Genomic DNA, 72,089 nt, shown 5'->3' with positions numbered 1-72,089 from the left:
GCTACTCAGAATGCTAGATCTGAAGACTGTGGTTCAAAGCCAGCCCAGGCAAAAAAGTCCATGAAACTCTGAGATCCAGTAGTCTACTCACAAAAATCCAGAAGTGATGTTGTGCCTTGGGCAAAAGAAACCAGAGACAGAGCCCAGACCCAGAGCTCAACTGTAATACTATCCAAAAAAAAAATAAAAACTATAATAGAATTTGGTAGGTCTCCTTTGCTCTTTCACATCACCTAGCTCACTGCTTCCTTACTAGCTCCTCTCTTCCTCTTCTTAAACAGTAGAGTAAGATTCCTGCCTGCTTCTATGCTCATCCCTTTCAGTGGAAGAAGTCCAGGGCTCTGTTTCTATATCTGCCTGCAACCATTTTCAGAATGACCTACTTTTCTGCTTGCTTTTGAGCCACAAAGTGCCTTGCATGTTAGTTCCCAAGTGTCAGTTGAGGAAATGTTGCATTGTGCACCACGAAAGTTGGGCATAAAGCTGTATCCCATGCTGGAGCACTGACTGTGCTGTGGTGTTGCTGTGCAGCAGGAGAGCCATCATCCTGAGCAGAAAAGTCAGGAGGACAGACCTTTGTCCCTGGAGAAGCCCTGCAGAACCCTGCTCATCCACAGCCCGGTGCAGATGCAAAAAGGATGCAAGAGGAAGAAGCAGCACCTCTTCCTCTTCACTGACTTATTACTTGTGACTAATGCCAAGTACGTATGGACTGCTCCCTGTCCTGCCAGCACAAATGCTTCACACTAGCAAATGGCATTTTGATAGTCAGCATTTAGACCACAGGTGCTTTGTCCATTTTGTATTCAAAAGAGCAGATTGCTTGTTTATTTCTCCCATGTTCATGAAGTTCCTAGGATGTGTAATTGTTGAGAATATTATCAAAAATGAAGACTCCACCTGGCATGCTGTTGATCCTCTAGTCACAGCACATAGAATTTTGAGGCAGAATCTAGAGTTAGGGTCCAGGCTACACTCTATATAATTGCCAGGTCTGAAGCACTCATAACACAACATAATCAAGAATGTGATAGACAAATAATATTGTATGAGGAGTTCAAAATTATGAAACAAGAGAGAATAGTTTGGGAGAATAGATAGTTCTTAACACAATACCCCTAAGATAAACTAAGAGAGATGGTGTTTGTTGCCCTTTTTAGGTATCAGAAATGCTTTAAGATTAAAACTGTGGTCCCACTGCGTGCCCTGTGGATGGCTGACTGTGGGGTCAATTTGGACAAAGGTGGTGATCACTTCAGAAAGTCCCTTCTTTTGGGCTGGCCCCTGGAGAACTTCAAGGCCACCTTTGGGTAAGACTGACCACTGCACCCTGAAAGCAGCAGGGAAATAACAAAAGAGTTATCCTTCATTAATCACTTAGCTATGTCAGATATCATTCCTAATGACCTTCAGTAACATTGAGCATTTTTCCTACTAATGTCAAGTAAGTTTTCTAGGTTCTAATAAAAGGTAGTAGAGTTCAGGAAATTATCTAAGGAAGTAAAACAGCCCAACCCTTTTCATTTCCCCTGTTTTTTCCTAGCAAATGCATACTCTTGATTTCTGGATCTAGGAAATTCCATGTAAATGCCATGTTTCTTCTGGGTGCCTTGATCTGAATGATTATTTTGTAAAGTATTGGAAGAGCACATCCAGCTCTGTCAGTTTTATCCAAGGAGAAATGGAAGGTGGCCGTGGTGTGAGATGAAATATGGTCAGGAGGCTTGCATCACACAGTGGCAGGGATGCAATTCAATCCATTTTTCTTCTACAGCAGTCTGGGTCACATTACAGTAAGATCACCCTTAGAAGCCCAAGAGTACATCAAACCCCAATTTGGAGTAGGATCAATTTTGTGTTTGCTTGGACTCAATGAATTGATAGTACTTTTACCTTTAATGACTGTAAAGACATTGTATATGAGATGTAGTTTAATATTTTCTCTGCTTTTATTTTGCAGTTCTTGTGAACAAAAAGAAAAATGGATCACTTTTCTGCAAAGGTATTAAGCAAAGGCTTTTATTTAATTTTTAGTTTGTTAGGGAATGGGTACCTGAAAACCAAGATCTTCAATATATTCTGCCTCATTTTCTATGGAAATTATTTGCCATGGCTGCAATTCTAAATCATAAACAGTCTTTATTTTTAAAGACATTCAGGTTATCCACCCTAAATCTCCCTTCACTTTATTGATGAACTTGATCTAAAATTTTCTGAAAATATATACAGGTCATCAGGCACCCGTGTCTCAATCCTACTATCCCACTACTCAGGATGCTGAGATATAAGGACTGCAGGTTGAAGCCATTCTGTGTAAGATAGTCAAGAGACACTTATCCCCACTTAACTGTCAAAAGAGCCAGAAGTGGTGCTGTGGCTGCAGTGTGAGAGTCACAGCCTGCAGCAGAGAAACAGTATACAGACTTTGAGTGCAAGGGCCAGGTTTGGCCCCATCTATGTTCCTGTGCTCCATTGAGCTAGCTCAGAGCCACTGTTGCTTTCAGTTGTCCAGGCAGGCTTTGACCCTCCCATCTAGATGGTGAAGTTTGAAACCCTGAATCTGATGCCTTCCCAAAGGTCACGTTCCAGGACATTGTTCTCTTTCAAATCCTATTTCCCAACAATGCTATTGCATTGATTCAAATCTATAATTGTTCCATAAGTGTTTATAAACTTTGAAATACAGATTGAAAACTATTAACACTAAAGATGGATTTGAAAAATAAGTTACCAGCTAATAATTGTGCTTCTCTGGCTTGAATGAATCAGGTATATCAACCTTGCAAAGGAGGAAGAAGATGAGGACAGCATTTTCTGCAGATCTTCACCCATGAAGTTAAGAACAATCACTTCATAAGTGTTATGTAGAATAAAGTGGAAATTTATAGTTACGTGCTTAGGCTGGAAAGGTGGGAGATTTTATAAATTATCAATGGTAAGGAAACTTTTAAGAACAATGATAGGAAGAAAATTAGGAAAGATCAAAATTGAGAGATGAGCTTGATTCACTTATATCTACAAATATAAATATTAGAGCGATGAGTCAATGTCAGTACTCTATGTTCTGAATAATTATCTTCCACTTGGAACAATTTAGTTTTCTGTTCATTGGATCATAGCTTCCTGTATTTGAGACTCGATTTCCAACATTCATGTCTGAATCTTTCTTATGTTATTATATATTTTAATCACTGTATTACAAAGTGAGATATAACTTTTATGGAAATAGAATACTTGTGGCTTGCAATGGGCTCATGCTTGAGATCTGAGGATTGTAATTCACAGCCAGCCTGGGAAGGAATGACCTTGAAACACTTACCTCCAAATGACTAGCAAAAAAAGGTGGAAGTGGAGCTGTGGCTCAAGTGGCAGATGTGAGACTTGAATCACAATGCTCACTACAGAATTCTGTCCCTGGGTTTCAGCCCCATGAGGTACAAAAATAAGTCATTTTATTTACCTATGACTTTAGCCTAAGAAAACAAGACCAGCCGGCACTGGTGGCTCACACCTCCTGTCATCCTAGCTACTCAGGAGGCTGAGATCTGAGATTGTAGTTGCCAGCCAGCCCTGGCAGAAAACTACGCATGAGATTGTTTATCTCCATCTAACCACTCATAGCCCCTAAGTAGAGCTGTGGGCTCAAAGTGCTAGAGCACTAGCCACATGCAAAAAGATCTCAGAGACAGACTCCAGGACATGAATTCAGGCCCCTATCCATCCAACATTCACAACAACAAAAGCAAAAGAAAAACACAAAAGCAAGATCCTTTAAAAGATTGCTTTATCATGTTGACATGTATGACTTTCATTTACTCAATAAGTGTTTACCTTACAGTAAGAAGTTCTTTACTATCATGAATGTGTTTCTAAAGCATTTATGAGATTATCTCTTTGTTGCTTTGTATGTCCCTCCCTCACAGTATAACCCCTGTTTTCACTATATTTGATGTCAGTATACCTTGTGGAGGAGATGGGGAAAAACAGTTGTGGCCTTTAAATACCTGAAACCTCATTTTGCTTGACTGACCAGGAAACTAACTGGCAATAACTATAAAATGATACTGTTTGTTTTCTTAATATGTACCTTTTTTCACATGTGTTTTATAGCCAATAACTGTATTAGCAAAAAACTCAGATACAGTGAAGGATGTTATCAGCAAGACACTCTTGATCCTTGGAATAAAAGTAAGTCATCTGTAAGCTCTTTTTAAATTAAAAACCAATTTCCTAATGGAGATGAATAGAGATGCATTTATGCTCATGTGTGTACTGCTGCACTACTAACATCGGTCTCTCCTGGCCTGAAGATTGAGAACCTGAAGGCAGCTGGACTTGAGATGAATCTATATTTGGCTTCTTACAATCTCATTGTTAATCTCATGCCAAGTGCAATTGAACATGCAAGGAAGTTGATATATAATTTTGTCCTGCTAACTCCATATATTTCTGTTATACATAAAAGTCTATCTATGATGAGCTAGTGTAATACTCTGAGTGAGAAAGTTTCAGGACAGGCAGATGTGGCTGATGTCTGCAGTCCTAGCTGCTCAGGAAGCCAGCCCATCACTAACCCCCCAAAAGACAAAAGCAGAGCTTTCCTTGTTAGAAGCACAGCTGTGTAAGGCACTGTGTCCTTCTTGGGTCCACTGTGATGGGCTTTGTGTGACACTCAGTCCTTCTCTCCCCCAGGGCTCCGAGAGTGACTACCAGTTGTGGCTCCATTCTGAACATGAAGAAACTCCCTTTGTCTTCATTGGTAAATATCAAAGAAAATTTCAAATGGGAGGGAATGGTGTCAAAGTTGGACTTCTAAATCTCAAATACTGATTCTTTAAGTGTGAAGCTTAATATTACTAGAGTAAATATTGTCTATAAAATTAGATTGTACATTTTTCAATAAATGCTGACCAGACACCACTTGATTTATATGTGTGTGTGTGTGTATGTGTGTGTGTGTGTGTGTGTGTGTGTGTGTGTGTGTGTGTGTGTATGTGGTACCTAGGTTCATTTCTTCATGTGGCAAATCTTGGTTTGAGGAGAAAAATAGGTAGTTGTCTTTATTCACTTGAAATATAGCATTGTTGGATGATATTAGTCAAGATGCCTTGTATTCCTAAATTGATTTGTTGAGTAGTAACTTCTTTGTACCACTACTTAAAGATAAAAAATGTGAACTAAAAATAAAATTGAGCTTTTGTAATTAAAATAAGGGGTTTTGTTTTCATGAAGTAGAAAGCAGATTGGATATTCATTGTCAAAATCTGGGCTCCTGTTCCAATGAAAGTCCCTGCTGCGTTTTCTCACCATAGGGCATGAAAATCCCTATGTGATTAAAATGAGTCAGTTTGGAGAGACTCCATTCCAGCCACGAGGACCAAGGCCACATGAGACTCACACTCCCCAGAATCCTATCCTGGAGCAGTGCTATCTAGCCACAGGAGGCCGGTTCATTCTGAAGTCAAGGCAGCCAGCCCAGGGCCAGCAACTTAACGGTGAGTCCTCTCACTTCTATATGGTTACATAGTTCTCTTTCTTCTGTACAATTGAGGACCTCTGTGGTCTCTTAAAGCATTTGACATGCATAAAAACACATCTAAGTAAATGGAAGCAGGATACCTATGGCTCAAGCTGTAATTCCAGCTACTGAGGAGGCTGCGATCTGAATTTCTCAGAGTAAAGTCAGTGTGCAAAGCAAAGTCCTGAGAGTCTTATCTCCAAATGTCCATGAAAAAGCTGGAATAGAACTGTGTCTCAGAGGTAAAGGGCTCCTTTGAAAGAGAAAGCTCATGTCAGGGACAAGGCTCCAGAGATCACTAGGTAGCCTGTAGGAGGACATAAAGAGAAGAAAAGATGTCAATATCCTCCAAAGTTTCTGGAGAATATTCAGTGTATACAGCAAGCTTGAATTAGAGTTTTTTCCTAAGTGAAAACTAGAATGTGACTATAGTCACCCAAAAGGAAAACATTAGCATTTTTTTTTGGTCAGTTGTGGGGATTGAACTCTGGGACTGGGCTCTATATCCCTCAGGTCTTCAACTCAAGACTAGCACTCTAGCACTTGCCCAAGAGTGCCACTTCCAGTTTTCTGGTGATTTTTTGGAGAAAAGAGTCTCACCAACTAACCTGCCGCGGCTGGCTTTGAACCCCCAACCTCAGATTGCAACCTCTTGGGTAGTTAGGATTACAGTCATGAGCCAGCAGTGCCAGAGTAATATTATCATTTTTACAGCCCAAATAGGATGTTGTTTTGAATGTCTATGCTGGGCCAAGAGAGCAGAGACAGTGTAAGACAAGCACAGTTTCCCTCATTGGCAATAATTAGTATATGGCTAGGGTAATTTTATCAGATGAGCAGAACTGAAAAACTCTGTAATATGAACATATAAGATGATGTTAGGGGAAATGAACACCAAGATGTGAACAGAAGTGGTCTTTCTTTGTTGTTGTTATTTGTCATGTAGAATGAGATTTGTGTTTCCTTTGTATGTTCTTCCCTCTATGGTATATCCCTTGGGGTTACGATGGTTGAATTTGACACTGTGCACCTTCTTTAAATTTATCTGCTTTGGGGAAAGTATGGAAATCACAAGGACACTCGTTGACCCATTGCAATAATGCTACTGAAAAGATACTTGGAAATAAAATTTATAATGTTTTGGAGAGAGGAATGGAGCAGGTGAGGGAGAGAAGGAACAGTTGGAGAGCAACAAAGGAAGATTTAACAATTCTTGCCAAGAAATGGACTCAATACCTTGCTACTGTAACTAAAACCTTTGTACATCATCTTTATTCTATATGTATATGAATACGTATATATATATATGTAAAGAGCATGACAAAAAAAGAAATGTACTCATTGTCTTTCTCATGTAATTGTAAACCCTCTGTACAACATCTTCACAACTATATTAAAGTAAAAAAAAACCCACAAACAAACGTCCAGACAACTCCTAGACTTTCACCTGGCAGGCACGCTGTGTGATATGGGGAGATAACCTGATACAGGAAGTGATCAATGGGACACATCTAGAAATTCAAGTAGGAGGAGAATGGCTCTCAATGTGAATGGTTATAAAACTCCACTGGAATGGTAGCTTTCCCTTTCAGAAGAGAAAGATACACCTGCCAGCCTTACTTCAACTCAGGAACTTTGTAGGTGCAAGAGAGCTGGCCACAATAATCAGAAAGATAAACTGAGTGTGCTCAGGCCCCTAGCCATACCCAACAGTTTACCGATTTGGGCAAAGACTCAATAGTAAAGGGAATTAAGCCATTAGAGAATGTGGATAATTTGACACAGAAGCTTAGATTCTAGGAAATTAAAGTGATCCCTTGAAAACTGTTGCTTCTTTAGCGTCAGAGCAGAAGAAAGAAGGAAGGGAAAGAACTTTCATCAACTGGCTTTTTGGGCGGCGGTTCAGCACAGCCAAGGAGAACAGACCCCTGAAATCTTCAAGTGTAAAGTCAAGACTGCTCTTTGGGACTTCCCTGGAGGCTGCTTGTAAGGATGGAAAACTACCCTCCACTCTTTTGGTAGGTCCCAGTTTGGTATCTGCTGCCCTCCTGAGGAGAGGAACCTCCTGAGTGTGGAGGGGAGGGAGAGGAGTGTTCTCATGGAGCCCCAGGTCCAATTCAGCAAAACATCAGACAAAGGGTGGGGGTGCTTTGTTACTATTGCTCCAAGATATAAACATGTCACAATGTACAATTCCCTAAGTCAAGCCCAACAGGTAAGTATTTTCTTCAGTGGGGGACTGGTACACCAGCAGCCTCATTCTCTGCTGCAGAATTTTAGTTCCAGGCACTGTGCATGTGAAGCTCTGAGTCTCCGTCCTTCATGCTCCCTTCTAGCTTTATTCTTCCAACTTGCAAATATCTCCAGTCACATACATAAACATTCCTCAGACATTCCTCAGTCTAGTTATTTACATATATTAGACAAGATCATATTTTCATGGTTCCTAGCATCAGAAAAGCACACTGGTGTTTGTTGGTTTTCAGAGAGGAGGATGGACAGATAGTGTTTAAAAGATCTGTCCTTTCTATGGAGGAAAATGGACAAGTTCTGAGGAAGCTGGTCACACAGTATTGTGTTTGTACTGAAGGCCAATGGACTGTGTGCTTTAAACTGGCTACAATGGTGACTCTTAGGTGATGTAGGCAAAAAAGAAAAGAAAGATATTACTTTGCTTTCATTTGTTTGAAAAAGAAGCTTCAACCTCTGTTAGAAACCAACAAAATCTGAGTGATGAGGTAGAGTATCATTGAAAAACCATTGATATTGTTTTCACTGTTTCTTCCTGGTATATTAACCAGGCAACAATGGGTCACACCTGTAATCATAGCTCCTCAGAAGTGTGAGATTGAGTGTGACATCTGAGATTTCTGCTCCATAGCTAGCCCAGACTGGAATGTTCATGAGACTCTTGTGTTTAATGAAGCACTGAAAAACCAGAGGCAGAACTTCAGCTGAAGTTTTAGGCCAAAAGACTTGAGCATCAAAATTTAGTGACAGCACTCAAGCCATCAGTTCAAAGCTTCAGGCCATGCATACATACACACCCAAAATCCTAATTTACTATAGTGTGTGCGAGGATTGGATGAATGTACAATCACTACTACATGATGGGAATTTTCCCTTGGATGCAACAGAGAATGCACTGGTCTCACATTGTACCCAGAAATTTTAGGAGGCAGATAGGATCACCCTAGTCCTAATCTCACATTGAGAAAAATAATAGAAAATCCAAAAATGGACATACTCCTGTTCGAAAGCAGTACATTATGATAATCCCAGGTCATTGGGACACCAGAACCTGGAGGACTAAAATTTCAGGCCAGCCCTGAGGAAATGTCCACTAGGTTACTATTCCAAAATATCTAGCAAAAAGGAGGGATGGGAAAGAATGGGAAGGGGAAACAAAGGAGGAGGCTACAATGCTTGACAAGAAATGTACTGAGGAACTTGCCCATGTAATTGTAATCCCTGTGTACAGTATTTTCACACTAAAAAAAAATGAAATAAAATAAAGAAGTTTGGGTCAGGGGAAACAAAGGCAGCCTGGCTAGTGGGCTTTGGAACTTAACAGGAGACAATGTTAACGTAGAAAGGAAGGAAGGAGGGAAGGAAGGAAAGGAGAAGAGGAAAGAAAAGATGGAGGGAAGGACCAAAAGAGTGAATAAAGGATTGAGGGAGGGAAAGGGCTTAGGGCTTAGGAAGGGACTGTGTCCAAGGTCACACTACAACTCCTCCACTGTGAAAACAGAGGACACCAAAATAGAACCAAAGAAAGCAAGGCCCCAGTGATGAATACAATCAGGGAAAACTTCCTAATGGACTAAGTATGAATGTGATGTGAAGAATCTACCAACTACAGAAGGTATAAATGGGAAATTAAAAAAGAAGAAATGCGCAGGAAGCTACATTCTTGGGAAGGTGTGAGGGGACAGGTGTGTAATAAGGAGGCTGGGCCAGCCAAAGCTGGAAGCATAAAGTAGAAGGTGCAGGAGTCAGTTCATTACACAGACAAATCCATTCACTGTTCAATGTTTCTGAGTCAGACCCTAGGATAAAGGAAAACAACAACAGAATATATTCCCAACAGCTAAATACAATTGCTAATGAAGTCGCCTAGCTTGAGCACTGGAGCTTTGCACACTCAGACATCTTACTTAGAGAAGTGTGATGTGCTGCTCTGGGCTGGTGGACATGGAGGACCTAGGCTTTCTTTCCTCTCATCCACACAGGAGATGATTTCCTTCCTTAGTCAGGAGGGGCGACTCGCCGAGGGCATCTTCAGAAAGTCAGGCAGCATCAAAGCCGTCAGAGCCCTCAAAGAAAAACTCATGTGTGGAGCCCGAGTGGACCTGCACCAGGAATCCGTGTTTGTGGTCGCCTCAGTGTTAAAGGTAGGACACAGCCAGCATCACCCAGGGAGGCAGCTTCACTGTGAGCCCACAGCACAGCATCACCAGCACCACAATCACCCAAGAACCACGAGGGGCCTCACACATCAAGCATGTGGGAAATGAAAAGACACATGTCTGTGTGTTCTGTCTGTTTACTTTGTCTTCTCACCTCAGTTCCTCTCATCTTCCCACCTGAACACCCATGCCCAATGTGACTAATGAGTGATCTGATTTACTGTATCATTGTAAATCACCATGACAATACAACTATGAGCACAAACAAGTCCTGCTACAAATTTGCCAAACAAGCACCCAGCACTGCCTTCTTTAAGGAACTCACACACTCATGCGCGCACACACACACACACACAAAAACACACACACACAAACACACACACACACACACACACACACACACACAAACACATCTTGCGCCATAATTGTACAGTTCTTTTCGACATAAGGTCTTGTACATCTCACTGTGGCAATGGGTCCACCTGTATCCATATTTAAACAATTTGTTTTTTCCTTTGCCCTACACAAAGTATAACAACATCACATACAGTGAAAACAGGGCTTGTACCATTGGAGAGGGACATACAAAGCAACAAAAACATATAACTATATTAGAAACAATTGCAAGAAAGAAAAAATATTTGAGTCCTTATCTTGGGGTTCATTTCGCCTAATTTCAACTTACCTGACCATTTCTGCTTGTCTCAGATATATGCTGGTTATTGCAAATAAGGAAAACCATGGAACCTATGTTTCTTTGGGCCTGGCTTACTTCATTTAATGTATTTTTTTCCAAGTCTTTCAATTTCCTAACTAATGGGGCAATGTCATTCTTTCTGGTGGAGGCATAGAATTCCATTGTGTATCTATAAAACATTTCCTTGATCCTTTCATTTACTGAGGGGCATCTGGGTTGGTTCCATATCTTAGCTATGGTGAATAATGGTGCAATAAGCATAGTTGTGCTGATAGCTTTAGTATATTCTTCTTTGTGATCATTTGGGTAAATGCCCAAAAGTAGGATTGTTGGGTCATTTTAAATTTTAGATATGAGACCCTTGTCCATTGGATGGATGGTGAGGATCTTCTCCCAGTCTGTGGGCTTTCTAGTGATCATGCTAACTATGTCCTTTGTGATGCAGAACCTCTGTAATTTCATGCAATCCCATTGGCATGAATTCCCAACCCCTCTTTGATTTGTTGTGTTTCTGTCTCTCTATTAAGAAAATTTCAGCCTATACCAAGGAGACCAAGGGTTTCTCTTATTCCGTACTGTAATGTTTTCAGAGTGTCTGGTTTGACTCTGAGGTCTTTGATCCATTTGGAGTTGATTCTGGTGCAGGGTGATATATAAGGGTCTAGCTTTAGTTTTCTAGAAGTGATTAACCAATTTTGCCAGCACCATTTACTGAAGAGGCTGTCTTTCTTGCATTCTATTTTTTAACTCCTTTATTGAAGATGAAGTGGCTATAGGTCTGTGGGTTCATTTCTGGCTTTTCCATTCTATTCCATTAGTCCTGAAGTCTCTTCTTGTGCCAGTAGCAAGCTGTTTGAATAGTATGGCTTTTGAGTAGAGTTTGAAATTTGATATTGATATTCCCCCAGCACTGGTCTTTCTGTTGAGGATTGTTTTGCTATTCTGGGTCTTTTATTGTTCCATATGAATTTTTGGATTGCCTCTTCTATTTCCTCTAGAATGAGGTTGGAATGTTGTTAGGTATTGGATTGAATTTGTTGATAGCTTTGGGAAGCATAGCCATTTTCACGATGTTGATCTTTCCAATCCAGGAGCATGGGGGTTTTTGCCACTTTCTAAGTTCTGCTTTGTTTTTAAGTCTCCATCATAGAGTTCCTTCACTTCTTTGGTTAAGTTAATTCCTAGGTATTTTATTGGGAGAGGGCTATTAGGAATGGAGTTGCTTTCCTGATTTCAGCTGCGATTTTCTCATTGTTCGCATACAGAAAAGCCATTGATTTTTTTAAATTTTTTATTGTGAAAGTACTGTACATAGGGGTTACAATTACATGGGCAGGATAATGCGTACATTTCTTATCAAGCATTGCAGCCTCCTCCTTTGTTTACCCTTCACATCCCTTCCCAGCCTCCCTCTCCACTCCCACAACCAATCTTCCCACCCCCACCAAAGTTGTAAAGCTCGTTTTCCACATGACAACTTGTACTTCTCATTGTTGCAACAGGTCCACCTGTATCCTTAAACGACGTGTTTTTCCCCATCTCCTCCACAAGTTATACTGACATCAAACATAGTGAAAGCAGGGGTTATACTGTGGGGGAGGGACATACAAAGCAACAAAGAAATAATCTTATAAATGTGTTAGAAACAAATGCATGAAAGAAAAAACATTAAAATACATATCTAAGGGTTACTTTACTAACATCACGTTATCTGACCTTTTCCGCTTGACTCATACATATCTAGATATTGCAAATAAGGGAATCCATGGGACCTATGTTTCTTTGGGTCTGTCTTACTTCACTTAATATAATTTTTTCCAAGTTTTTCCATTTCCTAACAAATGGGGCAATGTCATTCTTTCTGATGGAGGCATAGAATTCCATTGTGTGTATATACCACATTTTCTTGATCCATTCATCTACTGGTGGGGCATCTGGATTGGTTCCATATCTTAGCTATGGTAAATAATGCTGCAATAAACATAGTTGTGCTGGTAGCTTTAGTGTGGTCTTGTTTGTGAACATTTGGGTAAATGCCCCAAAGTGTGATTGCTGGGTCATAGGGGAGATCTATGTGAAGTCTTTTGAGGAACCTCCATACTGCTTTCCAAAGTGGTTGAACAAGTTTACATTCCCACCAACAATGAAGTAAGGTTCCTTTCTGTCCACATCCCCTCCAGCATCTGTTGTTGTTAGAGTTCTTGATTTTTGCCTTTCTAACTGGAGTGAGGTGATATCTCAATGTTGTTTTGATTTGCATTTCTTTTATGGCTAGGGATGTTGAACATTTCTTCATGTGTCTATTGGCCATCCTTCTTTCTTCTTCAGAGAAGTTTCTCTTTATGTCTTTCGCCCACTTATTTATTGGACAGTTGTTTCTTTGAGGATTTGTTTTTGGGGGGGTTAATTTTTTGAGTTCCAAGTATATTTTAGCTATGAGACCCTTGTCCATTGTATGGCTAGTAAAGAACTTCTCCCAGTCTGTGGGCTTTCTATTGATCTTGCTAGCTATGTCATTTGCCCTGAAGAAGCTCTGCAATCTTATGCAATCCCATTTGTCCAACCTTTCTTTGATTTGTTGTGTTTCCGGGTCTCTATTCAAAAAATTTCGGCCTGAGCCAAGGAGACCTAGGGTTTCTCCTATTGAATCCTGTAATGTTTTCAGAGTGTCTGCTTTGACTTCAAGGTCTTTGATCTATTTGGAGTTGATTCTGGTGCAGGGTGATATATAAGGATCTAGCTTTATTTTTCTACAAGTAGTTAACCAATTTTGCCAGGACCATTTACTGAAGGTGCTGTCTTTCTTCCATTCTATTGTTTTAGCTCCCTTATCGAGGTTTAGATGGCTATAGGTCTGTAGGTTCGTTGCTGGGTTTTCAATTCTATTCCATTGGTCCTGAGGTCTGTTCTTTTTTTTTTTTTTTTTAAATTGTATTTTATTTCATTTGAGAACATACTGTACAGAGGGGCTACAATTACATGGGCAGGATAATGCATACATTTCTTACCAAGCATTGCAGCCTCCTCCTTTGTTTACCCTTCACTTCCCTTCCCCGCCTCCCCCCTCTCCCCACCCAATTATACCCCCCTCCCCCCCCACACCGACATTGTAAAGCTGGTTTTGACATGACATTTTGTACTTCTCATTGTTGCAACAGGTCCACCTGAATCCTTAAACGACTTGTTTGTCCCCATCTCCTCCACATGTTATACTGACATCAAATATAGTGAAAGCGGGGTTTACACTGTGGGGGAGGGACATACAAAGCAACAAAGAAATAATCTTATAAATGCGTTAGAAACACATGCATGAAAGAAACGAAAACATTAAAATACATATTTAAGGGTTCATTTTCCTAACATCACATTATCTGACCTTTTCCGCTTGACTCATACCTATATTAGATATTGTAAATAAGGGAAACCATGGGACCTATGCTTCTTTGGGCCTGGCTTACTTCACTTAATATAATTTTTTCCAAACCTTTCCATTTCCTAACAAATGGGGAAATGTCATTCTTTCTGATGGAGGCATAGAATTCCATTGTGTATATATACCACATTTTCTTGATCCATTCATCTACTGAGGGGCATCTGGGTTGGTTCCATATCTTAGCTATGGTAAAGAATGCTGCAATAAACATAGTTGTGCTGGTAGCTTTAGTGTGGTCTTGTTTGTAAACATTTGGGTAAATGCCCAAAAGTGGGATTGCTGGATCATAGGGGAGATCTATGTGAAGTCTTTTGAGGAACCTCCATACTGCTTTCCAAAGTGGTTGAACAAGTTTACATTCCCACCAACAATGAAGTAAGGTTCCTTTCTGTCCACATCCCCTCCAGCATCTGTTGTTGTTAGAGTTCTTGATTTTTGCCTTTCTAACTGGAGTGAGGTGATATCTCAATGTTGTTTTGATTTGCATTTCTTTTATGGCTAGGGATGTTGAACATTTCTTCATGTGTCTAATGGCCATCCTTCTTTCTTCTTCAGAGAAGCTTCTCTTTAAGTCTTTCGCCCACATATTTATTGGGCAGTTGTTTCTTTGAGGATTTGCTGTTGGGTGGTTTAATTTTTGAGTTCCAAGTATATTTTAGCTATGAGACCCTTGTCCGTTGTATGGCTAGTAAAGATCTTCTCCCAATCGGTGGGCTTTCTATTGATCTTGCCAGCTATGTCATTTGCCCTGCAGAAGCTCTGCAATCTTATGCAATCCCATTTGTCCAACCTTTCTTTGATTTGTTGTGCTTCCGGGTCTCTATTCAGAAAATTTCGACCTGAGCCAAGGAGACCTAGGGTTTCTCCTATTCCATCCTGTAATGTTTTCAGAGTGTCTGCTTTGAGTTCAAGGTCTTTGATCCATTTGGAGTTGATTCTGGTACAGGGTGATATATAAGGATCTAGCTTTAGTTTTCTACATGTAGTTAACCAATTTTGCCAGCACCATTTACTGAAGAGGCTGTCTTTCTTCCATTCTATTGTTTTAGCTTCCTTATCGAAGATTAGATGGCTATAGGTCTGTAGGTTCATTTCTGGGTTTTCAATTCTATTCCATTGGTCCTGAGGTCTGTTCTTATGCCAATACCAAGCTTTTTTGATTACTATGGCTTTATAGTAGAGTTTGAAATTTGGTATTGATATTCCTCCAGCAGTGTTAGTTCCGTTTAGGAGCGTTTTTGCTATTCGAGTTCTTTTATTGTTCCATATGAATTTTTGGATTGCCTCTTCTATTTCCTTGAAGAATGAGGTTGGAATTTTGATAGGTATTGGGTTGAATTTGTAGATAGCCTTGGGACGTATTGCCATTTTCAGGATATTAATCTTTCCAATCCAGGAGCATGGGACGCTTTGCCATTTTTTTAGTTCTGTGTTGATTTCCTTTTTCAATATTTTAAAGTTTTCATCATAGGGGTCCTTCACTTCTTTAGTTAATTCCTAAGTATTTTATTTTTTGTGGGGCTATTACAAATGGAGTTGCTTTCCTAATTTCAGCCACACTTTTCTCATTGTTGGCATACAGAAAAGCCATTGATTTTGGGGGGTTAATTTTATAACCTGCTACTTTGCCAAAGTTTTGAATCAGCTTGAGTAATTTGGGAGTGGAGTCTATGGGATTCTTTAAATATAAGATCATGTCATGTGCAAAGCGGGAGAGTTTTATTTCTTCTTTCCCTATTTGGATCCCCATTATGTCTGCATCTTGTCTTATTGCTGTAGCTAGGCATTCTAATACTAGATTGAATTTAAGTGGAGAAAGTGGCATCCTTTTCTTGTTCCTGAGTTAAGAGGAAATGGCTTTAGTTTTTCACCATTGAGTATAATGCTGGCTGTAGGTTTGTCATATACAGCCTTTATTGTATTGAGGAATGTTCCATGGATTCCTAATTTTTCCAAAACCTTCATCATGAAGGGGTGTTGGATCTTGTCGAATCCTTTTTCTGCATCTATTGAGATACCCATGTGGTTCTTATTCTTGCTCCTGTTGATGTGATGAATAATATTAATTGATTTGCATATATTGAACCAGCTTTGCATCCCTGAAATGAATCCTGTTTGATCGTGGTGTATGATTTTTTGGATGAATTGTTGAAGTCGATTGGCCAAAATTTTGTTGAGAAGTTTTGCATCAATGTTCATCAAAGAAATGGGTCTATAGTTCTCTTTCTTTGATGAGTCCCTGCCTGGGTTTGGGATGAGGGTTATGATGGCTTCATAGAATGTGTTCGGTAGTGAGCTTTCTCTTTCAATTTCATTGAAGAGTTGGAGGAGTATTGGTGTGAGCTCTGCTTTGAAGGCCTTGTAAAATTCCGCTGTAAAACCATCTGGTCCTGGACTCTTCTTAGCTGGGAGGTCTCTTATTGCTGTTTCTATTTCAGTGCTTGATATGGGCCTGTTAAGATAGTTTAACTCATCTTGGTTTAGTTTTGGCATGTCAATATTTGCTAGGAAAAGGTCCATTTCTGTCAAGTTCTCAAACTTATTAGCATAAAGTTTTGAGAAGTATTTCCTTATAATGTTCTGAATCTTGGTTGATTCCATGGTGATGTTTCCATTCTCATCTCTGAGTTTATTAATTTGGGTGTGTTCTCTTCTTTTTATGATAAGATTTGCTAAGGGTCTGTCAAATTTGTTAAGTTTTTCTAAGAACCAACTCTTTGTTTTGTTGATTCTTTCCATAGTTTTTTTGGATTCTAATTCATTTAATTCTGATTTAATTTTGATTATTTCTTTCTGTCTACTGGATTGGGGTTTATCTTGCTGCTCTTTTTCAAGGAGGTTTAGATGCGTCATTAAATTGTTAGTTGCAGATCTCTCCAATTTGTTGATGTAGGAGCTCAGAGGTATAAACTTGCCTCTGAGTACTGCCTTTGCTGTGTCCCAGAGGAGCTGGTAATTTGTGTGTTCTTTTTTGTTGAATAGCATGAACATTTTAATTTCCTTTCTAATCTCTTCCATGACCCACTCTTGATTCAGCAGTGTGTTGTTCAGCCTCCATGTGATGCCGGACTTTCTTTGGTGGCTTTTGGTGTTGAATTCTAATTTTATTCCCTTGTGGTCAGAGAGGATGCAAGGTATAACTTCAATGTTTCTGAATTTAGACAAGTTTGCTTTGTGGCCTAAAATGTGGTCTATTTTAGAGAAAAACGTGTATTCTGATACTGCTGGGTGAAATGTTCGGTAGATGTCTGTTAAGTCTAGTTGATCTATGCAGCTGTTTAGATCTCCGGTTTCTCTGTTGAGTTTTTGCCGAGTTGATCTATCTAGTGGGGAGAGTGGTGTGTTAAAATCCCCAATGATTAATGTCTTTGGATCTATATGGGATTTGAGGGAAAGTAGTGTTTCTTTGATAAATTTGGGTGCTCCATTGTTTGGCGAGTAGATATTTAGAATTGTAATATCCTCCTGAAGGAGAGATCCTTTAATTAGTATGTAGCGACCTTCTTTATCTCTTCTCACGAATTTTAATTTGAAGTCTATTTTATCTGATATTAGGATTGCAACTCCCGCCTGTTTATGGGGGCCGTTTGCTTGGTAGATTTTGTTCCAGCCTTTAACCTTGAAAATGTGTTTGTTTTTACGGGCAAGATGTGACTCCTGCAGGCAGCAGATAGAAGGGTCTTGTTTTTTAATCCAACTAGACAGTCTATGTTGCTTAATTGGTGCGTTCTGTCCTTTAACGTTAAGAGATAACACTGAGAGGTATTTGGGAGTTCCTGCCATGTTATCCACCTTCTTGGGGGCTGCAAAAACTGGGTTCTTCCTATGGTTCTTGGATTCTCAGTTTGGGTGCAGTTTCTTGGCCTTTATTGCGGTATTGTTGGTTTTCTATGTGTAAGACATCTTTAAGAATCTTTTGTAGGGCTGGAGATGTATTGTTTCAATTTTTCTTTGCTATGGAAGGTTTTTATTTGGCCTTCAGTCATGAAGGAGAGTTTAGCTGGATACAGTATTCTTGGTTGATAGTTGTTTGTTTTTAGGGCATGGCATACATCATTCCAGGCTCTTCTTGCTTTGATTGTCTCTGCTGAGAAATCTGAGGTGATTCTAATTGGTTTCCCTTTATAGGTGATTACCCTTTTCTCCTTGACAGCTTTAAGGATCTTTTCCTTGGTCTGTGTTGATCCTGTGTGGATTATAATGTGACGGTGGGATGTCCTATTCTGGTCTGGTCTATTTGGGGTTCTAAAAGCTTCTTGTATCTGAATAGGCCTATCTTTTTGTATGTTTGGGAAGTTCTCTGCTAGGATCCTGTTAAACAAATTTCCTAGACCATTAACTTCTGTTTCTAGGTGCTCCTCTACACCCATTATCCTTAGATTAGGCCTTCTGATGGTGTCTTCCAGGTGTTGGATAGATCTATCATATTTCTTGGACTTGTCTTGGATGGTTGTATGTTCTTTCTGTATAATATCTAGGCTGTCTTCAGTCCCTGAGATTCGATCTTCTGCATGGTCTAACCTGCTGTCAAGACTCTCTACTTTGTTTTTTTATCTCTTTTCCTTCTAATTGGTCAGCTTTGATGGCTTCAAGTTCTTTGTTGAAACTCTGTTTTAGGTCTTGTATGAATTTCTTTACTTCCTTAATTTGGTGTTCAGTGTTTGTTCTCAAATCACTTAGTTGATTGGTTATGGTTTCTTTGGACTCCCATTCCTTCTGTTGGGTTCCATTCAGCATTCCCTTTGTGGTCTCCCTGACTTCCTTCAGCTCTTTGTTAATGGATTCCATGAATGCCTTTAGTGATCTTTGTGTATTCTCTACCTGGTCTCTCAATTCCTATATTACTCTTTGATTAGCTTCCTCCTGTTCATGGGATTCCTGTAGTTCTCTTTCCTCCCGTTTGTGGGATTACTGCAGTTCTCTTTGAGTGTTCTCAGCCTGCTCACACCATTCCTCCCTTTCTCTTTGAATATTCTCAAGTTGTTCACGAAAATCCTATATCAGTTTTTGAGTAGCTTCCTCACGCTTATAATATTCCTGTATAAGCTTTTGGGATGCCTCCTCTCTCTACCTTTCACGCTCATACAGAATCCTTTGTAAGTTGTCAAACTTCTCATTTATCATATTTGCCAGCAGTGTTTGTAGAGCTATTTGGGAACTCTCCTCTGGATTATTCATTATCTGTTCTGACCCCTGATTATCAAGATTGGGAATTGAGATATCCAGATTTGCCATTTTTCTTGTATTTTTCCGGCTTACTCTGCCATTTGAGATGAAAATAGCACCAGCTTTGTTATCTAGAACACTATCTTAAGGCAACCATCAATCAAAGTTTGCTTTTGTGCAGTCAATAGTCTACAGATACAATCTAGTTCAACAGATACATCTATTCAACATCAAACAAATATATGTTAATGGGCTTCGAACCACAGAGGAGAATTTGGAAGACCAGAAATTATTAGGGTTAGGGAGAGATGTGGGCAAAAAATAGGAATAGATTGGTGTGGGGGGGGGCACAGGGAGAGTTAACTATGTCCTAATCCTAATGCAGGAAATAGGTTGGGTAGGATGCAAGTAGAGAGAGAGAGAAAAAGAAGAAAGGGAAAGTGAAATGAAAAGAGACCAAAAAAAATAGAAATGTAAAAATTAATATTATTATGGAGATTAAAAGACCATATATTTAGAGAGGAATGTGAGTATATTAAGAAAAGGGAAGGGACATAGAGGAGAAGTGAAAAACTTTTAAAAATGCTTAAAATATTATATAGGTATAAAGAGGTAGTACTGCTATTAAGGAATTTAAATCTCAGAGGTTTTGAATTGGGTAATAAATTTGTGGATTAAGTGTGTATACAATGGGGGATAGTTAACTAGTAGACTAGTTAACTAGGGGGTTTATCTGAGGATGTGCAGGACAAGAGTTAAGTCACATAAAGAAGATCAAGAGAGAGGAATAGGTGAACAGGATAATAAAGGGAGAAAAAAGATCAGAAGTTCAGTAGAGCTAGACAAAAAACAAAAAGATAGTTAAGAAAGAAAGAGAAAGAGAAAGAAGACAAGAAAAGAAAGGAAACCGCACATTCACGTATTCCTAAAATAAAAATTATAAGAGGAAAGAAGTTACTGGAAAACAATTATTTTTTCAAAAAAGGCAAAAATTAAAGATTAATAAAATTTTTAGAAAAGGAAAAAAATTTTTTTTATATGTATAAGGTACCAAAAAAAAAGAAAGAAAAGAAAAAAAAAGAAAAGAAGGAGAAAAAAAAAGAAAAGAAAAAAGTTCTTTGATTTTTTTTTTGATTTTTTGGGAGGGGTGGGAAGAATCCTGTATCTCCCTTTTGTCTGTAACCAGCCTCTTGTTGGAGTCTCTAGTCAGCTTGAGGTCCTGTGGCTTGATTGGTTTCTTAAGTCAGTTTGTTCGAACAGGCAGAAATATGCTCTGCTTTACCCAAGATTTTGAGATCCCCCTCCCAGATTAGTTTAATGGGAGACAGATCTGCTTTGAGAATCACAAAAGAGGGGGATGCAGTGGTGAGGCTAGGTTCTGGGTAGAGTTGAAGCCTTTCACCAATCAGTAGCTTTTCCCTGGGGCTATTTTGTGAAAAAAAAAAAACTCACAGAGCCCAGCCTGGAGCCATTCTCAGGGTTTCTGTTTTTCAATTGATTGTTGAGGCTGCTAGAGGAAGGGGCAGCGTCTGGCTCTGGTTACCCAGTGAGGAAAGCCACTCCAATGGCTGGCACCTGAGCTGGGTGACTTTTCCCTGGATCGAGCTGAGTCTGGCAGGTCACTTCCCCGTTAAGTTCTTGTGATCTGCTAAATGACTCGTTTTATTCCAAGGCCTGAGTTGGAGCTGGCAGCTCCTCCGAGAGCTTTGTCGGTATCCAAGATGGAGATCATCAGTGCTGGGGGGGAGGGGTGGCCTTCCCTCCTCTGCTCCCTGAGAAGGAGTGAGGACGTCGGGCTTCTACTCACGCCGAGTCTTGGATCCTGGGTCATCACTGGTCTGCAAACTGCAGGATGAAGATGTCCGCTCCTTGTCGGTTCTTGCTGGTGTTGAGTAGAATCCGCTCGCCTGCTGCGTCTGGCTCCTTCGTCCCGGACTCTCTGTGTGCACGCTCAGGTATGGGTCAGGTATGGGTGCGGTCGCCATCGCGACACTGCCGCCGCGGAGGCGGCTGCTGGCAAGCTCTCAGATGTGTCTTGTTGCCTTGACTTCCCCTCTCTTATCTAACTCTCTGTCCAGTGATGGCACACTTGGTGTGATTCTCTGGATTAGGACTGTTCACTGGAACCCTAAAACTGTTTTCTATGCGAGAGCTTGTTCAGATTCCAGCTTCTCCTCCGCCATCTTCCGCCATCTCTTGCGAAATTCTTATTGATGCATGTTGATGAGGTTGGACAAGTGCTTTAACCCAACAGGCTGAAAGAAACCTAATATAGGTACTGTTCATGGATGTAAAAGGAAAGGTAACTAACTGGTACTCACAGGTGTAAGAGGATGTATTTCATTCATTGCAGAGTGTTGGGGAATTTTAAGCCAAAATTCAGAACTAACATACTGTATACCTAGCCCTTCCCATATGATATGTACAGAAGTATTTAATTCACAAAAAACACTACTTGTTCAATTAAAACTGCAAAGAAACAGGTGAAATGTGTGGGCCTATTTCTGATCAGCAATAGGATTTAGAACCACTGCATACCCAGCATTGTCCTTTAGAGTAGATTGTTCCTGTCAGGTAGGAGTTTTCAGAGAAAGGGGAGATGGGTCCTCACTCCCACAGTACCTAATACAGGTGGTTTTTTCCGAAGTTTCTTAAAGTAGGGACTGTTCACTTAGTTCTTTTGAAGTTCATGGCTCTTGTTTTCCATTCTGGTTTGTGATGTGTGGGTGTACTTTTTAATTGAGAGGGTATTCCTGTCAGGAATGGGTGTAGTCTGTTATGAAACAGAGTCTGTTCCTTGAGAAAAGAAGTGATCCTCTTCCTTCAGTTTGAAGCAAATATAGCACTAGCATATTTCCAAATACCTGTTTCTAAGTTGTCTTCATCAGATCCCTAATCCTTCCTGCCTCAGCAGCACTGCCATGCTCTGCTTTGTGCTTTCAGTTCAGGTGGGGAGGCTGCTGGCACCTGTCTATGTGGGAAGTGAAGAGAGGGCACTGTAGGTCACAGATTCACTCATTGAGAAGGGATGGGGGTCAATACATTGCTTCCCCCTGCATGTTATAATTGTATGACATAGTTTGTTGCATCAGAACATCCTGCTTTTGTCTCTGGAAGGATTTTCTTCGCAATGTGCAAGGCGGTGTGTTTTACACTGGCATGTATGAGACATGGCTTAGGATCATGGATGAAGACCGTGAAGAGGAGAAAATCATTCTGGCCCAGAGGTAGGATTCAGGAAATGAGTCTGCTCTGGGTAGGATTAAAAAATCCAACGTTTCTACTCTTAGGGAAAAGTAGCCTCATGGAGAAGAGAGTTTGAGGTGCTGAAATAATTGAGTCGGGTAAAATTTTCATTTGGACACATTCATGCAAGACTTCATAGAGACAGGCAATTATAATCTGTGTATATGAATGAGTTTTTTCCTGTGGTATTGTTTGCATAGCTTCTTTCCCATGTACACATAAGGAAAGTCAACACTGATGGATAGCAGATTATACTGATGGACCCATGTAGGGAGGGCAAGATCTCAGCTTGGTCAAATACTAACATAAACATCAAAGTCTGTATCGCTTCAATGAAATTTTTATATTCATTCTTTCTTGGAATGAGTCTCTCATAATAGTATTACTTTGCGATGTGATCACTAAACCTGATTTCATAATTGCCATTTCAGAGATAATTTTGTTGTTTATTTTTTTCAGGAAGATTTTTGTTGAGTACAATGTGACCCAATACAATGTTAATTTTAAAAAACACTATCTTTCTATTGATCTAAATACATCTGTTCCAAGATAATGTGTACTGTAGTCATCTCAAGGATAGATTTTATGCAGTAGGTTAAAGTATATCCTTCTCTCTTTATACTTTCAATTAGTTCACTCCAACATATAGAACAGGCACTTTGTGTATGTAGAATCTGCTACAAGTAATTGCTTACCTGAAAGTGTGTTTTTCTGAGTTCAGTCTTTTAGAAATGCTGCCCAGAGTCAACCAACTGCTGCTGAAACATCTGTTTGGAATGTTTAGCCAAATCCACCAGAATTCCTTCCTAAACCTGATGACCGCCTACAACCTAGCTGTGTGCACAGCCCCCAGCTTGATGTTCCCGCCCCCTTATGCCAGGGCAGGATTTGATATGCAACTCATGAGAAAGGTAATGGCCTCTCCTAGCTTCATCCTGACAAGCAGAGTGGCTGGTTGGATCTGGAAAGACATGCCTGACAGCCCAGGATTTAAGGACACAATGGACTGCAGACCTCAGGAAAAGAGGTGTTCATCCTATCTGTGGTGAGGTTTACAAACATGTGCAGCAAGTAGAAAGCAGCAGTGTCGAAGAGTCTAGTCTGACCAAACCCTAGGGAAGCAAGGATGACGACAATGGTGACAATGAGTCCAACCACCAATGTTTTGCTCTCTTCATGCCATTGTGGATCTGTGATCTTGGGATCGTTTTCAAGTTAGTGTTTTCCTCTATAGAGTGGAGGTGGAGATCCTGCCCAGTGCCCTGTTCATGTCCAGACACTTCCCCTTAAGAATGGGATTAAACCATGAAGGCTAGAATCTCTGTCCTATGCATAGGCTCCCTCTGGCAGTTGTTTTCATTTAGAGAAATATTGGTCCCTGTTGATAAGTCATCAGATTCCTGTTAGTAAAGAGTGTCATCTAATAACTTGTACTGATCTAGTCCATAGAGTGAGACAGAGAGATGAGAGGAACAGACTAGAATCCTTCAGTATTCTCTGAGCTCAGCTCCTTATGATTACCTCCCACTAATGAAAAGTCTTCAACTTTTCCTCCCAAATGCATCTACTGGAAGGGAAACATTCTTCAGGGTCTTTTGAGAGATGCCTAATATATAAACTATACATAGTATTCCTCATTCACTACACAAAATAGAAACTAGTGAACTATTCTAAAATGTCTCCACATAAACAGAGGGTATATGAGACCAGGGCAGTTGCCAGGCTCACCCTGCCACAGGGTTGAGGCCCAGCAGTGTGGAGCAGGGATTGCAGCTGCATGACACAGAGCTCCTCTGCAGGGGCTCTTCCTTCCCCACAGCTCCACACACAAGCTGGCCTGAGTTTAAGGCAGGGCACTTTGGAAGGGAATTTCATCAGTTCATTCTATTCAATGATTTTGATTTCAATATTAGTATATACAACAGTTAGGAAAACATACTATTTAGAGATATAACAATGATGCTATAAGGAGGACAGAATTATGGATATTACAAAGATGTTGGCAGTTTAGCAAAGTGACTCACTGTGCCTCTCGTCCATTCATTGTGTTTCAAGCTCTGGTCTATAAACACCATCCATAGTTTGTAAATTATGTCTCTGACAAAAGTGGCTTATACATCGCTTCTAATTTAAATTCTGAGTTTTTCCCCACATTCCTCAAGCCTCTGTGTGTTTGCTCCAAGAATCACAGATCAGAGGATTCATAACTGCCAGATGACAAGAGTAGTCTATGTGTCTCTTTTTGTGTTACAGGTTGCCCTGGTGCAGTTTTTGATTGAAAATACTCCCAGAATCTTTGCCAAAGACTTCACTCCCATTTCTTAGGAGAGTTCAGGTACTGTGGAAATGTGAGGTGGCCTCAGGAAGCAGGAACAATTTAAATGAACAGTTGAACTGCCCTTGGGGAGGACCAGCAGGGAGGCTGCCCAGGCTTGGGAGATGCTTTAGGCCATGGCTAATGCAGAAGATTCTGTCCTAAAGGGAATGGTGCAGGCCAGGTCACCACCTCTTTCTCTTCCCAAAGGTGATCACAGCTCATTACCCTGTCAGGAGACCAAAACCATGGCCATGTCTGTTTTCAAAAGGCAATCTAATTGTGCAATCTCACAATTAGTTTCTTTCAACTCTCAAATCAACCAGGATCATGTCAGAATCTGAGGATTCCTGTCAGATAATTTGTGAAAAGTTAATTTTCCCAATTGAATAAATTTAATAGAGGTTTCTTAGAAAATCCAGGTCTGATTTGTTAATGGTAGCTAAGTATAGCTTCTTCCCCAGGATTCATCTCAGAAATTGAGCTTAGATTCAGAACTTCAGGATTTCTATCACATATTTCTATTTTGCCCTTTCATGTTTTTGTGGTGTTTATCTCATTGCTTTGAGAAAGTCTTTAGAGTAGTTGTATTTGTCAGGATTTGAGAGAAAAATTGGAGACCATTCATAGCATGATTTCTTGTTTTCTTCTTGTTTCTTTTAGACTGACAATGAAGCTATGATTGTGTGAGCACCACTGAAGACAAGCTCACCTTCTTTTGCCTCCCACTTCCTCTTCCCATCTTTCCAAATGTAAAGTCATACCTATCCCCATAGTATGCTAAGTTTTTCACTTATATTGTTTTCTCTTATGCTAATTGTTGATATAATAAAATGAAAACAGGATTCTGTGTGTTGGCCAGTCATGTTATTGGTTCATCCGCATATTGGGTTGAGGGTGTTGGCTCAGCTGGCAGTTGTTCTGGTTCAACCAGTGACATGTGTGTTGCTATATCTGCTGCCCCTAGAACGGGGCTGACACAGGCCTTTATATTTTGTGCCAGCTCTGGTTGGATTCCACATGTTCTACAAGGAGCTGAGTTTTCATAAGGAAGACATACACTTTCCTAGACTCAACGTGGGCAAAGACTGTTCTGTTCTGTTCCTGTCACTATTACCACAGCCAAGTGTCCCACAGACAAGCCAGGAGTCCATGTAGGTAAAGAGTGTGGAGGGGAATCCAAGACAAAATCTAAAGTAATAAGACAGGATGGTGTTGTTTATTATGCAGGCTTCTTCCTGTAGGTGAAAGTCCTGAAAATTCATATGCAAGCAGCATCACTAATACATATGCTATATTTTTTCCATCAGTCTTCAGTTATCCATTCTTCAGGCCAGCATTCCCAAAGTTGTATTTCCTAGAAGGGCTGAATGAGATAATAGCAAAGTATAAGCTATCTGTGGAATAAAGGCAGAAATTTATCCCTAAAGGAATCCTTGTCCCCACCATCTTATCCCTTGAAGAGGTGAGACAATGTCACCAAGAATAGATGCCTCAGCAGAAAAGGGTTGGAGAAAGCCCTTGTAGCTGTTTATTCTTTTTTTTTTAAATTTTTAATTTTATTTTATTTTATTTGAGAACATACTGTACAGAGGGGTTACAATTACATTGGCAGGATAATGCATGCATTTCTTACCAAGCATTGCAGCCTCCTCCTTTGTTTACCCTTCACCTCCCTTCCCAGCCTCCCCCCTCCCCCCCACCCAATCATACCCTCCTCCCCCCCCCCACACCGACGTTGTAAAGCTTGCTTTGACATGACATTTTGTAATTCTCCTTGTTGCAACAGGTCCACCTGAATACTTAAACGACTTGTTTGTCCCCATCTCCTCCACATGTTATACTGACATCAAATAAAGTGAAAGCGGGGGTTACACTGTGGGGGAGGGACATACAAAGCAACAAAGAAATATTCATTTTCCTCTTCACCATCTCCTCCACAAATGATACCGACATCAAATATAGTGAAGGCAGGGGTTATAGTGTGGTGGAGGGACATACAAAGCAACAAAGAGATAATCTTATAAATGCATTAGAAACAAATGCATTAAAGAAAAACAACATTTAAATACATATCTAAGTGTTCATTTTCCTGACATCACTTTATCTGCCCTTTTCTTCTTGACTCATACATATACAAGTCGTTTAAAGATACAGGTGGACCTGTTGCAACAATGAGAAGTACAAGTTGTCATGTCAAAAACGAACTTTACAATTTTGGTGCGGGAGGGGAGAATTGGGTAGGGGGGGGACTATTGAGTACGGAGTGGGGGGAGGCTAGGAAGTGATGTGAAGGGAAAACAAAGGAGGAGGCTTCAATGCTTGATAAGAAATGTACTCATTATCTTGCCCATGTAATTGTAATCCCTCTGTACAGTATGTCCACAATAAAAAAACACATTTGAGATTTAAATGGAAATAAATCTATCACCAAATTTCAAAAAAAAATATTCACTTTCCTGAGTAAATGGGATCCAATCACAACATGAAGAGTTAGGTTAAATATTAGTGGTAAAGACCGAAGAGAAGCCTGGCAATGGGATTTATGCCTTTAATCACAGTTAATGTAGAGGCTGTGATCTGAGGATTGGCCTTCCAAGCCAGTCCTAGGAGTTAAGTCCATGATGCCTCCATTGCCTATTAAGGTCAGTCACCAGTGCTACACCATGAGCCGAAGCGAAATATGCATGTGTTCGCATACAAACATACACATACCCAGAATGACATAAAGCAATGAAACATCCTGTGCATGTGTTGCATTCTTCGTGATCAATATAAAAAGGAAGTAAGAAGCCATCACAGACTTAAAAAACCCAAAAGTCTGAAATTGAAACAAAGTTTACATCACAACAATGGTCAGAAAATTATCCCCATCCAAGGTGGTAATGCGAGTGACATATAACCTTGAAGAGCCTCACAACCAACTCTTTTGGATGAGACAGGAAACAGATCATCTCACGGACACAAGTATGCACAGACAAGGGCCAGAAGGTCATCTCTTCTCCCCCTGCTCCACATTCTCACCAGTGTCTGCGCTCAACACAGACATGCTCCCGTCAACAAGGAAAGTCTGACTTCCACTGATTAAAAATACAGAATCAAATTAGAACTGTACTTTTGAAAATAAACAAGACAATATTCATTATCTCCTAGCATTCAGTTTTAGACTCCCATCGTATAGTAAGTCTACTTTTTTGGTAGACTTATTTCACATGATTTGATGAAACATGATTGAAGAAGCAAAAGACATTTCAGAAACAAAAGTTTTAAATTTCCACACCTGTATCAGGCAGCTCATTTATTGCACAACAGCTAAATCTTTATTTACACATCACAGTGTGGCCTGTTGTTTTCCTGGACTCAATTTTGTGAAAACCACCCTCCATTAAAGCAAATATTAGGGAAATGTAAACATTCATTCAAACCTTACAAAGCACATACTTTCGTTTATTGTATTCCATTCATGCATCAATTTGGAACTTGTTACAACTTTCCCTATTCAAATAAGGAAATGCTTTTGGGTATTTTGGGGACATTCTAACAGGCATGAAAATGAAAAGTCATAGAGAAACATTTCAGGAAGAACCCCTCTGTGTTTTTCATTACAGGTCATTATACTCCTTTTGGTAGAAGTTCAGTAATGATGCTGGACATATCACAACTATACCTCTACTTTACCGATTTGCTCACATTTTGCAAATTTTCTTTGAATTCCCATATTTGTGTGTGTGTGTGTATGTGTGTGTGCTGTTCTACAGGTTTTATTTAACACTTTGCTTAACCTTCAGAATTCTTCAGTAGATTTGTTCATTTTGTATGTTCATGTGTGTGTGTGTGTGTGTGTGTGTGTGTAAGTGTGTGTATGTGTGAGTGAGAAAGACAGAAAGAGAGAAAGAGAGAGAGAGAGACAGAGAGAGAGAGAGAGAGAGAGAGAGAGAGAGAGAGAGAGAGAGAGAGAGAGAGAGAGACTGAGTGTGGGCGTGGGTTCATGTCCTCGGCCTTGAACACAGGGACTATTGCTGTCTCTGAGCTTTATCACAAAGACAACAGTCTACTACTGAAACCTCAGCTCCACTTTCAGGTTTTTTGGTAGATAACTTAGATAAGAGTCTCCAAGTCTTCCACATCCAGGCTGGCTTCTTACCCTGATGCTCAGATGTCAACATGCTGAGAAGCTAGAAATATTGGCTTAAACCACCTTGGCTCCATAGAGTTCTGCATTTTTTTTCATATCCCTTTCAAGAGCATCTACAGTGCAGCCTACAAGTGTAACTGACTTCTGTTCTTTCTTTGCTAATGTAGATATTTGATTTAGGTGAGACAGTTCACCACTCTCTGGAAAACATGTATTTTCCTGTGACCTCCAATGTTAACATTTTGTCAATATAATGTAGTTACTACTGGTGGAAAGGAAGTTAGATGCCCAAATGGTAGGTATTATTTGGTCAGGGCAGGCTGTCAGATTTATGGAAATATCCCCGTGAACTCCATTACTTTTTTACCATAAACATGTTGTAATAACAATGTGGAAGTGGATAGAGACTGCAGGTGACATCCACATTCTCCCTCAAATTAATTTGGTTGTGAGAGGCTTTAAATAAAGTCTGGAGGGGCTGATTAATTTGAATTTCTGTCTTCTACTTACCACTCTGGGAGAGTCGCCCTTCTTATACCTTCTTTTAATTTCTCCAATCAAGCAAGGATTTTCTTTGTTTGCTTTGAGGCATGGTGTCTGCATCCATGGCCTGGCTAGTCAGGTGTTCTACACTAGGCACCTGACAAGAAGCATATGCTTGCAAGGATTCTGAGAGGCTTCAAGGTGGGGGAATGTGGAGGAGAGTTCTAGTTGTGATGGAAGAAAAGCCTGATAATCTTTCTGATACTAAGCATTACCAAACTGCCAATAACAGTGCAAATGCATCAATCAGTTATACTTAGTGATGTAATATATAAACATTTCTAAAATCAAATCATGGTTGTTGGTAAGGGAATCTATTTCATTCCAGAAAGAAAATGTTCATAGGTGAATTGTCTTAGCACATTAACTCTTAAGTAAGGAACTGTTGGCTCATGTCTGTCATTCTACCGACTCAAGAGGCTGAAATATAAAGGTTATTGTTCCTAGCCACCTTGTGCAGGAAAATCCTTGAGATGCATCTGCAACTCTCCACTAAGCAACAGGAAGAACTCTGGTTCAAGCAGCAAAATGCTAGTCTTTAGCAAAATTCAGGAATAGCACCTGAACCCTGAGTTCTTTTCAGAAAAAGCACACACACACACACACACACACACACACACACACACACACACACACACACACACACACACGTAAGTATATCAAATAGCTTTCATTGCTGAAGTTAAATTATTATTTTATATTTATGGAATATATTTCCATGTGTCTCATTTACTTATGTGCACATCAACATTTGTATATGTTTATATTTGTTTTTATTCCAAAAATAGTTACTTTTCAGACTTTGAGATTATTGATATGGGCAGTATGCTTTCAATTACTCAAGTCTTAAAAAGACATAATTTCCCAGGCTCCAGTGGCTCATGTCTTCAGATATTGGGGAAAGTGGGTATCCAACAAGGAAGGTGCTATTCAGACTGTGGGAGCCTCTATGCATGTATGGAAATATCCCAGTCATTTCCATTCCTTTGCACAATATATGTATTATTATAAAAATGTAAAAACTAAGTAGTCTCTGGAGATTACTGTCTCTGTGTTACCTCAATGTTTTGATTTTGGTTTTGGTTTTCAAAGCTTTAATGAAATCTTGAGAAGGTAAGAGACTTGAATAAGCCTGGCTTCTCCTCACTTCTTCAGGAGTTTCACAGATCTTGTGCTTTCTTTTGACGTCTCCAATGCAACCAAGTTGTTTTGTTTGCTTTCTTGCTTGTCTTGAGACATGGTAACTGAATCCAAGACTGCACAGAACAGAGCTTCTCCAGCATCTAAACCTGACAGGAAGCATAAGTCCCAGGGATTGTGAGGGCCTATCCAGGCCTTGTGCGTGGGAACAAGGGCTTCACACCTGGCTGGATGCAGATGGTTAGAGCAGCTTTATTTGCAGGAAGTCAAAGTGGAGGCAACACAAATTCCTGCAATGGGCACAAGGTCAAAGCAACTGTTGTATGTCCTTGAAGAAAATTATCCACATGATGAAGATAGGAAGAGGAAACCTACTCAAATGTGGAGAAGAGGCTTTAGAATAACAAAGCATGGGACCAAAGTGCATTATATGAATGTAACAACACTAAAATGAGACCACTTTCAGTACTGATAAAGCTAATCGAATGGGGCAGTGTCTGTCTCACTTACATAAGCTTAACTAGGATCAGATTTGAAGTTGGCTGAGCAGGGAAATCCAAGAGAATGTGATTGCTAATAACTACCAAGAAAAAAGAGCAGGAAGAGGAGCTGTGGCTTACGTGATCAGAGTGATATCATGAAAATCACCATGGCCATGAGTTCAAGTCAAAGGACTTGTGAAAAGGAAAGAGAGAAAGAAAGGCAGCAGGAAAGAAAGAAAGAGAAATATACAGAGAGAAACAGAGAGAAGAGTGACAGGGAAAAGTAAAAAAAAAATAGAAAGAAAAAAGACACAGAGAATGGAAGAAAGCAAGCAAGCAAGCCAGCAAGCAAGCAAGAAAGCAAGCAAGCAAGAAAGAAAGAATGGAAGAAAGGAAGAAAGAAAGGAAGCAAGCAAGCAAGCAAGCAAGCAAGCAAGCAAGCAAGCAAGCAAGCAAGAAAGAAAGAAAGAAAGAAAGAAAGAAAGAAAGAAAAAGAAAGAAAGAAAGAAAGAAAGAAAGAAGGAAAGAAAGAAAGGAAGGACAGAAAGAAAGGAAGGAAGGCAGAAAGAAAGGAAGAAGCAAAATGAATTAAAGGACATTACTAAATTGCTACAAAGAAATGAACTGATAAATACCTTCAATAATAAGGATGAATATGCACTTATGAAAATGAAAGAAAATGTTCAAATGAATTCTCTTGTATGATCCAGGTCATACAACAGTTTACAAAAGACAAAACTGTAGAGTATAGATCACATGAGCACTGGCTAGGTGTTGGATTATTGGAAGGTGTGGGAAGGTGGTGGGCATGTCTGTGGAATGGGAAATAAATAGTATGTCTCCAGGGGAATCTCCCTGGCATCTACTGTGACTGCATGGAAATTCTGCTGGTCTGGATTTGGATTTACACAAAGATTCCTGATAAAAGCTTGGTCTCAGGGTCAGTGAGGAGAGATGTTGGGGTCTTTTTGAAGAGAGATCCATGTAAAGATCATCCAGTGACTAGGAAGCTGGCCTCCAAATGAGAAAAACTCTGGAGATCTGGTTAGTTCTCTGGAGAGGATTGCACCTACAAGAGATCACCTGCTGTGTCCACTCTGCCCAGCATCCTGACTCAACACAAGCTCTCTCCACAGTGCTCCTGGTCATTGAGATGTGAGCCAGTCCAGGGCACTGACCACAGACCAAGTTTCAGAATACTATGATTTGGATATTCATCCTTCATGATTATCAATTGAACATCTTGTCATTGTTAAATATCTACGCCCCAGCATCTTTAGAGCACTGAAATTTCAATGAATATACTGGGTTATGATGCATGGCTATATTAAACGGACACAGAAAAATATATGTAGTATTTATAGTAGTTTAACAATAGCAAACATATATATATATACATATATATATATATATACATTTATATGATTAAATTAAGGAGTTGAAAAGAGCTGAAAGAGGGCAGAGGGTATGTCAGCCTGGCAGTTATGGCATGAGCCTTAGAACCGTGACATCAGAGAACGAGGAACTACCAACGCTCAGATTCCAGGCAGTTGACTGCAGTGGCTGTTGGAGCTGCAGTCATGTCTGCTGTCCAGAGCCACGAAATGGACAAAGACAAGTGTTCACTGCAATCCCCACACACACCATGCGCGGCTTCCCTGCACGAGGTAGTCTGTTAAATACTTGTTTGGAGATTTCTTCTAGAGGGGGCCCTGGAAAGGGTTCTGTCTTCCTTCTCCTGACCTTTTGCACTGACTCTGACCTTCAACACTGTTCACAAAAAGTGACCCCTATTCACACTGTTCAGCTTGGGGTGAAGACAAGTGTGCACATATTCTCAGAGGAGATGGGAGTGAGGCTAATGGAAGATGGTGTGGATGAAGCTCTGCCCACACCTGAGCCAGTGAGCAGAAGTTTCCACACTATTGATGTAGTGACCCTTACCTACAGAGCCACAGCTCTACTGACAAGAGACACAGTACCACCAACAAATCTAAGGACTTCCTCACATTTAGGAATTCTTAATGGTGTCACCTATTTCGTGATGGTTTTTCTCAACTTTCTCTTGCTCCAATACTGAATAATGATATAAATAAGGTGGGAATAAACTTCTAAGTAGGTACAGTTATGCCACTTTTCATGGTGGAACAAAAGCAATTTGGAATTCTTTGTGGATATTCATATTATGCCATAAAAATGCTCTTCTCACGTTTAGCAGTGGTGTTTGTTCACTTTGCTGTGGTCATCTGCTTAGCCTCCCCTAACATTTCTCCTGGCTCACTGCTCCTTTGCCAGATTCTTCTCCTTTCCTGGGACAGGTGCATTAGCTTCCTGCCTTGTTCTTTTCCCCATCTCTTAGAGAAAAAAAAGTCCAGGATTTGTTCCTTAGAATAATCTGTCCTCCTTATATCTTAAAAAGTTATTAAGATTTTCTGTTTGCTTTAAAATCTAAAGCACAAAGCCTCCTGGTATCAGTGACAAAGTCTGGTGAGGATTGAGAGGGCCACCTGTGGCACTGTGTGTCCCCATCCATTAGGCATAAAACTCTGGGACATATGTTTACACTGACTGTGTGTGGTGTTGGTGTGCAGCAGGAAAGCCATCTTTCTGAGGAGGATGCTCAGCAGGACACACCTGTGTCCCTGGAGGACAATGACAGAGCCCTGCTCATCCACAGCCCAGTGCAAATGAGAAGAGGCTGGAGTAGGAAGAAGCGGCACCTCTTCCTCTTCAGTAATGTGTTGCTGGTGTCTAATACCAAGTACGTATGGACTGCATGCTCTCCTGCAAAGCACGCAATGCTTTTCACTCAGCAATGACTTTATATAACCCTTACCTTAAGACAACTTAGAATTTTTATGCATTTCTTTTTATAGAAGTTTAGATTCCTTGCTGATTTCTCAAGACCATAGTGAGGACTGAAGAAAGCAACATAGCCTTGTGGTCCACCCCCTTCTCTCCCAGCACAAAGGGTTTGAGGCAGGAGGATACAGAGTTAGAGCCTAGGCTAGACAACATACAAAGGCCCTATCTAAAACAAATAAAGCAAATAAAACCATAATGATGTGACAATCTTTATCCAATTTAAATATGACCAAACATAAGAAGATCTTGGGAGAGTAATGATTTCAGTTTAGCTGAGTGATACTTCCTCATATATAAGTAAACACCTAATCAACCAAGGGCAGCATGCTCACAACTGTAATCCCAGCCACTCAGGAGGCTGAAACTTGAGGAATGTGTGTCCAATCCAATCTGGCACGGATGTTCATACAATTACACTCCAAAAAGCTAGAAGCAGGGATAGGACCCCAGTGATAGAGTGCTAGGCTTCATAAACAATGTCAGAGACCTTAACAAGGCCCTGAGTTCAAACCCATTGACTACCCCACAAAAGAAGTAATAAAATAACAGTGATGGTGTGTAATTCTCTTTGTAGATATAAGAAGTGCTTTAAGATAAAAGATGCAATTCCACTGCATAACCTGTCTATGGCAGAATGTGGGGACAAAGTAGCAAACGATGATGGGAGTTCCACAAAGTCCTTTGTCTTGAGTTGGCCCAAGGAGAAATACAAGGTCACTTTCCGGTAAGACTGACAGCTATGCCATGTGCATACTTTGACTTCTGCTAAAAGAAAGCGACAACCTATTTTCCAGCAACAATGGAAAATATAACTTATTTACATCTAATATTTATTAGAAGGAAAAAGGTTGTAATTTGTTTGTTTTCTAGCCTGATCTTCCACCTTCGAATTTAATAATAACCTTTAATACAAACACCTCCAGACAATTTTAGATTCTAATATGTTGGAATGGATCAAAATTGAAGTGGTTGTGAGCAGTGAATTTCAATGGGTTTACAGAATCTTGTTGGGGGAGAGAGGATGTTCAGACAGTGGAAGACCAGGTGTGACCTACGTATTGAATCACAGTAATGGAATTCATTCAGCAAGTGTTAGTGAATCCTGAAAGTATTTTTTGAAAACTTTATTTTGCACTCCCAGTAATTCTCTGTAGAGACAGATTTTAATTCCATAAATAGCTATAGATCATTAAATAAAAAGTGCTTGGCTTGCTCTGTAGTCGACTGACATATTACTTCTTTGTAAGTAGACAGCATGATATTTGGTGTGTGGGAAATCTGAAGCAGGATTTACTGATAAAGTCCAGGCCAGATTTTCCAGCACACATGCCTAGACCTTCATGAAGACACAGAATGCAGTTAGACAGGTCGAAACAGGAGGATTCACAAGGAAGGTGTCAAGTGTTTTATTCTTGGTCTCAAACTGCACCTCATATTTCTACCTGTTTTATATATGAGATCAAACAGCAGGCACGCAGGTTACCTTTCCTCACAGCCAAGGTCTAACACATCCTAAGAAGTTTGAGATAAAGAAGAAAAATGGCTCCAAAATCGTCAGCTTATTAATTCTCTGATGGATATGCCTTGAAAATGGTAAAATTGATTGGGAAGCTGGACACCTGTGTGTCCATCTCTGCAGGTCTTCTCCATAGCCTATTTCTGTGAAGGTTCTCTGTTCTTCTTGTGCATGGGAACTCCAGGATACAGATTAATGGAAGCTGGTAAAATTTGGAAATAGAGCTGTTCCTAGAAACTATACCTTTAAGGAAAATTAAAATATGGCAATGAGGTCCTCATAAACTCTATGAGTTCTAAAGCTATTGCACTGTCCAGCGTCCTTGTTCCTTGGCAGATGGCCAACATAGCCTCAGGAAATAGACTTTATTTATATACATGTAGGCAGGTTAGGGGTCATCTAAGATGGGTACCTCTCTCCTGATGAAACACATTACAGGACAGCATAGAATTGTTAAGTAGAAGAGCTATTAATGATGTAAATAAAAAATATGCAGACATTGCAAAAAGTCTGCTTGTTCATAAGGAGAAAGTTATTGGATTGATACATACCCCAATAATTCTATTCCTGGTGTTCACAAAAGTACACATGCACAGAGAGAGAGAGAGAGAGAGAAAGAGAGAGAGACAGAGACAGAGACAGAGACAGAGACAGAGAGAGACACAGAGACAGAGACAGAGAGAGACAGGGAGAGGGAGAGAGACAGAGAAAGACGGAGAGGGAGAGAGTATAATTTCATAGAAAAATTAAAGCAATAATGTTTATATATATATAATAATGTGGTTTATAACACCCTGAAAATAGTTACAAATTAAAAGTGCAGTGTGTTTTTAAAACAGATGTATTCCATATTAGGAAAAGTTATAAGGGGGAGTAATATATCCAGTGCTGGCTTTCAATCCATTCAGAGGACAGAAATATAACAATAGAAGGTACAGAGAACAGTAAGCAGCAACCTTTTCATTCATCATTAAAGACATAGTGTGATAGGTAATAAAGTGTAAGCTTCCTGGGAAATAACACAGCACATTGTAGTTCTAAAATTTCTATAAGGAAATGAAACACTTCAACTTTTCCATATTTTTAATTCTTCTTCCAAATTTTTATCTTGTCTAGCTGGATTAAAAATATTCTGTCAAAATGACCAATTCCTTCCATAGGTTTGAATTTGCATACCATTTTCATAGTTGCATAGCATATGTGCTCTGTCTGGTTTTATCATTGTGGACTGAAGGCATTGCTAGGGTGAGACTCACCTATGGTCAGGTGGCTTGCACCACACGTTAGAAAATAAGTTTCTCCATGTCAATCCAAGATCTCTTCCACACCAAAGTCTAATTCACATCACAGTCAGATCACCAGGAAAGGCAGAGTCCATCAAACCCCAGTTATGAGTCGGTTCTTATTCCACTCACATTTACAATGATACTCCCAGACTGCCAGTCTCTTTTAGGATAGACTTAAAATCAAAGCATGAATGTGAAATGTAGCATAATATTTTCTTTCTTTTAAATCACAGGTCTTCAGAGCTAAAAGAAACATGGTGCTCTTTACTTCAAAGGTTAGTAGTGTTTGTAGTTTTTTATTTGTTAGTGAATGAATAAAAGTCCCTACAAATAATGTTGCCAATGGATTCTCCCCATTGTGATAGAGATTACTTGTCCCAGCTAAACTTATAAATAGAGTGCACTTTTTATTTCATAAGAAAATTTGGTTGGAAACCTAAAGTTCTCCTAGGCTTCAACTGATAGACATGAGTGAATATATTCTAAAACATATGTAGGTGACTAGGCACTGTCATCCTGGCTACTCAGGAGATTGAGACCTGAGGATTGTGGTTCCAAACCGGCCCAGGCATGAAAGTTTATTGAGACTCTTATCTTCCAGAAACTCCCAATAAGTTGACAGTGGAGTGTGGATCAAGTAATAGTGTGATGGCCTTGAGCTAAAAAGCTCAGGGTCAATATTCAGGTCCAAGGTTCAAGGTCCACAACTGGAACTATGTGTATGAGTGTGTGTGTGTGTGTGTGTGTGTGTGTGTGTGTGTGTGTGTATGTGTGTGTGTGTGTGTGTGTGTGTATGCTTACATAACTCCAGAAATAAACATATATACATATACATCCATACATATGGACTTATATATGCATATATACTACTCAAAAACTTGGGATTCTAGTAGTACACAGGAAGTTATTATTCCTCCTCTTCACATAGTAAATTTTTAAAAACAATGGATCTGCTTCCCAAATGTCATTTCCTTGGCTATCACTTGTATTCTGGATCTCATGCTTTTTTCTGTCCAACAATATTCTATATTTTCAAACAACTAGCTAATTCCTTGTGCTCTTTTTCATTATTATCCAATTTATCACTATAGCAACATTCAAAAACAGAAGGAACTTCAGAAGTGTAATCCATTGCAGAACTTTGCCAACGATTTCCAGAAGGCTGGCTCTGTAAGTGTTTTTAAGAATAAACAGGAAGGGCTGGGAAGGTGGCTCAGTGGTAGAGCGCTTGCCTTGTATGCAAGAGGCCCTGGGTTCAATTCCTCAGCACCACATAAGCAGAAAAAAAAAAGCCGGAAGTGGCCCTGTGGCTCCAGTGGTAGAGTGCTAGCCTTGAGCTGAAGAGCTGAGGGACAGTGCTCAGGCCCAGCCTTCAGGCCCCTGACAGGACTCACCCAAACACCTACACAAAAAAAAAATAAACAAGGAATATCCTGTTGATCTCTTAGGCAGGATGGAGTCTGGATAGTCCTTGTAAGAAAGCACAGAGTTGCCTCTGCGAGATCCATTTCAATGCTGAGTGTGTTTAGATACAGAATTTGCTAGGTCAGCTTGGGACTAGTGACTCACCCCTGTAAATCTGGCTACTCAGAACACTAGATCTGAAGACTTTGGTTCAAACCAACCCAGGCAAAAAAGTCCATGAAACTCTGAGATCCAGTAATCTACTCACAAAAATCCAGAAGTGATGTTGTGCCTCAGGTGGAGAGTGGTAGCCTTGGGCAAAAGAAACCAGAGACCGAGCCCAGACCCAGAGCTCAACTCTAATATTATCCAAAAAAAATCAAAAAGATAATAGAATTGGGTAGGTCTCCTTTGCTCTTTCTTTTCACGTAGCTCACTGCTTCCTTACTAGCTTCCTTCCTGTTTCTATTCCCATCATTTCAGTGGAAGAAGTCCAGGGCTCTTTTTTTATATCTGCCTGCAACCATTTTCAGAATGACCTACTTTTCTGCTTGCTTTTGAGCCACAAAGTGCCTTGCATGTTAGTTCCCAAGTGTCAGTTGAGGAAATGTTGCATTGTGCACCACGAAAGTTGGGCATAAAGCTGTATCCCATGCTGGAGCACTGACTGTGCTGTGGTGTTGCTGTGCAGCTGGAGAGCCATCATCCTGAGAAGAAAACTCAGCAGGACAGACCTTTGTCCCTGGAGAAGCCCTGCAGAACCCTGCTCATCCACAGCCCGGTGCAGATGCAAAAAGGATGCAAGAGGAAGAAGCAGCATCTCTTCCTCTTCACTGACTTATTACTTGTGACTAATGCCAAGTACGTATGGACTGCTCCCTGTCATGCTCAGCACAAATGCTTCACACTAGCAAATGACATTTAGATATCTGCATTTAATCCACAGGTGATTTGTCAATTTTGTATTCAAAGGATCTGATTCATTTTTTATTTCTCCCGTGTTCATGAAGCTCCTGTGTTGTGTAATTGTTGATAATATGATCAACAATGAAGACACCACCTGGCATGCTGTTGATCCTCTAGTCACAGCACATAAACATTTAAGGCAGAATCTAGAGTTAGGGTCCAGGCTACACTATATTTAAATGCCAGGTCTCAAGCACTCATAAGACAACATAATCAAGAATGTGATAGACAAATAATCTTGTATGAGGAGTTCAAAATTATGAAACAGAGAGAATAGTTTGGGAGAGTAGCTAGTTCTTAACATGACACATCTAAGATAAATTAAGAGAGATGGTGTTTGTTGCCCTTTTTAGGTATCAGAAATGCTTTAAGATTAAAACTGTGGTCCCACTGCGTGCCCTGTGGATGGCTGACTGTGGGGTCAATTTGGACAAGGGTGGTGATCACTCCAGAAAGTCCTTTCTTTTGGGCTGGCCCCTGGAGAACTTCATGGCCACCTTTGGGTAAGACTGAACACTGCACCCTGAAAGCAGCAGGGAAATAGCAAAAGAGTTATCCTTCATTAATCACTTAGCTATGTCAGATATCATTCCTAATGACTTTCAGTAACATTGAGCCTTGTTCCTACTAATGTCAAGGAAGTTTTCTAGGTTCTAATAAAACATTGTAGAGTGCAGGAAATTATCTAAGGAAGTAAAACAGTCCAACCCTTTTCATTTTCCCTTTTTTTTTTTCCTGGCAAATGCATACTGTTGATTTCTGGATCTAAGAAATTCCATGTAAATGCCATGTTTCTTCTGGGTGCCTTGATATGAATGATTATTTTGTAAAGTATTGGAAGAGCACATCCAGCTCTGTCAGTTTTATCAAAGGAGAAATGGAAGGTGGCCGTGGTGTGAGATGAAGTATGGTCAGGAGGCTTGCATCACACAGTGGCAGGGATTCCATTCAATCCATTTTTCTTCTACAGCAGTCTGGGTCACATTACAGTAAGATCACCCTTATAAGCCCAAGAGTCCATAAAACCCCAATTAGGATTAGGTTCAATTCTGTGTTTGCTTGGACACCAATGAATTGATAGTACTTTTACCTTTAATGACTGTAAAGATATTGTATATGAGATGTAGTTTAATATTGTCTCTGCTTTTATTTTGCAGTTCTTCTGAACAAAAAGAAAAATGGATCAGTTTTCTGCAAAGGTATTAAGCAAGTGCTTTTATATAATTTTTAGTTTGTTAGGGAATGGGTACCTGAAAACCAAGATCTTCAATATATTCTGCCTCATTTTCTATGGAAATTATTTGCCATGGCTGCAATTCTAAATCATAAACAGTCTTTATTTTTAAAGATATTCAGGTTATCCACCCTAAATCTCCCTTCACTTTATTGATATACTTGAGCTAAAAATTTCTGAAAATATATACAGGTCGTCAGGCAAGAGTGTCTCAATCCAATTATCCCACTACTCAGGATGCTGTGATATAAGGACTGCAGTTTGCAGCCATTCTGTGTAAGATAGTCAGGAGACACTTATCTCCATTTTACTGTCAAAAGAGCCAGAAGTGGTGCTGTGGCTCCCGTGTAAGAGTCATAGCCTGGAGCAGAGAAACAGTACACAGACATTGATTGCAAGGGCCACGTTTGACCCCATCTATATTCCTGTGCTCCATTGAGCTAGCTCAGAGCCATTGTTGCTTTCAGTAGTCTAGGCAGGCTTCAGCCCTCCCATCTAGATGGTGAAATTTGAAACCCTGAATCTGATGCCTTCTCAAAGGTCACATTCCAGGACACTGTTCTCTTTCAAATCCTATTTCCCAACAATACTATTTCATTGATTCAAATCTATAATTGCTCCCTAAGTGTTTATAAACTATGAAATACAGATTGAAAAATATTAACAATGAAGATGGATTTGAAAAATAAGTTACCAGCTAATAATTGTGCTACTCTGGGTTGAATGAATCAGGTATATCAACCTTGCAAAGGAGGAAGAAGATGAGGACAGCATTCCTCTGCAGATCTTCACCCATGAAGTTAAGAACAATCACTTCGTAAGTGTTATGTAGAATAAAGTGGAAATTTCCAGTTACTTGCTTAGGCTGGAAAGGCAGGAGATTTTATAAATTATCTATGGTAAGGAAACTTTTTTTTTATTGTAACGATACTATAAAGAGTATTACAGTTACATGAGTGAAGTAATGAGTGCACTTCCTCTTGAACATTGTTACCCCTTCCATTGTTTTCCCCCTACCTTCCCCTCTCTTCCTCCCTTCCCGGAGGTTCTTTTTTTTTTTTTTGTGATTAAGTGATTACGTAATTTCTGGAATTTCACAGTATTGTAGAATAATGATGCTCATTTACAGTCACAAGGTCATTCTAACTTTCCTTGAGCAAGTTGTCTCTCACAGTCTGTAACATATAACGGTGTACACATGTTATACACCATACATGTGATCAGCAGCATGGGGATATTTAGTAGTGGTTCAACCAGATGAGTGGGACTTCTTTGTTTCTTAAGTCCTGTTACTTTTGTCGTATCCCCTAACATTTTGGATTTAGCATCCACTTATCAGGGAGACCATGTGCCATTTGTCTCTTCGTTCTTGGCTTACCTCGCTCAATATGATTCCTTCTAGCTCCATGCATTTCGTGCAAATGCCATTATTTTGTCATTTCTAATGGCTGTATAATATTCCATTGTGTATAGATACCACAATTTTTGGATCCATTCATCTGTAGTGGGGCATCTGGGTTGTTTCCATATCCTAGCTCTTGTGAATAGTGCTGCAATAAACATGGAGGTGCACGTGTCCTTGTATATTGGTTCCTGTTGTTTAGGGTAGATGCCTAGAAGTGGTATGACTGGGTTGTAAGGGAGGTCAATCTTTAGCTTTCTAAGGACCCTCCAGACTGCTTTCCAAAGTGGTTGTATAAGTGTACATTCCCACCAGCAGTGCAATAGGGTTCCTCTTTCTCCACATCCCCACCAGCATTTGTCGTTGGCTGATTTGTGGATGTGGGACATTCTGACTGGGGTAAGGTGGTATCTCAGGGTTGTCTTTATTTGCATTTCCTTCACCACCAGGGATGATGAACATTTCCTCATGTGTTTCTTTGCCATTTTTATTTCTTCATTTGAGAAGTCCTTCTTTAGTTCCCTTGCCCATTTAGTAATTGGTTTGTTAGGTTTGGGAGGGATTAGTTTCTTGACTTCTCTGTGTATACAGGATGTTAACCCCTTGTTTGACATATTGCTGGTAAATATTTTTTCCCAAATAGTTGATTTTCTTTGTAGCTTAGTTGCGATAGCTTTATCTGTGCAGAAGCTTTTTATTTTAAGGTAGTCCCATTTGTCGAGTCTCTCTCCAACTTGTTGTGACCCTGGGACTCTGTTCAGGAAGTTCCTTCCTGTGCCTATGAGTTCAAGTGTCTCTTCTACTCTGTCCTGCAGTAGTTTCAGAGATTCAGGTTTAATGTTAAGGTCTTCAATCCATTTTGAGTTGATGTTGGTGCATGGTGATAGGCTGGGGTCCACTTTTAGTTTTCTGCATGTGGCTGCCCAATTTTCCCAGCACCAGCGGTTGAAGAGGCTGTGTTTCTTCCATTGTATGTCTTTGGCTCCTTTATCGAATATCAGCTGGCTGGGCCTGTGGATTTGTTTCTGGATCTTCTATTCTGTTCCATTGGTCTTCAGGTCTGTTTTTGTGCCAGTACCATGCTGTCTTTGTTATTATAGCTCTGTTGTAGAGTTTGAAGTTCGGCATGGATAGCCCTCCCATATTGTCTTTATCCCCTAGAATTGTTTTGGCTATTCTAGGTCTTTTGTTGTTCCATATGAATTTTTGGACTGTTTTCTGTATTTCAGGGATATACGTCATTGGGATTTTAATAGGAATTGCATTGAATTTGTATATTAGTTTTGGAAGTATTACCATCTTTACTATATTAAGTCGGCCTATCCAGGAGCATGGGAGGTCTTTCCATTTCCTAGTGTCTTCTACAATTTCTTTCTTTAACTTTTTATAGTTCTCATTAAATAGTTCTTTTACATTTTTGGTTAGGTTTATTCCTAAATATTTTATTTTTTGGGAGGTTATTGTGAATGGGGTTGCTCCCTTTATTTCCCTCTCTTCTTGTACATTGTCAGTGTACAGGAAGGCAACTGATTTTTGTGGGTTTATTTTGTATCCTGCTATTTTGCCGAAGTGATTTATGATTTCTAAGAGTTTGGGGATGGAGTTTTTGGGATCGTGAAGATATAGTATCATGTCATCTGCAAAAAGGGATAGTTTAACTTCTTCTTTCCCTATGCGGATCCCTTTAATGTCTTTTTCTTGCCTTATTGCCCTGGCTAAGGGTTCCAGGACTATATTGAAGAGGAGTGGAGACAGTGGGCATCCTTGCCTTGTTCCTGATTTTAGGAGAATTGGTTGTAGCTTTTCCCCATTAAGTATAATATTGGCTATTGGTCTGTCATAAATGGCTTTTATTGTTTTTAGGAATGTTCCTTCTATTCCTATTTTCTCCAGGGCTTTTAGCATGAATGAATGTTGAATTTTATCAAAGGCCTTTTCTGCATCTGTGGTGATAATCATGTGATTCTTGACCTTGGCTCTGTTGATATGTTGGATTAATTTATTGACTTACATATGTTAAACCATCCTTGTGTCTCTTGGATGAAGCCTACCTGGTCATAGTGTATAATTTTTTTTATGTGTTTCTGGATTCTGTTAGCTAGAATCTTGTTAAGGATCTTTGCATCTGTGTTCATCAAGGAGATTGGCCTGTAATTTTCCTTTTTGGTTGGGTCTTTGCCTGGTTTGGGGATGAGTGTGATATTGGCTTGTAGAATGAGTTTGGGATAGCTCCCTCCTTCTCTGTTTCTCTGAAGAGCTTGAGGAGTATGGGTATTAGTTCTTCTCTAAAGGTGTTATAGAATTCTGCTGTGAATCCATCTGGTCCTGAGCTTTTTTTTGTTGGAAGACTTTTGATAGCTTCCTGTATCTCGTTATAGGATATTGGCTTATTTAATTGGTTAACTTCTTCTTTGCTCAGTTTGGGCAACTTGTATTTCTCTAAAAATGCATCCATTTCTGCCAGATTTTCTTCCTTTAGAGAGTATAGCTTTTGAAAGTAGTCTGTTAGAATTGTTTGGATATCTTGGGTACGTGTTGTGATGTTTCCCATGGCATCCCTAATTCTATTAATATGGGTTTCCTCTCTTCTTTTTTTAATTAATCTAGCCAACGGGCCATCAATTTTGTTTATTTTTTCAAAGAACCAGCTTTTTGTTTGGTTTATTTTGGTTGTGGTTTTCTGGTTTTCTAATTGGTTAATCTCTGCTCTTAATTTGGTTATCTGGCTTCGTCTAGTAACTTTAGGTCCCATTTTTTCTTGTTTTTCTAGCTGTTTTAATTGCAACATGAGATTATTTACTTGGTCTGTCTGCATTCTCTTGATGTGGGCACTGAGGGCAATAAATTTGCCCCTCAGGACTGCTTTTGCTGTGTCCCACAATTTTCTTTGTGAGGTGTTTTCATTTTCATTGAGTTGTAGGAAATGCTTTATTTCTTCTCTGATCTCTTCCATTACCCAGGTATTGTTAAGGAGTGTGCTGTTCAATTTCCATGTATTAGAGAAATTTCTGTGGTATGCTTTGTTATTGAGAGCTAGCTTGATTCCACTGTGGTCAGATAGGATACAGGGGATTATGTCGATCCCTTTGTATTTGCTTAAGTTCCTTGCATGAACTATGATATGATCTATTTTGGAGAAAGTTCCATGAGCTGCTGAGAAGAATGTGTACTGTGTTGTTTTAGGGTGAAATACTTGGTGGATGTCAGTTAATTCCGCTTGAAGTATGGCCTCACATAATTCGGTAGCTTCTTTGCCAATCCTCTGGTTGGTAGACCTGTCCTTTGGTGAGAGTGGTTTGTTAAAGTCTCCTAGTATTATCGTATTGGGATCTATTTTATTCTGTAAGTTTGAGAGCATTTGTTTAACATATCTGGGTGCACCAATATTTGGGGCATATAAGTTGATGATGGTTATATCCTCCTCTTGGATTGTTCCCTTTATTAATATATAGTGTCCGTCCTTGTCTTTCTGTACTGATTTTAATGAAAAGTTTATTTTGTTAGATATCAGGATAGCTACACCTGCTTTCTTACTGGGGGCATTTGATTGGTAGATCCTTTTCCACCCCTGCACTCTGAGTTTGTTTGTATGTTTGGCTGAGAGGTGGGTCTCCTGAAGGCAACAGATGAATGGGTCTTGTTTTCTGATCCAGTCCTCAGTTCGTTTTCTTTTAATTGGTGAATTCAGCCCATTTATATTAAGAGAAAGTATAGAGAGACACATTGTTGTCCCTGCCATTCCGTTTTCCTAAGTTTTTCTTCTTTCCTTTCCTCCTGTGCTTGCTCAGTTAGACTTTGAGTAATGCCTGTTTGGGGCAGGTCCCAGTTCCTGGCTGCTTTCTTCAGGTTGTGTCCCCCCTCTTAGAATTCTTTGTAATGCTGGCTTAATGTTTATGTATTCATTTAGTTTTTCTTTGCTATTAAAAGTTTTCAGTTCTCCATCGAATGTGAATGCTAGCTTTGCCAGATATATCAGTCTGGGTTGGCAGTTATTGGCTTTCAGGGCTCGTATGGTGCTTTCCCAGGCTTTTCTTGCATTCATTGTGTGGAGAGATCTGCAGTGATTCTAATTTTTTTCCTGTTGTAGTATAGCTCCTTCTTCATTTTTGCTGCATGCAAGATTGTTTCCTTATTATTCCGATCTATCATTTTTACTATAATGTGTCTAGAAGTGTTTCTCCTGGGATCTTGCTTGTTGGATGTTCTATATGCTTCTGTAATGTAGGTAAGATGGTCCTTTTTGAGGTGGGGAAAATTTTCACTGATTATCTTGTTAAATAGGTGTTGCTTTCCCTTGCTCTGGAATTCCTCACCTTTGTCCACACCGATTATGCAAAGGTTAAATTTCTTGGCATTATCTGCTTGCTCTTGAATTTCCCTTTGGTTTAATTTGAGTGATTTTTCCATATCTGTCACTTTTTGGTCCAGTTGGTGTATTCTGTCTTCTGTATCTGACACTCTACCTTCCATTTCATTCACTCTGTTGACCCTGGCTTCTATTGTGGTTTGCATGGAGGAAATGGATCCCTTTATGGATTCAATATTGGTTCTCAGAGTCCTGATCTCAGTATGTATTACCTCTAATTTGGCATTTATCTCACTTCTTACTGAGGTTTGTGCAGCTTCTATTTTTGTATCCAACTCTTGTTTGATATCCTGTATCTCATTTGATAGCTCATCCTTGTGCTCTTTCAATTTCTGATCAATTTCTCACTTTATTTCTTGAGTCATTGCCTCCAGCAACCCTTGGATGTAGCTTTTGTCTTCCATTCCTGCTTTGCTCCCACTGGGGCTCTCCCCTGTGTGGCTGCTGGCTTTTGAGGTGAGCTTGCTGTCCTGGGTGGTGGTAAACCTTGTGATTTTTCTCTGTGATTTTCGCATGGGGGTTCAGGAGACTGCTCTGCAATTTTGTTTTGGTGTGTCTGTCTTTGCTTGGTTGTTGATTCTGTATTGGTAGAGAGAGTCTGTGACTGATCTGGGTTCTGTTGGGAGCCTATTTCCAGCTGCTATTCTGACCTACTTAGGATTCTCAGCTCTCTGCTGTAGATTGCTGGCAATTCCTGCCTTTGGAAGGGTTGAATAGCCTAGACTGCTTGTGTTTGCTCCTACGGGTGCTCTTGGGAAGATCAGATGCTCTGGATGCACTCTCCCAAATACTGGAGTCTGCTATTGGCTCCTGATGTGTTTTTGTTTGTTTGTTTGTTTTGGGCTGGTTGTAGGCTTGAACTCTAGGTTTGGGTGCTGTCCCTCAGCTCTTCAGCTCAAGGCTGGCACCCTACCATTTGAGCCCCAGCACCACTTCTGACCCTTTTTGCCTTTGTGATGCTGAGGAATCAGATCCAGGGCCTCATACATCCAAGACTATCACTCTACTGCTGAGCCGCCTTATCAGCCTGAGCTCCTGCTTGCTATCAGGTGCTGGCAGCCTGTGTTGCCCAATTTCCGCCTAGGGTACATGGGTGGAGTTTTGGTGGGGTTTGGGCTTTGGGCTTCTCTTGTCCTGAGCCTCCAGGTCTTTTGTTGTCACAGGCGTGCTTCCCAGGGAGTGCTGTTTCCTGATTTTCTCCCCTCTGTTGAGGCATGTGCTCAGCTTTTTACTTCAGTTGGGAGGAGTTGGTTGTGTTGTTCAGGCGCCGGATCCCTGGGCCTGGTTCCGGCCCCAGCCTGGAGCACGCTCGTTAGGCCTGTGCTGATGTGTATACCACCTAGGTTATGCAACCTGGAGGACACAGTTCAAATTTCTTCTACTGTTGATAGTCTTGACCCAGGGACGCTGTTCCTGGCTTGGGAATTTAAGCTCCCTTCCAGGGGCACTCTTGCTCTGGCTTGGCCAGCGGAGTGTGCTCAATGGGCTGGTGGAGTTCTCAAACAGTTCCCAGTTTTAGTGGGTCCTGTGGTCCGGGTGTTCGGGTAGGAAGTCTAGGTCAGGGTCGGGGGATTCCCTCCAGCTCTGGTCTCCCTTGAGGGATACACTGTCCCCTGTGGGGTACTCAGCCTGGAGCTAGTTGTTTCTGTGTTGTGTAGGTCGTCAGTTGTTGTTGCAATCCGAGATCAGTTGGGGTGGTTGGGGGCTGGGCTGGGCGGTGATGGCTCTGTGTGATTCTTTTCTGTCTCTGCCTCTATCGAAGCTGTCGGGTCCACAGTGTCCATGCTCAGAAGGCTTCTTCTCGGGTTGTAGAGATCCGGTGGGTCTGACGCCGGTGCCTCAGGCGGCTTCTGTGCGGGAGATCTGCAGGCAGCCCCCTGTGCCTCTGGGACCCGGGCGGCCCCCGCTGGGTGGTTGTGATCGTGAACAGGCGTGTCTAGTGCCTCAGGCAGCTTCTGTGTAGGTGGTCTGCAGACAGGTCCCTTTGTCTTGCTGCCAGTGCCCGGCGGCTTTGGTGGGATGGAGCCTCTCTGCTCAGGTGGAAAGTGGGGGGTGGGGGTGGGATCCTTGTGGAGACTCCCAGCTGGTAGGTTTCTCTGTTCCTGGTGATCAGTTATTCTGAAAACCGGTACCTCAGGAGGCTTCTGCGAAGGTGATCTGCAGGCGGCCCCCTGTGTCTCTGGGGCTCCGGCAGCCCCCGCCGTACCAGCTGGCCGACAGCTTGGCACACTGGCGCGTGGCCAGTAAAAGTTGGGGGAGGGGTCTTCGCTCTTCTCTGTTCTGAAATTCTTCTTTTCCTCTCTTTCTTTTTTTGTTATTTTCCACCTCCGGTTTTTCTCTGAGTGTTCATTTTTTGTTGTTGTCCGTCTCTTGGGGAGATTAAATGTTGGTACTTGAACTCTCTTTTTGGTTGGGGAGAGCTGTGGCATTTCCCTACTGCCCCGTCACCGTCTTCTTCCCGCCCCCCCCCAAGGAAACTTTTAAGAACAATGATAGGAAGAAAATTAGGAAAGAACAAAATTGAGAGATGAGCTTGATTCACTTATATCTACAAATATAAAGATTAGAGCAATGAGTCAATGTCAGTACTATATGTTCTGAACAATTATCTTCCACTTGGCAATTTAGTTTTCTGTTCATTGGATCATAGCTTCCTGTATTTGAGACTCGATTTCCAACATTCATGTCTGAATCTGTCTTAGGTTATTATATATTTTAATCACTGTATTACAAAGTGAGATATAACTTTTATGGAAATAGAATACTGTGGCCTGCAATGGGCTCATGCTTGAGATCTGAGGATTGTAATTCACAACCAGCCTGGGAAGGAATGACCTTGAAACACTTACCTCCAAATGACTAGCAAAAAGGGGAATGTTGGAAGTGGAGCTGTGGCTCAATTGGCAGATGTGAGACTTGAATCACAATGCTCAGGTACAGAATTCTGTCCCTGGGTTTCAGCCCCATGAGGTACAAAAATAAGTCATTTTATTTACCTATGAATTTAGCCTAAGAAAGCAAGACCAGCCAGCACTGGTGGCTCACACCTCCTGTCATCCTAGCTACTTAGCAGGCTGAGATATGAGATTGTAGTTAGCAGCCAGCCCAGGCAGAACACTCCCAATGGGATTCTTTATCTCCATCTATCCACTCAAAGCCCCAAAGTAGAGCTGTGGGCTCAAAGTGCTAGAGCACTAGCCACATGCAAAAAGATCTCAGAGAAGGACTCCAGGACATGAATTCACGCCCCATATCCAACATTCACAACAACAAAGCAAAAGAGAAAACACAAAAGGAAGATCCTTTAAAAGATTGCTTTATCATGTCGACATGTATGACTTTCATTTATTTAATACGTGTTTAGCTTATAGTAAGAAGCTTTATTCACTTTCATTAGCTAACATGTATAAATTTTGAAGGAAATTTTCACATTTAATATACATAAATTATCACAGCTTTATTGTAAACAAGGTCAATTTTATCAGTAAATGGGGATAGTCTACCTGGAATAAGAGTACTACTTATGTTATTTTTTTATTTATATTTGGAGTGGTTATCATGAATTCCATTTGATTTTGTGGAACTCCTAAATGATGGAACAATGCCAAATATTATATAGAATGTCAGATTTGGTTGCATCAATTTTCTTATGTAGAAATACTTAACCTAAGTTTTTAAGTAATTTTTCCTCTATAAGTTGTTCTAAGACATTGTCAGCCTACATGACTACTTCTGAAGAATAGTGGTATTCTTTATATCTATACTCTCTCTTCTTCACTAAATTTCAGTATTGTGTGTTTATGAACATAGGCACATGTTCATTATATTAATACACATGTGTCCATATACATACACAAGATAGTATTGAGAAGGGAAAGCAGAAGGACACAACATTACTAAGTGGATGATAGTAAATGTCTAGAATATGATTGATCTGTTTTAAGTTCCATAGTCATGGCTGGAGGGAGAGGAGGCTGCATGGTTCTCAGTGGATAGCACAGACTTGTCTGTGCCTGACTCACTCCAATAGCAAAAATGCTTAGAGAGCAATCTGTTAGCTCAGCTCTACATGATAAAAAAAGGGCTTTACTGAGGTCTAAGTTTACTGAAGTAAAGATTGCAGGTGCATGTCATTTCTCCAGAAGAGCTGAGTGTCTGCCTATTGATAGATAATCAGCTTGTGGGAAGGCTCCATATTCATGCTTGTGGGTCCAGGGCAGCTCTGTGATACCATCCGACCTGACAAGGTTCCTATTTGACCTTGTCTCTTGAAAGACATTTCACTGAATTTTAGGCCTTCACAATTTCCCCCTCTCTGTATGTTAATGGTTTTCCAGTACCTTTTGTTCTCTATAGTCTCTGGTGTCTCTTCAGCTGTCATTCAGATTTGACCTATGTGCAGTTTGTTTCCATGTCTCTGAATTGCTTTCTCCTGGCTTCATATTATACAAATAAATGAAGAAACAGTTCTACTCAAGTTTTTGTGCACTATACAGTTGTGGCCTTTAAATACCTGAAATCACATTTTGCTTGACTCATCAGGAAACTAATTCATGATAACTATACAATGATACTGTTTGTTTTTTAATATGTACCTTTTCTCACATGTGTTTTATAGCCAATAACTGTATTAGCAAAAAACTCAGATACAGTGAAGGATGTTATCAGCAAGACACTCTCGACCCTTGGAAAAAAAGTAAGTCATCTGTAAGCTCTTTTTTAAATAAAAAACCAGTTTCCTAATGGAGATGAAAAGAGATGCATTTATGCTCATGTGTATACTACTGCATTACTAACATTGGTTTTCTCCTGGCCTCAAGATTGAGAACCTGCAGGCAGCTGGACATGAGATGAATCTATACTTGTGTTCTTTCAATCTCATTCTTAATCTCATGCCAAGTGCAATTGAACACACAAGGAAGTTGATATATAATTTTGTCCTGCTAACTCCATATATTTCTGTTATATATAAAAGTCTATCTATGATGAGCTAGTGTAATACTCTGAGTAAGAAAGTTTCAGGACAGGAAGGAGTGGCTGATGTTTGCAGTCCTAGCTACTCAGGAAGCCAGTCCATCACTAACCCCCCAAAAGTCAAAAGCAGATTTTTCCTTGTTAGAAGCACAGCTGTGTAAGGCAATGTGTTCTTCTTGGTTCCACTGTGAGAGGCTTTGTGTGACACTCAGTCCTTCTCTCCCCCAGAGCTCTGAGAGTGACTACCAGTTGTGGCTCCATTCTGAAAATGAAGAAGCTCCCTTTGTCTTCATTGGTAAATATGAAAGAAAATTTCAAATGGGAGGGAATGGCATCAAAGTTGGACTTCTAAATCTTCAATACTGATTCTTTAAGTGTTGTCTAATATTACTAAGAGTAAATACATCCTATATAATTAAATTGTACATTTTTCAATAAATACTGACCACACACTTGATTTATATGTGTGTGTGTGGGGGGGTACCTAGGTTCATTTCCTCATGTGGCAAATCTTGGTTTGAGGAGAAAAATAGGTAGTTGCCTTTATTCACTTGAAATATAACATTATTGGATGATATTGGTCAAGATACCTTGTATTCGCAAACTCATTTGTTGAGTAGTAACTGCTTTGTACCACTACATAAAGATAAGAAACATGAACTACAAATATAATTGAGGTTTACTGATTAAAATAAGGGGTTTTGTTTTCATGAAGTAGAAAGCAGATTGGAAATTCATTGTCAAAATCTGGGCTCCTGTTCCAATGAAAGTCCCTGCTGCGTTTTCTCACCATAGGGCATGAAAATCCCTATGTGATTAAAAAGAGTCAGTTTGGAGAGACTGCATTCCAGCCACGAGGACCAAGGCCACATGAGACTCACACTCCCCAGAATCCTATCCTGGAGCAGTGCTCTCTAGCCACAGGAGGCCGGTTCATTCTGAAGCCAAGGCAGCCAGCCCAGGGCCAGCAACTTAACGGTGAGTCCTCTCACTTCTATATGGTTACATAGTTCTGTATCTTCTGTACATTCGAGGATCTCTATGGTATCTTAAAGCATTTGACATGCATAAAAAACACATTTAAGTAAATGGAAGCAGGATAACTATGGCTCAAGCTGTAATTCCAACTACGGAGGAGGCTGAAATCTGATTTTTCTCAGAGTCAAGTCAGTATGCAAAGGAAAGTCCTGAGAGTCTTAACTCCAAAAGTCCATGAAAAATCTGGAATAGAACCATGTCTCAGAGGTAAAGGGCTCCTTTGAAAGAGAAAGCTCACTTAAGGGACAAGGCTCCAGAGATCACCAGGTAGCCTGTGGGAGGACATAAAGAGAAGAAAAGATGTCAACATCCTCCAAAGTTTCTGGAGAATATTCAATGTATACAGCAAGCTTAAATTAGAGTTTTTTCCTTAGGTGAAAACTAGAATGTGACTAGAGTCACCCATAAGGAAAGAGTTTGCATTTTTTTGGTCAGTTGTGTGGCTTGAACTCTGGGACATGGCTCTATCCCTCAGGTCTTCAACTCAAGATGAGCACTGTACCACGTGCCCCAGAGTGCCAATTCCAGTTTTCTGGTGATTTTTTGGAGAAAAGAGTCTCACCAACTAACTTGCCATGGCTGGCTTTGAACCACCAACCTCAGATTGCAACCTCTTGAGTAGCAAGGATTACAGTCGTGAGCCACCAGTGCCAGAGTAACATTTTCATTTTTACAGCCCAAATAGGATATTGTTTTGAACGGCTCAGGTGGGACAAGAGAGCAGAGACAGTGTAAGACAACCATAGTTTCCCTCATTGGCAATAATTAGTATATGGCTAGGGTAATTTTATCAGATGAGCAGAAACCCAAAACTCTGTACACATATCAAATAAAATGAAATTATGGGAAATGAACACCAAGATGTGAATACAAGAGGTCTTTCTTTGTTGTTGTTATTTGTAATGTACAATGAGATTTGTGTTTCCTTTGTATGTTCTTCCCTCTATGGTATATCCCTTGGGGTCACTGTGCTTGAATTTGACACTGTGCACCTTCTTTAAATTTATCTACTTTGGGGAAGGTATGGAAATAACAAGGACACAGGTTGACCCATTGCAAAAATGATACTCAAAACATACTTAATTGGAAATAAAATTTATAATGTTGGGTAGAGAGGAATGGAGCAGGTGAGGAAGAGAAGGAACAGTTGGAGAGCAACAAAGGACAGGTTAACAATTATTGACAAGAAATAGACTCAATACCTTGCTCATGGAACTAACACCTTTGTACATTATCTTTATACTATATGTATATGAATATGTATATATATATATATATATAAAGAGAATGAGAAATAAGAAATGTACTCATTGTCTTATTCATGTAATTGTAAACCCTCTGTATAACATCTTCCAAACTATATTAAATTAAAAAAAACCACAAACAAAGGTCCAGAAAACTCCTAGTCTTTCACCTGTCAGGCATGCCGTGTGATAAGGGGAGATAGCCTGATACAGGAAGTGATCAATGGGACACATCCAGAAATTCAAATAGGAGGAGAATGGCTCTCAATGTGAATGGTTATAAAACTCAACTGGAATGGTAGTTAGTTTTCCCTTTCAGAAGGGAAAGATACACCTGACAGCCCTCCTTCAACTCAGGAACTTTGTAGGTGCAAGAGAGCTGGCCACAATATCACAAAGATAAACTGAATGTGCTCAGGCCCCTAGCCATAACCAACAGTTTACTTATTTGGGCATAGACCCAATAGTAAGGGAAATTAAGCCATGAGAGAATGTGGATAATTTGACACAGAAGCTTAGGTTCTAGGAAATTAAAGTGATCCCTTGAAAACTGTTGTTTCTTTAGAGTCAGAGCAGAAGAAAGAAGGAAGGGGAAGATCTTTCATTAATTGGCTTTTTGGGCGGCGGTCCAGCACAGCCAAGGAGAACAGACCCCTGAAATCTTCATCTGCAAAGAGAAAACTGCTCTTTGGGACTTCCCTGGAGGCTGCTTGTAAGGATGGCAAACTACCCTCCCCTATTCTGGTAGGTCCCAGTTTGGTGTCTGCTGCCCTCCTGAGGAGAGGAACTTCCTGAGTATGGAGGAGATGGAGAGGAGTGTTCTCATGGAGCCCCAGGTCCAATTCAGCAAAGCATCAGACAATGGGTGGGGGTGCTTTGTTACTATTGCTACCAGGTATAAACATGTCACAATGTACAATTCCCTAAGTCAAGCCCATCAGGTAAGTATTCTCTTCAGTGGGGGACTGGTGCACCAGGAGCAACATTCCCTGCTGCAGACCTGGAGTACAAGGCACTGTGCATGTGAAGCTCTGAGTCTCCCTCCTTCATGCTCCCTTCCAGCTTTATTCTTCCAACTTGCAAATGTCTCCAGTCACATACATAGACATTCCTCAGACATTCCTCAGTCTAGGTATTTACATATATTAGACAAGATCATATTTTAATGTTTACTAGCAACAGAAAAGCCCATTGGTGGTTGTTGGTTTTCAGAGAGGAGGATGGACAAATAGTGTTTAAAAGATTTGCCCATTCTATGGAGGAAGATGGAAAAGTTCTGAGGAAGCTGGTCACACAGTATTGTGTTTGTACTGAAGGCCAATGGACTGTGTGCTTCAAACTGGCTACAGTGGTGACTCTTAGGTGATGTATGCAAAAAGGAAAAGAAAGATATTACTTTGCTTTCATTTGGTTGAAAAAGAAGCTTCAACCTCTGATAGAAACCAACAAAATCTAATTAACGAGGTAGAGTATCACTGAAAAATCATTGATATTTTTTCACGGTTTCTTCCTGGTATATTAACCAGCCAACACTGAGTCACCTTTAATGCTAGCTCCTCAGAAGTGTGAGATTTAGTGTGACATGTGAGACTTCTGCTCCATAGCTAGCCCAGACTGGAATGTTCATGAGACTCTTGTCTTTAATGAAGCACTGAAAAACCAGAAGCAGAACTTCAGGTGAAGTTTTAGGCCAAAAGACTTGAGCATGAAAGTTTACTGACAGCACTCAAGCCATCAGTTCAAAGCTTTAGGACATGCATACATGCACACCCAAAATCCTAATTTACTATAGTGTGTGTGTGAGGATTGGATGAATGGATGTCTATCATGTGTACAATCACTACTACATGATGGGAATTTTCCCTTGGATGCAACAGAGAATGCCCTGGTCTTACTTTTTATCAAGAATTTTTAGGAGGCAGATAAGATCACCCTTGTTCTAATCTCACATTTGGAAAAATAATAGAAAATCTAAAAATGGACATACTACTGTACGAAAGCAGTACATTACTATAAACCCAGGTTATTGGGACAAGGGGACCTGGAGGACTAAAATTTCAGGCCAGCCCAGGAGGAAATGTCCACTGATTACTATTCCAAAATCTCTAGCAAAAAAGAGGATTAGAAGTTTGGGTCAGCAATGAGATGTACAAGTTGTTACATCTAAAACGAACTTTAAAACTTTGGTGCTGGGAGGGGGGGCGGCAGAGGGGGAAAGCAATGAGGTTTCGGGGGGGGGGGAGGATGGGAAGGGGAAACAAAGGAGGAGGCTACAATGCTTGATAAAATTACTGATTATCTTGCCCATGTAATTGTAACCAGTCTGTACAGTATTTTCACACTAATAAAATAAAATAAAATAAAAGATGTTTGGGTCAGGAGAAACAAAGGCAGCCTGGCTAGTGGGCCTTTGAACTTCACAGGAGCCATATGTGTGAATGGCGGAAGGAAGGAAGGAGGGAGGGAAGGAAATGAGAAGAGGAAAGAAAAGATGGAGGGAAGGACCCAAAGAATGAATAAAGGATTGAGGGAGGAAAGGGCTTAGGGCTTAGGAAGGGACTGTGTCCAAGGTCACACTACAAGTCGTCCACTCTGAAACAGGGGACACCAAAATAGAACCAAAGAGAGCCAGGCCCCAGTGATGAATACAATCAGGGAAAACTTCCTAATGGACTAAGTATGAATGGGATGTGAAGAATCTACCAACTACAGAAGGTATAAATGGGAAATTAAAAAGAAGAAATGCGCAGGAAGCTAGCATTCTTGGGAAGGTGTGAGGGGACAGGTGTGTTAGAAGGAGGCTGGGCCAGCCGAAGCTGGAAGCATTAAGTAGAAGGTACAGGAGTCAGTTCATTACACAGACAAATCCATTCACTGTTCAATGTTTCTGAGTCAGACCCTAGAATAAAAGAAAACAACAAAAGAATATATTTCCAACCACTGAACATAATTATTAATGAGGTTGCTTAGCTTGAGCACTGGAGACTTGCACACTTAGACATCTTACTTAGAGAAGTGTGAGGTGGTGCTCTGGGCTGGTGGGCATGGAGGACCCAGGCTTTCTTTCCTCTCCTCCACACAGGAGATGATTTCCTTCCTCAGTCAGGAGGGGCGGCTCACCGAGGGCATCTTCAGAAAGTCAGGCAGCATCAATGCCGTCAGAGCCCTCAAAGAAAAACTCATGTCTGGAGCCCGACTGGACCTGCACCAGGAATCCGTGTTTGTGGTCGCCTCAGTGTTAAAGGTAGGACACAGCCAGCATCACCCAGGGAGGCAGCTTCACTGTGAGCCCACAGCACTGCATCACCAGCACCACAATCACCCAAGAACCACGAGGGGCCTCACACATCAAGCATGTGGGAAATGAAAAGACATATGTCTGTGTGTTCTGTCTGTTTACTTTGTCTTCTCACCTCAGATCCTCTCATCTTCCCACCTGAACACCCATACCCAATGTGACTAATGAGTGATCTGATTTACTGTATCACTGTAAATCGCCATGACAATACAACTATGAGCACAAACAAGTCCTGCTACATATTTGCCAAACAAGCACCCAGCACTGCCTTCTTTAAGGAAGGTTGCACAAAGGCACAAAATCATATAGAATTTGTAAACATTCATAACCAAAGGTGAAGGCCCGAATGAGTCCCATCATGATTTGCCAGGCCAGCAGAGCCAGCTCATGCCACCATTCCTGCCCATCTCCAATACCTTTACAGGAAAGTTGGTGTGGATAAGCAGACGCTCCTCTTCTCTCAGTATCCTCCATCTGCACCTTTTCTTCTGTTTTTCTTTCTTCCCATACATCCCACTATTATCCTTACCTAAAAAGTCATTTCTAACCATATTACCCTTAAATTTGATCATTAAGCATCCCAAACAGCTGTGCTCTCTGAAAATTCACCTGAGTTTCACCAACATTACATAAAGTTTGAAATGATACAGGAAGATTACAAATATCTTTATGCTTGTAGAAGGAAGTATTCAATAGAGAACCAATATATATATATATAGATTTTGCTCTTTGTGAACACCACTGCAGAAAATCATGTGAAAATGACTAAGAATGGCTTTATAAAAATAATTTTTTTCTTACTTGGTCTAGGTCTTTTTTATGTCCTTTCATTGTTGGTGTGGACATTAGCCATGCTAATAATTTTCAGCCAGGAAGATAGGCATGCATTACTGTGCATGGAATAACAATTATGGTACTGCCCACTTGAAACTCACATCACTGACTAGCCAGAGGTAGACTAGTACATCTCAGCTTCTCTGGTCTTGTACCTGGTGATAACATGACAGACGCATACCGAGTTCTGCTAACCCAGCCTGGAGATGAATATAAGCTCAGGACCATGATGAATGTACCATGGAGCCATTTCGAGAATGTTAACACAACACCCAACACTGTGGGCATTTTTCCCCTTTGTGTCATGTTGTGTATATACATTTTAATAGGCCAAGTTACGGGATCAAGAATTAGTGATCAGTTGTTCAAAATGATCTTGAGGGAGAAGATTACATGTGCAGGTCACTAACCTTGAGATTCAAAGGTCCAAAATTGGCAACATCTAAATTCTTTTTTTTAATTTGGAAAATACTGTACAGAGGATTTATGGGTATGTTTCTTATCAAGCATTGTTGCCTACTCCTTTGTTTCCCCTTCCCATCACTTACCATCTCCCTCCCACCTCAATTCCAAACACACACACACACACACACACACACACACACACACACACACACACACACCCCTTGCGCCACAGTTGTACAGTTCCTTTCGACATAACATCTTGTACATCTCATTGTGGCAATGCGTCCATCTGTATCCCTATTTAAACAATTTGTATTTTACTTTGCCCTACACAAAGTATATGAACATCAAATACAGTGAAAACAGGGCTTGTACCATTGGAGAGGGATATACAAAGCAACAAAAAAATATACCTATATTAGAAACATTTGCAAGAAAGAAAAAACATTTGAATACTTACCTTGGAGTTCATTTCGCCTAACATCAACGTATGTGACCATTTCTGCTTGTCTCAGTCATATGCTGGTTATTGCAAATAAGGGAAACCATGGGACCTGTGTTTCTTTGGGCCTGGCTTACTTCACTTAATGTATTTTTTTCCAAGTCTTTCAATTTCCTACCAAATAGGGGAATGTCATTCTTTCTGATGGAGGCATAGAATTCCATGGTGTATATATACCACATTTCCTTGATCCTTTCATTTACTGAGGGGCATCTGGGTTGGTTCCATATCTTAGCTATGGTAAATAATGGTGCAATAAGCATAGTAGTGCTGATAGTTTTAGTATGGTGTTGTTTGTGATCATTTGGGTAAATGCCCAAAAGTAGGATTGCTGGGTCATTGGGGAGCTCTATGTGGTGTCTTTTGAGGAAGCTCCATACTGCTTTTCAAAGTGGTTGTACAAGTTTACACTCCCACCAGCAAAGCCGAAGGTTTCCCTTCTGTCCATATACCCTCCAGCATCTGTTGTTATTAGAGTTCTTGATTATAGCCATTCTAACTGGGGTGAGGTGGTATTTCAATATTGTTTTGATTTGCATTTCTTTTATGGCTAGGTAGGTTGAGCATTTTTTCATGTATCTATTGGCATCCTTCTTTCCTCTTCAGAGAAGTTTCTCTTTAAGTCTTTAACCCACTTATTCATTGGTCAGTTGTTTCTTTTTATTTCTTTGTCTGTTGTTGGGGTGTTTAATTTTTTGAGTTCTAGGTAAATTTTAGATATGAGACCCTTGTCCATTGTATGGATGGTGAAGATCTTCTCCCAATCTGTGGGCTTTCTATTGCTCATGCTAACTATGTCCTTTGCCATGCAGAACCTCTGTAATTTTATGCAATGCCATTTGCATGAAATCCCAACCTTTCTTTGATTTGTTGTGTTTCTGTGTCTCTATTAAGAAAATTTCAGCCTAAGCCAAGGAGACCAAGGGTTTCTCTTATTCCGTACTGTAATGTTTTCAGAGTGTCTGGTTTGACTCTGAGGTCTTTGATCCATTTGGAGTTGATTCTGGTGCAGGGTGATATATAAGGATCTAGCTTTAGTTTTCTACAAGTGATTAACCAATTTTGCCAGCACCATTTACTGAAGAGGCTGTCTTTCTTCCATTCTATTTTTTAACTCCTTTATCAACAATTAAGTGGCTATAGGTCTGTGGGTTCATTTCTGGCCTTTCAATTCTATTCTATTAGTCCTGTGGTCTCTTCTTGTGCCAGTACAAAGCTGTTTGTTTAGTATGGCTTTTTAGTAGAGTTTGAAATTTGATATTCCTCCAGCACTGCTCTTTCTGTTGAGGATTGTTTTTCTATTCTGGGTCTTTTATTGTTCATATGAATATTTGGATTGCCTCTTCTATTTCCTCTAGAATGAGGTTGGAATGTTGTTAGGTATTGGATTGAATTTGTTGATTGGTTTGGGAAGTATAGCCATTTTCACGATGTTGATCCTTCCAATCCAGGGGCATGGGAGGTTTTGCCTCTTTCTAAGTTCTGCTTTGTTTTTAAAGTCTCCATCATAGAGGTCCTTCACTTCTTTGGTTAAGTCAATTCCTAGGTGTTTTATTGGGAGAGGGGTATTAGGAATGGAGTTACTTTCCTGATTTCAGCTGTGCTTTTCTTATTGTTCGCATACAGAAAAGCCATTGTTTTTTATTTCTTTTTTTTTAAATTTTTTATTGTGAAAATACTGTACAGAGGGGTTAAAATTACATGGGCAAGATAGTGAGAACATTTCTTATCAAGCATTGTAGCCTCCTCCTCTGTTTTTCTTTCCCATCCCTTCCCAGCCTACTCCTGCTCCTTCCCACCTAATCCTCCCTCCCCCACCAAAGTTGTAAAGTTCTTTTTCCATGTGACAACTTGTACTTCTCATTGTTGCAAGGGGTCCACTTGAATCCTTATTGATTTTTTTTAATTTTATTTGAGAACATACTGTACAGAGGGGTTACAATTACATGGACAGGATAATGCATACATTTCTTACCAAGCATTGCAGCCTCCTCCTTTGTTTACCCTTCACCTCCCTTCCCAGCCTTGTATCCTTATTGATTTTTGAGGGTTAATTTTATAGCCTAGTACTTCACCAAAATTTTGAATCAGCTTGAGTAATTTGGGAGTGGAGTCTGTGGGAGTCTTTGAATACAAGATTATGTCATCTGCAAAAAGGGACAGTTTTACTTCATCTTTCCCTATTTGGATCTCATTTATGTTTGCATCTTCTCTTATTGCTGTAGCTAGGCATTCTAATACTAAATTGAAGAGAAGTGGAGAGAGAGGACATCCTTGTCTCGTTCCTGAGTTAAGAGGAAATGTCTTTAGTTTTTCACCATTAAGTATAATGCTGGCTGTAGGTTTATCATATACAGCCTTTATTGTATTGAGGAATGTTCCCTGGATTCCTAATTTTTCCAGAACCCTCATCATAAAGGGGTGCTACATCTAAATTCTTATTGATACATGTTGATGAGGTTGGACAGGTGCTTTAACCCAACAGGCTGAAAGGAACCTAATATAGGTACTGTTCATGGATGTAAAAGGAAAGGTAACCAGCTGGTACTCACAGGTGTAAGATGATGTATTTCATTCATTCCAGAGTGTTGGGGAATTTTAACCCAAAATTCAGAACTAACAAACTGTATACCTAGTCCTTCCCATATGATATGTACAGAAGTATTTAGTTAAAAAAACACTATTTTTTCAATTAAAACTGCAAAAAACAGGTGAAATGTGTGGGCCTATTTCAGCTCAGCAATAGGATTTAGAACAACTGCATACCTAGCATTATTCTTTAGAGTAGATTCTTCCTGTCAAGTAGGAGTTTTCAGAGAAAGGGGAAGATGGGTCTTCACTCCCACAGTACCTAATAAAGGTGGGTGTTTGCGAAGATTCTTAAAGTAGTGACTGTTCACTTAGTTCTTTTGATGTTTCTGGCTCTTGTTTTCCATTCTGGTTTGTGATGTGTGGGTGTACTTTTTAAGTGAAAGTGCATTCCTGTCAGGAAGAGGTGTAGCCTGTTTTGAAACGGAGTCTGTTCCTTGGGAAAAGAAGCGATCCTCTTCTTTCAGGTTGAAGCAAATATAGCACATGCATGTTTCCAAATACCTGTTTCTAAGTTGTCTTCACCGGGTCCCTAATCCTTCCTGCCTCAGCAGCATTGCCATGCTCTGCTTTGTGCTTTCAGTTCAGGTGGGGAGGCTGCTGGCACCTGTCTATTTGGGAAGTGAAGAGAGGGCAGTGTAGGTCACAGATTCACTCATTGAGAAGGGATGGGGGTCGATCCATTTCTTCCACCTGTATGTTATAACTGTATGACATAGTTTGTTCCATCAGAACATCCTGCTTTTGTCTCTGGAAGGATTTTCTTCGCAATGTGCAAGGCGGTGTGTTTTACACTGGCATGTATGAGACATGGCTTAGGATCATGGATGAAGACCGTGAAGAGGAGAAAATCATTCTGGCCCAGAGGTAGGATGCAGGAAATGAGTCTGCTCTGGATAGGATTCAAAAATCCAACGTTTCCACTCTTAGGGAAAAGTAGCCTCATGGAGTAGAGAGCTTGAGGTGCTGAAATAATTGTGAGTCAGGTAAAATTTTCATTTGGTCACATTCATGCAAGACTTCATAGAGACAGGCAATTATACTCTGTGTATGAATGAGTTTTTTCCTGTGGTATTGTTTGCATAGCTTCTTTCCCATGTACACATAAGGAAAGTCAACACTGATGGATAGCAGATTATACTGATGGACCCATGTAGGGAGGGCAAGATCTCAGCTTGGTCAAATACTAACATAAACATCAAAGTCTATATCGCTTCAATGAAATTTTTTATATTCATTCTTTCTTGGAATGAGTCTCTCATTATAGTATGTACTTTGGGATGTGATCACTAAACCTGACACTATAATTGCCATTTCAGAAATAATTTAGCTGTTTAATTTTTCAGGAAGATTTTTCTTGAGTACAGTGTGAACCAATACAGGATTTAATATATAAGACACTATCATTCTATTGTTCTAAATATATGTGTTCCATGAAAATGTGTAGTGTAGTCATCTCAAGGATAGATTTTATGCAGTAGGTTAAAGAATATCCTTCTCTCTTTATACTTTCAATTAATTGAGTCCAACATATAGAAAAGGCACTTTGTGTATGTAGAATCTGCGACAAGTAATTACTTACCTGAAAGTGTGTTTTTCTGAGTTCAGTCTTTTAGAAATGCTGCCCAGAGTCAACCAACTGCTGCTAAAACATCTGTTTGGAATGTTAAGCCAAATCCACCAGAATTCCTCCCTAAACTTGATGACCGCCTACAACCTAGCTGTGTCCACAGCCACCAGCTTGATGTTTCCACCCCCTGATGCCAAGGCAGGATTTGATATTCCACTCATGAGAAAGGTAATGACCTCTCTTAGCTTCATCCTGATAAGCAGAGTGGCTGGTTGGATCTGGAAAGACATGCCTGACAGTCCAGGATTTAAGGACACAATGGACTGCAGATCTTGGGAGCAAGAGGAGTTCACCCTATCTCTGGTGAGGTTTAGGAACATGTGCAGCAAGGAGAAAGCAGCAGTGTGGTCCTTTCTCTTTTCCTTCAGTATAGAAGAGTCTAGGCTGACAAACGCTTGGGAAGAAAGGAGGATGACAATGGTGACAGTGAGTCCATCCAGCAAAGTTCAGCTCTCTTCTTGCCATTGTGCCTCTGTGATCCCTGGATATTTTTAAGCTAGTGTCTTCCTCTTTACAATGGAGGTGGAGATCCTGCCCAGTGCTCTGTTCATGTCCAGACACTTGCTGATAAGAAGGGGATTTAACCATGAAGGCTAGGATCTCTATCCTATGCCTAGGCTCCCACTATCAGTTGTTTTTATTCAGAGAAATATTGGTCCCTGTTGATAAGTCATCAGATTCCCATTTGTAAAGAGTATCATCTAATAACTTGTACTGATCTAGTCCATAGAGTGAGACAGAGAGTTGAGAGGAACAGACTAGAATCCTTCAGTATTCTCTGAGCTCAGCTCCTTATGATTACCTCCCACTAATGAAAGGTCTGCAACTTTTCCTCCCAAATACACCCAACTGAAGGGAAAGATTCTTCAGGGATTTTTGAGAGATGCCTAACATATAATCAATATACTGTATTCCTCATTCACAACACAAAATAGAAACTAGTGAAATATTCTAAAATGTCTGCACATAAACAGAGGGTATATGAGACCAGGGGAGTTGCCAGGCTCACCCTGCCACAGGGTTGAGGCCCAGCAGTGTGGAGCAGGGATTGCAGCTGCATGACACAGAGCTCCTCTGCAGGGGCTCTTCCTTCCCCACAGCTCCACACACAAGCTGGCCTGAGTTTAAGGCAGGGCACTTTGGAAGGGAATTTCAGGAGTTCATTCTATTCAATGATTTTCTTTTCAACATTAGTATATACAACAGTAAGTAAAACATTCTATTTAGAGGTATAACAATGATGCCATAAGGAATATATAATTTTGGATATTACAAAGATGTTGGCAGTTTAGCAAAGTGACTCACTATGCCTTTAGTCCATTCATTGTGTTTCAAACTCTGGTCTATAAACACCATCCATAGGTTGAAAATTGTGTCTTTGACAAAAGTGGCTTATACATCGCTTCTAATTTAAATTCTGAGTTTCTCCCAACATACCTCAAGCCTCTGTGTGTTTGCTCCAAGATTCACATATCAGAGGATTCATAACTGCCAGAAGACAAGAGAAGTGTTCATGTCTCCTTTTGTGTTACAGGTTGCCCTGGTCCAGTTTTTGATTGAAAATGCTCACAAAATATTTGCCAAAGGCTTCACTCCTGTCTCTTAGGAGAGTTCAGGTACTGTGGAAATGTCAGGTGGCCTCAGGAAGCAGGAACAATTTAAATGAACAGTTGAACTGCCCTTGGGGAGGAGAAGCAGGGAGGCTGCCCAGGCTTGGGAGATGGTTTAGGCCATGGCTAATCCAGAAGATTCTGTCCTGAGGGGAATGTTGCAGGCCAGGTCACCACCTCTTTCTCTTCCCAAAGGTGATCACAGCTCATTACCCTGTCAGGAGACCAAAGCCATGGCAAGAGGTGTCTGTTTTCAAAAGGCAATCTAATTGTGCAGTCTCACAATTAGTTTCTTTCAGCTCTCAAATCAAGCAGGATCATGTCAGAATCTGAAGATTCCTTTCAGATAATTTGTGAAAAAAAATAATTTTACCAATTGAATAAATTTAATAGCGGTTTCTTAGAAAATCCAGGTCTGATTTGTTAATGGTAGCTAATTATAGCTTCTTCCCCAGGATTCATCTCAGAAATTGAGCTTAGATTCAGAACCTCAGGACTTCTATCACATATTTTTATTTTGCACTTTCATGTTCTTTTGGTGTTTATCTCATTGCTTTGGGAAAGTCTTTAGAGTAGTTCACCACTCTCTGGAAAACAAGTATTTTCCTGTGACCTTCTCCAATGTTAACATTTTGTCAATATAATGTAGTTACTACTGGTGTAAGAGAAGTTAGATACCCAAATGGTATTATTTGGTCATGGCAGGCTGTCAGATTTATGGCAATGTCCCTGTGAACTCCATTACTTTATACAATAAACATGTTATAATAACAATGTGAATGTGGATAGAGACTCTGCAGGTGACAGTCCACATGCTCCCTCAAATTTAGCTTGGTTGTGAAAGGCTTTAAATGAAATCTGGAGGGGCTGATGAATTTGAATTTCTGTCTTCTACTTACCACTCTGGGAAAGTTTCCCGTCTTCTACCTTCTGTTAATTTCTCCAATCAAGCAAGGATTTTCTTTGTTTGTTTTAAGACCTGGTGACTGGATCCATGGCCTGGCCAGACAGGTGTTCTACACTATGCACTGGCAAGAAGCATATGCTTGCCAGGATTCTGGGAGCCTTAAAGGCCTGGGGAGTGTGGATGAGAGGTTCCCATCCCTGCTGTGTGAAGATCCAAAGAGCAGTTCATTTGTAATAAGCCAAAGAGGAAGCAACACAGAATCCTCCATGGGCACAAAGTCAAACAGCCTGCCCTGGGTCATTGAAGAAAGTTATCTGAGAGCATGAAAGTAGTGAAAGGAACTCACCAAAAGTGAGGATGAAAAGGATTCTGAATAATAGGGGAATGTAATTAAAAAAGTGAGCAGTCTATGAATGTATAGAAAACCAAAATGAAACTCTTGCCAATTAGTTTTAAGCTAATTGAAAAGAGAAACAAGTGGGTGTCAGTATCTTTCCTAGAATCCCAGTTACTCAGGAGGCTGAAGTCTAAGAGAGTCTGAGAGTTTTTGCTTGAAGCAAGTGCTCAACCCCTTGAGCTACAGCTACACTTTGGGTTTTTTGTTGTGTTTACCTTTTTTTCAGGAGTAGGTCTAGAACTTTGAGGCTGGGGGATATCACTGGGATAATTTTGCTGCAGGTGAGGACTTTACCAGTTGTTTTACAGCACCATTTCCAGGTTTTGATGCAACTAATTGGAGATAAGAGTCATAGACTTTCCTTCCCAGGATGGCTTCAAACCAGGATTGGAAGATCTCAGCCCCTTGATTAGCTAGGATTACAGGCATGAGCCACCACCGGCACCTGGCAACTGGCTTTCCTGGTAGTTAACTGGAGATAAGAGTCTCAAAAGATTCCTCACCTCAGTATGCTCAGACCTCAGTATGCTGAGTAGCTCAAATTAACATTATAGGCTACAACTGACAGCTGACTTGTGGATTTTCTCCTCCCTTTCAAGACCATCTACATTGCATTCTGGGGTGGTTTCTGGCATGTTTCCTCTGTATCCCAATGTAGATAGTTGATCCTCTTTGTTAAGACACTTATTTTCTGTGATATTATCCCCCAAATCAGCAGTTCTCTTTAGCACACTTTCAGTGAACCTCAGTCAATTGTGTGAACACATTAAAGGAGAATTCCAGAAACAAACAATGCATAGTTTGTAAATTGCACAGAATCTGAGCAGTGTGCTGAACCTCACTGTCTCTGCAGTGCCGTGTGTACCAGAATGTGAATCGTACCTCATCCAGGGCACCTCATCCAGCCACCGGGCCTTTAGTCCCTTAGAAGCCCTCCTGTCACCAGGTCACATTCTGTGTGGCAGTACCTGGAAGACCTGTGTGTTCCTGAAGTGGTTCACCTGAGAAAGCTGGTTGGCACTATAGCACAAGAGTGGTACAGCCCACCACTCAGAAAGGGCAAAGAGGGGCCAGAAAACACTTCTTTATGTGTAATGTGAGATCAAGTGACACATTATGAGACTGATCTGCATCACACTCTTTCATTAAAATCCAATGTGATGAGTGTTTTTATCTAATCTTTTTTTTTTTTTTTGTCACTTGAGGGGCCTGAACTCTGGGCCTGGGCACTGTCCCTCAGCTTTTCAGCTCAAGGCTAGCACCCTACCACTAGAGTCACAGTGCCAATTCCGGCTTTTTCTGCAAATATGTTTCTGAGGAATGGAGCCCAGGACCGCATGCATGCAAGGCAAGCACTCAACCACTGAGTGACCTTGCCAGCCCCTCTAATCTATTCTTAATGTCCTAGTGCTCTTAATGTATACTAGGCCTTAGTAAACCTATGCAGAGGAATGACCATGCTAAATATGTGCGTATGCACTGTATTTGTGGGTAGATATATATAGTATATATAATACAATGTGCAATATTATATATTCTATTCTATACCATGTGATCTCAGCACCAGTCCTTGGCTCACAAGCATATTTGCCCCACCAGTATTTAGCCTGCTATTTAAATGTCACCCTGTAAATATCAACCTTATGGGAAACTCTGTGTTCATTTATCCTCAAGGTAATGCCTGGATAAGATCTGTTAAAAATATTGAAATCCTTTCATAATAGTCGGTTTAAATCCATGACTGCATCCTAGTGTGTTTTTTTACTTTAAATTGCAACTCTACTCAACACATATGACCCCTGACTATTGAGCCTTCTCTAGTCAATTTGTTATAACTGTATTTACATAGTATTAATTATTTTGTCTAGTTATATTCCAGTGATTGAATGCATACAGAGAGATGTCCTTGGCTTCTATGCAAGTATTCACCATTTTATGCCACACAACTCTACTCACCACACTCTTTCAACTAGAGATAAAGATTCTCATCGCCTACACTGAGCAGCCTGTCTTCCAATCATGTTCTTCAGATGGCATCCTTCTGACTAGCCAGAATTACATGCAGGAAACACTGACTCTTGTCTTCTATGTTCTCTTACATATCTTGTCAACTCTTACAAAATGAAATAAAATCTACGGGACCCTCAAACTGTGAAAGATCCCAATTGTCTAGTTGTGTGGGAAGAAAGGCTGATAACCTTTCTGATACTAATCACTACCAAACTGGCAATAACACTGCATATGTATCAATCAGTTATGCTTTGTGATGTTATAAATAAACATTTCTAAAATCAAAGTAATGGTCATTGGTATGGGTATCTACTTCATTCTAGAAATAGGTGAATTGTCTTAGCAAATTATCTCTCAAGTCAGGAACTGGTGGCTCATATCTGTCATTCTACCAACTCAAGAGGCTGAGATCGAGGGATACTGTTCCTAGCCAGTCTGTGCGGGAAAGTGGTTGAGACACATCTCCATCTCACCACTAAAAACCAGGAAGGAGAGCTGTGGCTCAAGCAGCAAAATGCTAGTCCTTAGCAACATGTGTTTAGCAAAAGGACTCCAACCCTGAGTTCCTTGGAGCACATGGGCAGCAAAGATGGCACTGGGAGGGGGTTGAATGGGCAGAGCCCAGTTTACTGTAGGGCAAATGGGCAGCCAAGATGGCGCTGGGAGAGAGTAGAGTGGGCAGAGCCCAATTGATCTTCCAATCAGTGCCTAACCAGCCGGTGAAGGGTCAGGTGCATGATGGGGTGTGACTTGACAGTGATTGGTTCCTCTTCCTCCTTGCCATGCCACCTGCCCTGTTTGGCTTTCAAAAGGGCTGCTCTCTGTTAATAAATGAGTTTTCTACCTGCTGGATTTGGCTCCCCACTGTGTCTGATTATCTCCCGGGCTGAGGGAGGCTGGGGAATGGGCGAGCACGGCACTTACCTTTCCTCGGACCCCGTCCATCTTTTGTGGGATGGAAGAAGACCCAACATCTGGGGCCCAACGTGGGGCCCGAAAGGAAAAGATACAGGCCGAGGCTAAGCGGTCTCTCGGGGTAAGTGAAACCCTAAATATGGGTAATGCTATATCACAGAAGAAGGAGGAGAAGGCAACATTAGGCATACAAGGAGTACAGGAGAACTTGGGAAGTGAGAAGGAAAAAAAGGAAAAATTGATCGAGAACTCACTGAAACGTGCACAATGGAAGTCAAAACGAGGGTAAAAGATACCCCTTCTGACCCAGCTGATACTGATGGTCCTAGGCCCCCTCCCTATTCCCCCAATTGGAGGGGAGGTACGGAGCCCTACGAGACCTTCGAGAGGGACTTGCAAGACCCAGACCCCTACCAACCTTCCATGGAGGGTCCAAGGGCCCGAAAGTAACCTACTCGGAGACCTCCTCTGGAAAGAAGGACCACTCCAGAGCCCCGACTCTAGGCCACAGGATTCGCTTCCCCAAGCATATCCGGTCAACCTGGCACCAGGGGCTAACAGGCCCTTGGAATAGTATCCATGGGAAGCTAAGGATCTTAAAGAGCTCCACAAGGTGGTGGCGGAGGGTGGCCTGAACTCTCCCTGGACCCAGACCCTATTATAAGACATTGCCTATCACCCATGTGTCCCTAAGGACTGGATGGATGTGGCCAAAGCCATTCTTAATAGTTCTCAGTTTATTAAATGGTGTGCTTTCTTTAAGGAGGAATGCAGAATGCGAGCCGAGAGTAACCAGCAGGCTCAACCCGCAATATCTATTACTTATGCCATGTTAGCAGGAACGGGGGAAGCCTACTCCACCGGTGTCCAACAGGCCGCAATACCTGGCCCGTACTGTCACCAGGTGAGGCAGGCAGGACTTGTTGCATGGTACAAACTAGATAATGGGCCCACTGAGTCACCCATGGCAGGAGTGAGGCAAAAACCGGGAGAGCCTCTACTTGATTTCATAGACCGAGTCCAACAGAGCATTCACTGCAAGCTGCCCACAGGGAACCTCCGAGATCAGTTTATAAAGCTGCTGGTCTGGGAAGGGATGAATGCAGACCACCACATGGCCTGCGGGGGGATTGAGAGAGAGTTCCCTGGGCAGATGGGTGGTGGCCTCCCAGGATGTGGGAACACAACAGCACCAGTCCCAATCACTAGCTTTAGCTTTACAGGCTCAGGCATCTACAATGACTGAGGCTATTACTCGGGCGCTGGCAGCCCAGGGCCAAGGAACCCCAAGACTACCGGGGAGAGGGACTTGTTTTTTTTTTTTTTTTTTGGGTCCGGTCGTGGGGCCTGAACTCTGGGCCTGGGCGCTGTCCCTCAGCTCTTCAGCTCAAGGCTAGCGCTCTACCGCTTGAGCCACAGCTCCACTTCCGGCTTTTTTCTTTTTGCTTATGTGGTGCTGAGGAATCGAACCCAGGGCCTCATGCATGCAAGGCAAGCACTCTACCACTGAGCCACCTTCCCAGCCCCAAGGGGGGGGGGACTTGCTTTTAATGCGGGGAGGAGGGGCACTTTAAGAGGGACTGTTTTCTACATGTAGTTAACCAATTTTGCCAGCACCATTTACTGAAGAGGCTGTCTTTCTTCCATTCTATTGTTTTAGCATCCTTATCGAAGATTAGATGGCTATAGGTCTGTAGGTTCATTTCTGGGTTTTCAATTCTATTCCATTGGTCCTGAGGTCTGTTCTTATGCCAATACCAAGCTGTTTTGATTACTATGGCTTTATAGTAGAGTTTGAAATTTGGTATTGATATTCCTCCAGCAGTGTTCTTTCCGTTGAGAAGTGTTTTTGCTATTCGGGGTCTTTTATTGTTCCATATGAATTTTTGGATTGCCTCTTCTATTTCCTTGAAGAATGAGGGTGGAATTTTGATTGGTATTGCGTTGAATTTGTAGATAGCCTTGGGAAGTATTGCCATTTTCACGATGTTAATCTTGCCAATCCAGGAGCATGGGAGGTTTTGCTCTGTGTTGATTTCCTTTTTCAAGATTTTAAAGTTTTCATCATAGAGGTCCTTCACTTCTTTAGTTAAGTTAATTCCTAGGTATTTTCTTTTTTGTGGGGCTATTACAAATGGAGTTGCTTTCCTAATTTCAGCCACACTTTTCTCATTGTTGGCATACAGAAAAGCCATTGATTTTGGGGGGTTAATTTTATAACCTGCTACTTTGCCAAAGTTTTGAATCAGCTTGAGTAATTTGGGAGTGGAGTCTATGGGATTCTTTAAATACCAGATCATGTCATCTGCAAAGAGGGAGAGTTTTATTTCTTCTTTCCCTATTTGGATCCCCTTTATGTCTGCATCTTGTCTTATTGCTGTAGCTAGGCATTCTAATACTAGATTGAAGAGAAGTGGAGAGAGTGGGCATCCTTGTCTTGTTCCTGAGTTAAGAGGAAATGGCTTTAGTTTTTCACCATTGAGTATAATGCTGGCTGTAGGTTTGTCATATACAGCCTTTAATGTATTGAGGAATGTTCCATGGATTCCTAATTTTTAAGCTAGATCCTTATATATCACCCTGCACCAGAATCAACTCCAAATGGATCAAAGACCTTGAACTCAAAGCAGACACTCTGAAAACATTACAGGATGGAATAGGAGAAACCCTAGGTCTCCTTGGCTCAGGCCGAAATTTTCTGAATAGAGACCCGGAAACACAACAAATCAAAGAAAGGTTGGACAAATGGGATTGCATAAGGTTGCAGAGCTTCTGCAGGGCAAATGACATAGCTAGCAAGATCAATAGAAAGCCCAACGATTGGGAGAAGATCTTTACTAGCCATACAACGGACAAGGGTCTCATATCTAAAATATACTTGGAACTCAAAAAATTAAACCACCCAACAACAAATCCTCAAAGAAACAACTGCCCAATAAATAAGTGGGCGAAAGACTTAAAGAGAAGCTTCTCTGAAGAAGAAAGAAGGATGGCCATTAGACACATGAAGAAATGTTCAACATCCCTAGCCATAAAAGAAATGCAAATCAAAACAACATTGAGATATCACCTCACTCCAGTTAGAACAGCAAAAATCAAGAACTCTAACAACAACAGATGCTGGAGGGGATGTGGACAGAAAGGAACCTTACTTCATTGTTGCTGGGAATGTAAACTTGTTCAACCACTTTGGAAAGCAGTATGGAGGTTCATCAAAAGACTTCACATAGATCTCCCCAATGATCCAGCAATTGCACTTTTGGGCATTTACCCAAATGTATACAAACAAGACCACACTAAAGCTACCAGCACAACTATGTTTATTGCAGCATTATTTACCATAGCTAAGATATGGAACCAACCCAGAAGCCCCTCAGTAGATGAATGGATCAAGAAAATGTGGTATATATACACAATGGAATTCTATGCCTCCATCAGAAAGAATGACATTTCCCCATTTGTTAGGAAATGGAAAGGTTTGGAAAAAATTATATTAAGTGAAGTAAGCCAGGCCCAAAGAAACATAGGTCCCATGGTTTCCCTTATTTGCAATATCTAGTATAGGTATGAGTCAAGCGGAAAAGATCAGATAATGTGATGTTAGGAAAACGAAC

The 72,089-nt window shown here is 40.7% G+C and overlaps 1 protein-coding gene across 3 annotated transcripts; it reads left to right on the top strand.

Annotated features, from left to right (window-relative positions):
• Positions 1-32,623: 32,623 nt before the first annotated feature.
• On the top strand, positions 32,624-67,846 carry LOC138826802 (rho GTPase-activating protein 20-like). 3 transcript variants are annotated; one of them, XM_070022048.1, is made up of 18 exons: positions 32,624-32,750; positions 33,678-33,844; positions 34,523-34,672; positions 36,984-37,025; positions 37,842-37,920; positions 38,846-39,015; positions 39,474-39,623; positions 40,278-40,319; positions 41,087-41,171; positions 50,741-50,818; positions 51,325-51,391; positions 51,892-52,074; positions 53,944-54,122; positions 56,461-56,622; positions 61,764-61,873; positions 62,615-62,804; positions 64,171-64,252; positions 67,419-67,846. In XM_070022048.1, exons 1-17 carry the CDS (start codon positions 32,664-32,666, stop codon positions 64,240-64,242), a joined length of 2,013 nt encoding a protein of 670 aa, XP_069878149.1. In that variant the 5' UTR covers positions 32,624-32,663; the 3' UTR covers positions 64,243-64,252; positions 67,419-67,846. The 3 variants fall into 3 exon arrangements, 2 of the variants coding, with proteins under 2 accessions (XP_069878149.1, XP_069878148.1); XM_070022047.1 differs by having other exon boundaries at positions 33,675-33,844; XR_011371859.1 differs by lacking the exon at positions 62,615-62,804 and having other exon boundaries at positions 33,675-33,844.
• Positions 67,847-72,089: the final 4,243 nt, after the last annotated feature.

This window comes from Dipodomys merriami, unplaced genomic scaffold, assembly GCF_024711535.1.
Source record: "Dipodomys merriami isolate MVZ:Mamm:240054 unplaced genomic scaffold, mDipMer1.0.p SCAF_15, whole genome shotgun sequence".
NCBI classification, from domain to species: Eukaryota; Metazoa; Chordata; class Mammalia; order Rodentia; family Heteromyidae; genus Dipodomys; species Dipodomys merriami.
Note: the sequence above shows the minus strand (reverse complement) of the source record. Positions and strands in the feature narration are given on the sequence as shown.

Excerpts from the sequence above, each read along its gene's own strand:
- LOC138826802 (XM_070022047.1), top strand. The coding sequence starts at position 32,664 with ATGTCTGCTGTCCAGAGCCACGAAATGGACAAAGACAAGTGTTCACTG. Across the intron at positions 32,751-33,674 it reads GCGCGGCTTCCCTGCACGAG|CAGGAAAGCCATCTTTCTGA; the intron begins GTAGTCTGTTAA and ends GTTGGTGTGCAG. Across the intron at positions 40,320-41,086 it reads TGGATCAGTTTTCTGCAAAG|GTATATCAACCTTGCAAAGG; the intron begins GTATTAAGCAAG and ends TGAATGAATCAG.